At 39.4% G+C, this 53,807-nt stretch overlaps 1 protein-coding gene across 1 annotated transcript; it reads right to left on the reverse strand.

Moving 5' to 3' along the window:
* Positions 1-17,342: 17,342 nt before the first annotated feature.
* Positions 17,343-52,638, reverse strand: mtnr1aa (melatonin receptor 1A a). The gene is made up of 2 exons (XM_042431820.1): positions 52,120-52,638; positions 17,343-18,935 (listed from the first exon to the last, which is right to left on the reverse strand). Exons 1-2 carry the CDS (start codon positions 52,301-52,303, stop codon positions 18,067-18,069), a joined length of 1,053 nt encoding a protein of 350 aa, XP_042287754.1. The 5' UTR covers positions 52,304-52,638; the 3' UTR covers positions 17,343-18,066.
* Between the last annotated feature and the right edge of the window lie 1,169 nt (positions 52,639-53,807).

Consider the following 53,807-nt stretch of genomic DNA (forward strand, 5'->3'; position numbering starts at 1 on the left):
GCCACTTAGAATTGCATTGATAGTGTTTATATATATCTAGTTTCTTTTAACAAAGTGAAACAAGCAAATAAGTAATGAATTATGGAGTTCATTTAGACCAGCCAGTCATTTAAGTATAGAGGCATATTTTTTCAGAGCAGCAGCTGCTACATTCTATAGATATCCAGCAAATGAGCTAATCAAGGCTATGCACACCATTTAACATATTGTATCATGGATTGGCACGGAGAGACTGAAAAGGCATCAATGACTTTGATTATAAGTAGGATAAAGTCCCCTAAAACCAACTATAACTGATGTTTATTTTGTGAAAAGTTGTGCATTGGAAGGGTTGGTAACTAAAGAAGTATTCACTTCTATTTCATGTGTGTTATTTATACCCTTTATGGTCCTTATTTGAATCTGTGAACCTCTCAGTTGATGATCACTGACCTGTTTAGTCAGAGCAACTGTACTACCTCATTCATTGATTTGCACTGTGGTAAGACAGTGTCAGCTCCAACCAACCGCCACATAAACATACTCCTGGGTGCACCCAACCAACAAAACCTATCCAGGCAGCAAGGCCTCACCGCACTCAGCTGAATTTACACTTCAGACGCATTTGATAGAACAACACAGAATACAAAGACACTGAAATAAAACATGACTTCTGACTTTCAGTGTTTATACCCTGTGGTGGCTTTTTCCTATTTATCATTCACTAATGACCACCAGAATGCAAATAGCTGCTAAATGCAATGTGGACATGTGTGCAATGAGTAATGGGAGACTGATGACTGCAAAGGACACACCAGTTGTATAAAGGCTGCATTTGGAGGAACCTTTTCCACCTGCTATGATGTATTTGGTCTAGAACTGGGGACCCATGAAGATCTAGCCTCTGAACTGGGACACAGCCCAAGCACATATGGAAGGTAGGGAAACTCCTGACTCTGCATTTTCAAAGGAACCTGCTGGTCCTGACATGATTTAGTGTATTACCCATGAGGGCTACAAACATTAATTCATCTCAGCAAATTCACTTGACACTGACAGTGTTGTCAGAACTTCAGTGACAAAAAAAAGGCACTTTTTGTTTGCTCTCTAGTCTGTCGATTACTTCATGTTTTTCTGACTAGAAATTTGAGGTGAGACTGAGTGTCTGGGCTTCTAACTGTCCTGAATTAAGATTTACAATTGTAAGTTGGAAAAACAGTTTAGCTTTTCTCACAAACCTCACACAAACAGTGGCACACACACACACACACACACACACACACACTTGGAATTACATGTGACCCAGATAACCTTTCGTGCCTACACTTCTGTCAGAGTTCTAAAAATAGCTGCCAACATTAAATGAAATATGACTGCACTTCAATGTAAATAATGCAATGAGCGGTTAAAGCCATAGACATCTAGACTACCGTGCTGTTCGTACATTCACAGCTCGGGGCATTTGCGTCACTGATGTTAGGGTGGTTTCAAATGTGTTCAAAAAACTGTGTTTTACTAAGGAAAACAAAACTTTACCATGATATGGATGTTTTTTTTTTATTTTGAATGATGTTTATATTTTCATACAGAATTTATAGCATCCTATAGGACTAACTCAGTACCACAGTATAGGATTTTCCCACTTTAAAGGTGGTAGAATACAAACATTTTTTAGAATTACACACATTATAGAGGGGTCTGCAGACATGAAGCTCTTTCATAGTTCAATCGTAAAACAGAATGTACAAGTGATGACATTTTGAGACAACTTTTGGCTTACATGTGCTTGATTGGTGTATACTCACAAATAATAACTTGAAATGTCCAAGATGACTTGTGAATATGTACCCAAATCATATACTGTTGCATTCTGACTACTTGTTCAATTTAAATGTAATCAAATCAGGAACACTCAAGGAAATATTACTTTTATTTGGATATTACAAGGCACAGAATATACAGTGCAGTATTTGAAGCAAAATATCCTTTCTTTAAGACCTACAATATTGTGGTTGTAGTAGTATTTCTAAAATGACCACCATTGCTTGTAATCCAGGATATAATGAAAGGAAGTGTGGTGGATGCCTAGATGTATATGGATTCATTAAGGTGAAATTTTTTGAAGATTCTCCTCTTAGTCTGCTCGTCTCTCTCCAGTGCTGAAAAGAGTTTAGCAGTGAAATTGACAAAAAAAAAGTAGTAAACTACAAAACAATGTCTGGTTTCATTTCCAATAAGGTAGAGGGTAATGTCACATATATGCCGCCTGCTGATGTCTGTCAACTTTGTTTGTCATTCAGTTGATTGAGGACAACTTTTTTAAAATTTATTTTTATTTATTTATTTATTTTCATAAAAAAGTCAGACATCAGTTCTGCATCACCACATTGATACAGCTGGCCAAAGACCCACTGAACAGCATGTACACAGGATTAGTCCCACTAAAAGAGACATAATTCCAAAAATCTGACAACATGTCTAATTCCAGGTCATTATAGCCCAAGCTTGGTTTAAAATACACTGCTGTTTTAGCCCAAGTTATCTCCAATTATCACTACTGTTTTAGTCCTGGTTTGGTCCATCATTCCCCAGTGCTGTAGCCCTACTTTGAACTGATATATCCTGGTGTTTTATCCGTGTTCTAGTCCAATATTTGGTGTTGTTTATAACCTTCATGGGCCCACTAATAACTTGTGTTCTAGCTCTGGTTTGGCCCAATATTTGCTGACCTTTTCTTGACTGAATCAGTGCAGCCAGAGATATTTTGGAACAAATATGTACCTAGTTGCCATGAGAGAAAATTGCTGTTTATGACACACATGCCAAAGAAAATAAAATTATTCACAGTTTAGCCCACATGAATCAGACTGTTCTTGTGCTAACCGTATAAAGAGTTATAAAAAGTGAAGTCAGTCTTCAGGAAATCATGTTAACTGTTGTAGAAATCTATAAAATAATTCCCATGTGTCCCAAATGAGGACAGAACAACTAATTAGAGGTCTAACCTACAGCAAACTAGAGGTTTCCTTGGGCCCTAGATAGTACCACTGAGGCTTTGGTGTGTGTGTGTGTGAGAGAGAGAGAGAGCTGAACACATGGGTCAGAGTTTCATGGCAGATACTGACATCACCTGCAAAGTGATATTTAAATAAAATCTAATTATGTCAGAAAGTAAAAGTAGCATCATGCTAATTAGGGCGCAGACATCTCACCTCATTCTATTAGGATATCAACTTCACACTCTCCTGGCAACATTAACAGGGGCTGCATTGTTCTTCATTACAAAACATGTGCACACAAGTAGACTGGATGTCTAATGAAACAGTGTCCACATGTACTGCACAGACAATCTCAAAGTAATAAAAAGGATGAGGGTGAGACAGAAAATGACAGTATTGTCTGAGAGATAGCTAAAACCCAGCTCAAATATGAGTCATCATCGTGCCTTTTCCTGGCAGTATCATCTGATGAAATAACTCAGTGCTCACACACAGTATTGCACACACTCATACTAATATAGGAGATTATGTTAACTTAATGTCAACTCCTCCTACGCACCTACTTTAAACCTATCTTACCTCTCAAAGTATTTTTTCCCCTATCTGATCTACCTCTCTTTTTCTGCATACAATATTTCTCAGTCTGAACTTTTAAAAGTCACTAAAGCTCATACGGTGTCATAATGAAATCAAATGAGAGTTAAAGAGAGTGTCATCTGAGTGACACTGTCTATCATTGATCCGTAATTGTGTGTATTTTATGCTGTTTTGTCATAAAAGTATGTCACATTGACGTCATAATCTTTTGAGATAACAAGGATGTCCTGCTGTCTGAGATAACACAGACAATGGTCTGTCACATAATCCACCCTCATAGACTCAGACTTGGAATCCTGATAAGAGAATGGCAGCAAAATGTTCCTCTGTGAAACCGACAAGCGTCTGAGAGCTGTCTCGCAGGCTTCATGCACATTTTGAGTAATCCTGCTTGAGGGAACTGCCCATAAAAGTCATCAGCAAGCATCACGTGTAATTGTCCTTTGATGACATTTTATAATGTAAAATATGGCTATAATTAATCAGTCTGATTAATTAAATGACATGAAATATGTGCCTCAGTCAGATTGTTCAGCACATAGGGAATAAATTGGACAGTGAGAGATGGGACTCTGAGTTAGCCAGAAAACTTTTCTGAATAAAAGCTATCTTACCAGGAATAGTTTGTTGTTGTTGTTGTTGTTGTTGTCATTGTTGTTGTTTTCTTCAGACAGTGTTCCAGTTTTTAGACACCTCAGGTTTTAAACTGACCAAGCACTTTATTATTATGGCTTTACGAAACAGGCCTTAGGTACAATTCAGTTTGAACATTTTTTTAGGCCAACTCTGCCTCTGAGCTAATAGGCACATGAATCAGTTTTGACTGTCCCATTGCATTTCAACACTCTGACCATTCCCCAAAAGTTGGTGACAAATGCACATGATGACCTGATAGAGGGCAATAAAAGTTTCAGGTATATATATATGGATATGAAGTTTGTAGTGAAGTTTCTATTGGTGATTTTTGATGGTTTGTTTGTTTTTTGTTGTTTCTCCTTTTCAAATCCTAACATTAATGTCATAATGACATTAATCATAATAATAATAATAATAATAGTGATGATAATAATAATAATAATATATATATTAATATTATTTTCTTTTATTAATTTGGCCAATTGAGGGCAGCAGGACACTCTGTTAACATAACACTGAAAAATTATCACTGTATAAAGTCATGTTGGTGAACATGTTAGCAAACAATTAGCAAACAAAGAAACAAACCATTATTACATATCCAGTATTAGCATTCATTTAGAGTTGTGTTTTGGGACAATTTAAGTCAAATATTGACATTACCTTTAGCTCTGGTTTGGTCTTCACCAACTCATGAGGGGAAATTTCTGGCTTTTTAGTGGCCAAATGCTTCACTGTGTTCACCTGCTATTTGGTGCTGGGCAGGCAATGTGTAGTGGTTTTATCAGAGCTTTTTCATTGAAAGCAGCTACCTGCTGTGGCTGAAAATGAGGTTGATGAGAGCAGTGAGAGTGACTCAGAACATTGAAGTTGTGGGCCATCAAACTAAAACAGTGAACTGAAAGATGCTAAAATGCTCCTTGAAGCTGAGGAAAATGCAGAGTTGGGTGATAATTCTGTGTGGGTTTGCCACTACAAGCGATATCTTTCACATTATGTGTGCTCATTTAATCCATTGTTGTCCATATTGTTAGGTAGTTTAAATTGAAGATTAATTAATTAAAGATTTAAAGTTACAGGTAATTATTTTGTAATTAAGGTGTGATCTTAAGTTAATTTTAGTGTGTGCTCTTTTACATGATAATTACTAGAAACTTCACTTGCAATTTCCAGTTTTAGTTCAGAATTTAATTCTGACCTTCCTAATGTCCTGATGCCTTTTGTGTTATCTTCCTCAAGCTGTCTTTAACTCAGACTTTTCATGATTAAATAAAATGAATAAAATTGGCGATGCCTGCTCAAATGTTAGTCATAACTACATGATTAATTAAAGGGACATACTTGATGTAAATGTCAAAACGCAGTCTTGTGCTCAAAATGCACATTATCCATTTACTGGATGAGGTGCAAGGTCAGTTTGCAAAGAATTGTTACATTTGTGCCACAAATTATATAGTATGGCATTATATTGTATGCTCAAGAGCATACACATGGCCACTTTATCAGCATATCTTTGTTCACATTCACAAAGCTGTCATTATATGGCTTTAATGGCACTTCTGCTGACACATAAACCATATTGTCTTGGTAAACATCACTAAACTAAACCAATAAAGCATTGTCAATTTATATGATGTCCATAAGGCACTGTAGCCTAATAACATGAAAGTTTCTGTTGACATGAAAGTATCTATCTGTTCTCTGTCCACATAAAAAAGTCATGAAAAACAGAAGAGCGGTTTTTTAATGTGGTGGCATCAATGCATTTACATAAATATTAGATCATAAGCTTTGTCTTAAATGAGAATCCATAAACTCTTAGTTTCATCAGTGCTAAAATGAAAATGTACCAGAGGCAGCATTTGGAGAAAAACAACCTGTTTGTTATTGTGCTGGAAAACATTGTCATATAACTCCATTAACAATAACTTTTTTTCTGCTTGTTTATGTAACTCTAAGGCATTATTATCTAATCTAAAATTAGTCTTTAATTTAACCCTTTTGTGTCTTGGAAGAATTGTATTGAAATCCATACATCAAGAAGAGTCCAATAAAGACAGCACTATGGATTTTTAAAAATGAAGTCAACAGCTATTTTAATTTGATTTAAAAAAAACAAAATCATTTCAAACAATTGTCCAATCACTGTATGTGAAAGGAATCCTCATTTGTGTCATTTATTGTGGACCCTATTGCAGTGACAAGGTTGGCAGCAGAGACATGTCATGATGAAAAGTGTTTATAGGGTATACTCCTCAATGTAACTGTGTCACTGTACTCCACTTGATGTGTTTTTGCTCGGTCCATGGAACTTCTTACAGCTATTACAGTATGCAGACAGCATGAAGGTAAAAATAGCCTATTTGTATGTGTTCAATCTGTTCTGCTGGTAGTGGCAGGGGTGTGTGTGTGGACCGCTCCAACAGTGTGAAATTAAACCCATGTCAATGACTGCAGGTCCATGAATCACAGTACAAGGAACATCATCCTGCACGGAAAGAGCAGTCAGCCACTGTGAGACATTCAAACCATGTCTCATTCCCATCCCTACAATTTGAATGTGTGTGTGTGTGTGTGTGTGTGTGGTCTAGGTATCCCTCACATTGTGGGAACGTAAATCTGTTTACACAGTCATGTTGTGGGGATTCGCCTCCCTCATGGGGACAAAAAGCAAGTCCCCTTAACGTAAATCATTAATTTTAGGGTGAAGAATTGGTTTAAAGTTAAGGTTAGTTTAGGGTTATGTTAAGGTTAGGGTAAGGATTAGGGTTAGGCGTGTGGTGGTCATGGTTAAGGTTAGAGTAAGTCTCCAGGTAATTAACATAAGTCAATGTAATGTCCTCTGAAACACGTGTGTGTGTGTGTGTGTGTGTGTGTGTGTGTGTGCGGCATTGCTGTTTATCCATGTAGATGCCTCACCCTTTTTGCTCACTCCCCAACTTCAGCAGATCAAAGTTATGTCTACATGCACCAACAAACATAAGCACACATTCACACATACAGACTCACAAACACACTCATGCAGATACACACAAACAAACAATTAATCTCATGTTCTGTTGTTTATTTTGGTACCCAAAATGGCCCAACAAGCTTTGGAGGAGTGCTCTCCCACACATGAGAATAATGTTGTTCTTTGTGCCCATGAAATAGCATCACAACAGTGGAAACCATTGAAACAAATATGAGTGCTACAGTTTTTAATAATTTTTTTTTCTAACATCAATCATCAAGATTTTGTGCATTACCAAATGTAAAATGGCCACACATTATCTTCACAGTATACTCACATACTCACTTCCTGTGGCTTCCTTCAAGACATTTTTGAAGACAGAATTGGATAACCTCAACCTTGACCATTGAGGGACCAAGGAGAAGAGTTTGGATTAATATTTTCTGCCTGGTAGGACAAGTAATTGTTGTCTTAAATGAGAATCCATAAAATCCTAATTTCATCAGTTGCCAACTGTGTTACAGATAGCGTTTTTGCTGCTCTCAACTTGGTTAATTTTGCCATACTCTTCATTACTGCGGATAATTACCTGCTGTACATTTAAACTTACGCTGGTTCTGCTCAAGCGCTTAAAGCTCTTTCCTTCTTTTAGCAACTTTTCTCACTAATCCCACAGTTGTTTCACAGTGCTTCTCTCTCTCTCTCTCGCTCTCCTGTTCTCTTGCTCGATGTGTCATATGTTTAGCTATTCCTATGCCTCCTCCATGATAATGGTACATGTAATAAATGTAGTTTATTTGCAGTGTTAGAGTCGAGGCTTGGTGAACCTGAAGCGCAGCTCCACACCATGGAAAACCAATCGTTAGCTACTGTAGTTAGCCAGCCCCCAGTAGCCGGTGCAGGCCAACCTAGCATAGCTCCTACACCCCTGGTAGTTCCTGAGCAGCTAAGAAGCCAGGGTGGCTGGGTGACTGTCCAAAGGAAGTGTAGCCTTAAGCAGAGGTTCACAGTTCACCACCAAGAAGTTCATGTTTCTCACAGGTTCTTGCCAATCAGTGACACATCCGCTGAGAAAACTCTGATCATTGGCAACTCCATAGTGAGAAATGTGAAGTTAGCAACACCGGCAGCCTAGTTAAATGTATTCCTGGGGCTAGTGGGCGACATTGAATCAAATTTAAAACTGCTGGCTAAGGATACACGTAAATATGGTAAAACTGTTATTCACATTGGCGGTAATGTAATCAGCACTTTGGCTAGGCTTACAAAGAGTCATAACTCTGTTGATCCTATAGCTCTCAGTAGTAACAACTTCATGAGCTTCTTTAATGATAAAATTCTAACTATTAGAGACAAAATTCATCACCTCCTACCCTCAACAGGCACCCATTTATCCCCAAATACAAGAAGCCTTAGAAACAGCTGTAAAATATCATATAGATTTAGACTGTTTTTCTCCAATTGACCTTCCTGAATTAACATCAGCAATTTCTTCATCTAAACCATCAACCTGTCTCTTAGACCCCATACCAACTAGGCTGCTTAAGGAAGTATTACCATTAGTTAGCACTTCTTTTCTAGATATGATCAATCTGTCTTTAATAACAGACCATGTACTACAGTCCTTTAAAGTAGCTGGAAAATAAACCTTTTCTTAAAAAGCCTTCTCTTGATTCAGGCATTTTAGCCAACTATAGACCTATATCTAATCTTCTATTTCTCTCTAAGGTCCTTGAGAAAGCGGTCGCCAATCAGTTGTGTGTCTTTCTACATAACAATAGGTTATTTGAGGACTTTCAGTCAGGATTTAGAGGACATCATAGCACAGAGACAGCACTGGTGAAAGTTACAAATGACCTCCTAATTGCATCGGACAAAGGACTTCTCTCTGTACTTGTCTTGTTAGATCTCAGTGCTGCATTTGACACCATTGACCATCATATCCTATTACAGAGACTGGAGCATTTAATTGGCATTAAAGGATCTGCATTAAGCTGGTGTAAATCCTATTTATCAGATCTTTTTCAGTTTGTACATGTTAATGATGAATCCTCCATGCACGTTCTGCAAGGTTTTGTGCTTGGACCAATACTTATCACCTTATATATGCTTCCTTTAGGTAATATTATTCAGAAACACTCCATAAACTTTCATTGTTATGCAAATGATACCCAATTATGTTTATCAATGAGGCTAGATGAAACCAATCAGTTAACTAAACTCCAAGCATGCCTCAGGGACATAAAGACCTGCGTGACCTGAAATTTTCTGCTACTAAAGTCAAACAAAAAGTTATTGTGCTTGGCCCTAAAAACCTTTGAAACACATTATCTAATGGTATAGCTACTCTAGATGGCATTGCCCTGGCCTCCAGCACCACCGTAAGGAATCTGGGAGTTATCTTTGATCAGGATATGTCCTTCAACTCCCACGTAAAACAAATTTCAAGGACTACCTTTTTGTAAAAATCAGGCACATCCTGTATCAAAAAGATGCAGAAAAAATAGTCCACGCATTTGTTACTTCTAGGCTGGATTATTGTAATTCCTTATTATCAAGCTGCCCCAACAAGTCTCTAAAGACTCTCCAGCTGGTCCAGAATGTAGCTGCATGTGTACTGACAGAAGCTAGGAAAAAAGATCATATTTTTCCCATTTTAGCTTCTCTGCACTGGCCTCTGTAAAATCCAGAATATAATTTAAAACCCTTTCCTCACCTACAAAGCCCTTAATGTTCAGGCACCGTCATATCTTAAAGAGCTAATAGTACCCTATTATCCCACTAGAACATTTCACTCCCAGAATGCAGAGCCTTCAACTATCAGGCTCCTCTCCTGTGGAACCATCTTCCAGTTTCGGTCAAGAGGGCAGACACCCTCTCTGTGTTTAAGAGTAGGCCTAAAACTTTCCTTGTTGATAAAGTTTATAGCTAGGGCCGTCCAAACTTGCCTTGGACCAGCCCTTAGTTATACTGCTATAGGCCTAGACTGCCGGGGGACTTCCCATGATGCACTGAGCTCCTCTCTCCTCCTCCCCCAATCCATCTTTAAGCATTCATGTACCATTAATGCATGTTACTACCTTGGCTTGAGGTTTCTTCCCGTTAGAGGGGAGTTTTTCCTTGCTGCTGTCTTCAAGTTGCTCATGGGGGAATGTTGGGTCTTTGTAAAATAAAGAGTACAGTATAGACATGCTCTATGTGAAAGGTGCCTCGAAATAACTTCTGTTGTGATTTGGCACTATATAAATAACTAACTAATAATAATTGAATTGAATTATTATCTAAAATTAGTCTATAATTTAACCTTTTTGTATTTTGGAAGAATTGTATTGATTTCCATAAATCAAGAAGAGTTCAATAAAGACAGCGTTTTTGACTTTTAAAAATGAAATTAACAGCTATTTTAATTAGACTTAAAAAAACAAAATCATTTCAAACAATCATCCAATCACTGTATTGGAAAGGAAACCTCATTTGTGTCATTTATTGTAGACCCTATGGCAGTGATGAGGTTGGCAGCAGAGACATGTCATGATCAAAAGTGTTTACAGGGTATACTCCTCAATGTACCTGTATAAGTGTACTCCATTTGATGTGTTTTTGCTCAGCCCATGAAACTTACAACTATTACACTATGCAGACAGCATGAAGGTAAAAATAGCCTATTTGTATGTGTTCAATCTGTTCTGCTGGTAGTGGCGGGGGTGTGTGTGGACCGCTCCAACAGTGTGAAATGAAACCTATGTCCGTGACTTAGGTCCATGAATCACAGTACAAGGAACATCATCCTGTACAGAAAGAGCAGTCAGCCACTGTGAGACATTCAAACCATGTCTCATTCCCATCCCAACGATTCGAATGTATGTGTGTGTGGCATTGCTGTCTATCCATTCTGTAGCTGTTTCACCCTATTACTCACTCCCCAACTTCAGCAGATCAAAGTTTTGTCTACATGCACCAACAAACGCACATTCACACATACAGACTCACAAACATACTCACATAGACACACACAAACACCAAAATAATTAATGTCATGTTCTGTTGTTTATTTTGATGCCCCAAATGGCCCAGCGAGCTTTGGAGCAGCATTGAGGAGTGTCCTCCCACATAAGAATATTGTTGTTCTTTGTGCCAGTGAAATAGCCTCACAGTGGAAACCACTGAAACAAATATGAGTGCTACATTTTCATTTTAATTGTTTTATTCATTTTAATTATTTTTTAATTTTTCTCTAACGTCAATCATCAAGAGTTCTTCAGATCCTGTAAAATCACCTGCCCTCAAAAGTTTTAAGTAGATTTTATGCATTACCAAATGTAAAATACACTCTTTGGCCACAAGTTATCTTCACAGTATACTCGCATACTCACTTCCTGTGGCTTCCTTCAAGACATTTTTGAAGACAGAATTGGATAACCTCAACCTTGACCACTGAGGGACCAAGGAGAAGAGTTTGGATTAAGATTCTCTGTCTGGTAGGACAAGTAATCATTGATTGGCTGATTGTAACAAATGAAAAGAACAATTAACATGAATGAGGGATTTAATGAAGGTGGTTGTCGTGCTAGTAGCCACTTTAAAGATTCAAGAACTTAATACGAGCTGTGACAGAGACCATGTGGAGAGATGAGAAAAACAGAGGGATGTGCTGTATTTTTCTGATTGACAACCAGATGCACCACTGTATTTTTCATTCATTCATTCATTCATTCATTCATTCATTCATTCATTCATTCATTCATCCATCCAGCCATCCAACCTTTATTTTTATGGGGTGGTCCAATGAGAGCACTCTCTTTTGCATGGACAATACAAACAAAAATATCACAAGCAATAACAAACATTAAGACAACCATTCAAATTTAGATTACAAATAAAGAGATAGGGAATAAATAGATACGAACAGGAATAAACCAGCAGTAAATACATTTGAATGCAACAATAAGGTATAAAAACAAACAAGCTGTAAGATCTACACTGTTGCAGTCTATTCCATCTGAGTGGAGTATAACTTTTAAAGAAAGAACAAGGCACTCTGAGATTTAGTAAAGCAGTGAATTTTCCTAAACTGCAGAAGAGATGTGAGATATTTGGAGCATTTGCAGAGATTTTATCATGCATGCTGGCATCCCTGACAGAGGGGTATTATAGTGGTCAAGGCATAAGATGACCAGTGCTTGTACAAGGAGTTTAGTAGCACACTCCATCAGGTAAGACTTAATCTTTATGATGTTTTATAGTGTGAAGTGACATGAGATATTATATTAGTGAGACAGATTGAGATCTGCACCAAGATAATGGAGTAATCTAGCGGAAAGAACAGATAGAGCTGCGTATCATCTGCATATCATCAGCATAGCAATGTTAGAAGCCATGTGTCTATTGAGAAGAGAAAGGGTCCAAGAACCATTCCTCGAGGACTCTCCTTGCCAAGCCACTTTGAACGAACACCCTGTGAGGTTGGTCTCAAAACCAGGAGGTCTGTATTGTACCTGAGATCACAAACAAGACTGGTTTGAATGAAGTAGATTATTTTGTTACAAGATTACTTTTGACAGCCACATTTCAAGTGCAGGTTAAACCAGATTTTGAATATTTTGTAAAGCTGTCATAACATACCTGTCAACTAGATATTTGGGGGAGGAAAAACTAAATGTGAAAGATAACTTTGCAATGTTTGCTGATGTTTTTGAATGAAAGCCATGTGCTGAAATGTATCTCTTCTCTTCTCTCTTTAGTGCCACAGAGTGGTCACAGATATATCCATTATGGAAAACATACATGAAAGTGGTGCACAATGCTTGTTTTTTGTTTGAATGGTTAAAAGAAACTGAAAAGCTTTTGTCCTGTTTATCCTACAGATTCTGATTTCTTTTTAATGATGGAAAATAAGAGCATCCTTTCTTTTCTGTCTGTATATTTCTCTCTACTCACCCCCTTTTTTCTCTCCACTCTGAAGAGGTCCATATCATTCTTGTGTGGTTGGGCAGAAACCAGAGCTGACATGCTCTACTGGGAAATGTGGTAAAAGGCATGTGAAAACAACTTCCATTATTGGATGAAAGCTGGAGAAAGCCAGACAAAAACCTGCGAGAGAAAATGACTGACTGAGGCGGGAGGCGAGGCTGCCACTCTTAGTGGATAGAATGTAATAAATGTACGGTTGCAGGGAAAAAAAATGTAAAAAATGAAAATGGTTTCTTGTAATTTTACAATAAAGACACACTTCTGACGAGTGGCTCATTGTCATGCTGCTGAACATTTTGAAAAGAGCTCATGTAATTTAGCACAAATGTAGAGGATTGATGGCTTTGTGGAAGTGTAGTATGAAAATTACAGTCAGTGATAGTTTGTAGAACTGTTGTTACACTTTTGTATAGTGTCACTGTAGTTGGAGCACAACTAGGTTGCTTCTGTCCCCCCCCCCCCCCTCCATTTTCAACACATGCTTTTGTCATCTGATTCTATGTAACTTGGCTGCTGGTGAGATCATTATGAACACTTCTCTGCCGTGTCTTTCTCAGACTATGGAGTGCAGTGTTTTCCTGTATCAGGCCTCTACAGCTCTGGGGAGCTTTCAGGGGCCCAGGTGGCAGCACTGATCCACCTGTGGATTATATGTCTGTGAGAGAAAAATGGGAGGACTGAGTTGCATTATCCAGTATCTTAGCAATTTTAGTCATCTTTCAGTGAGACCGAAAAAAATCAAATAGGGAGTGGCACCTTCCAGGCAAGATCATAGCTGGTTTCTTTATAGAATATCTATCACAATGTCACAGCTACAGAATACCACAGCCATCTTTACCAGCAACAAACAAACAAACAAATCATTATTTACTAAATATGCAATATGCATGAGATTTTCTAGATGTGCTGCTAAAAAACAAATTTGGATTTATTTAGTTTTCTCTTTTCTTTCTTTTTGCCTTTAAAGTCCTTAAAGTTAAGACAGAAACAATTACAGGCAGTTATGATCCAGAAAGATAAAAAATGGTCCAAATAAGATGAAAAATCAAATTTGACCTTAAGTGAGATAAGAAGGTGGAACAATTTCCACTTCAAGGAGTCTTTACATCTTATATCTCACAAGTTATTCAAAGAACATTAGTCAGTTTCCTGAAAGTAAGTGAAAAAAATATATTACAAAAAACTATCTAACAGTTGCTAAATTTGAAAAAGGAGACAAAAAATAGAAAAAAGAAAGAATGAAGAAGGGAAGAAAAACAATTTTGAACCCAATATTTAAGCTTTTCCAGAGGTTTAGACTGGGGAGTTACATCAAATCTGATTTTGTCAAGATATTTTTTTACTGTTGTGTTTCCAAGGTCAAAACACTTACCCCCAGTAGTATGTAGTCATGACAACTGAGACTTATCATCCCACAGTAATAGAGCTGAATTGCAGTGTGTCTGTGGTACTCCAAGCAGTGAAACTTTTAAAAAAAAATTTTTTAACTCAACAGCAACATGCATTTCCATACACTCTGTCACAGTTACTCAGACCTTGCTGTGGACTGTTTTCTTTAAGAAGTTATATTTTTTCATAGTATGACTGCCACAGTTGTATAGACATAATAGAACATATGCTTTGGGTTTTGGGTGAACTGACCCTTTAATGCGCAGTTCATTTATTTTTGTATAGTTTAATGGAATACCGCTCCAGGGGAGAAACAGAATAGATATATGTGTTCACTGTATGAATATTCCTCTGCCAACAATAGCAATTTTTAAGAAATTGAGATCTTTTCTGTCAAAGTTTACACAGAACCGCACTGAGGCTGACATGGGTGTGCTTTGCTCTGCTGGTCATGACCTGGTCATGGTGAAGGACATATTCTATTTTATATTCTTGGTGTTGAATCAGAAACAAAGGATAGACCTAAATTAGTGCCATTGGTCTTGTAACACCTGACTTTTCTCCTCAAATTTGTTGTACATCCTGGGCTATAAAAATCTTTGGGCCCAGATTACTGTATAACTCTGTTTGAGGGCAGTGTAAATCCCTGGGATTTTTACATTTGCTCATCCCCAACCCATTCAGTCCTTTCCTACCACACACAGCTCTTGGGATTAAACGGAAAGAGAAGGGGGCAGGGAGTCCGCTGGGAGCTGGCTCTTTCAGCTCTTGCTTTGAGGATGATGGTCAGTGGCCGTTACGTAAGCCAAGTGGATTTCAAATGCATAGTTGAGCCGTTCTCCTCTGTGATGCATGATGCCTTTGTCTGTGCTCCACTAACCGGGTTGCCCACGCACGCTATGCAACACACATGCAAACGCAGATGTACATTAGGTTATACAGTCCATTTGCACTGCAGAGTCCTTCATATTATGAAGAACACTGGTGCCTACTGACACTTTGTACATGCTCACCTTGAAATTTGTTTGCAGACAGAACCTGATAGCTCCGGTGTTTGACTGGCACATACATGAATGACAGAAAGAAAATGCCTGAAATACAGTATATAACCGATCATATTCATCTGTCCTTTAGAGCTTTTTTTTTTTATAGAGGTTTTACAGCTAAGGATGACTGTGTTCCACTTTGGCTAAAATCACATTACCGAGTCAGATTTGTAGCTGAGCCACTGCAGATGATCCTCAAAAATAGCAGACCAGCTAAACAACATCAATTAAAGGTGTTCTTGTATTCTCCTGAAATAAACTGGTTTAGTCAAAATAGCTATTGAAATATGGCCCTGCGATAAATGCTACTTCCATGAAGGTTACAACATGCAGTTTTTGTTGAAACTGTTTTACAGTCATTTTTGTGGCTGTAGTTTGTGGTGCTGTTGATTTGATACTGAAAGGTGTTTCTTATATGTTGTACATACTTTCTGTCTCTGCAGGGTTGTTGTATAAAACTGCATTGACTTTAGCTATGTGTGCATAATAAACTGACAACTGAGTGTACATTTTGTGGTATTTGTAGAACATACTGACAACATTTTTTGATTAAATGATTATTCCAGGTTATTTACAACTTGGGTCTCATTTGTTTCATTTTTATAAGTAATAATAACATTGTGCCCACCAGTTTAAAGGATAAGGCTGATGGTGATCTTATATATTTTTCTTATTGTAAACAAATCTCATGTGCAGAGCCAAACCATCAATGAACTCATCTTGTAATGTAGAACAAAGTCAGGTTGTGATATGACCACACAGGTTTTAAAGAAACCCCCAGGCTAGTCAAAGTTATTTTGAAGAGAAAACGAAGGTGAACAGCAAAATTATTTCCTAATTACCTACGTAAACATCTATCACAGACTAACTGTAATGGCTCAGTTAAAATGGAATAGGATCCAAAAGCATGACTACCAGATGGAGCAGGTAAGATAAAAGGTTCAGCTGTATTCATGGTCAAAAAACCTTTAAGATTTTTGACAACATAAAACAAACAAACAAATAAACAACAACAACCAAAAAAAAAAAAAACAGGCAGGCACAGATGAATAAGACCAAAGGAATAAGGCAGAGTGGCAAAAAGTCCAAAAAGGCAGGCAAGGGGTCATAACAGGTACACAAAAACAGTCAGGCAGAAAAAAGGCAGAAATGCAAATGGCTGGTGACTCAAAAGACGATGTGGCAAAGAATAAGTGGTAATGGGCCGATATATATATACTATTGGGCAGATTGGAGAAGTGGAAACAGATGTGCAGGAGGGTGGGAAAAAGGGGTCACTACAGGGCAGGTGGGTGTGGCAGCATCTGGAATGACAGGAGAGTTAGTTTATGGCATGTAAGAGGGTAAACAGAAGATGAAAATGAAACTAGGACTCAGTTGACATTGTGACACCAACATCCTTGTTCAACTTTGACTTAACACGCTTGCCATATTTGTGTGCTCACACCTCTGCAATGAGAGTTTATTTCAGACATTTTGGTGGTGCTCAGTTTTGTTTTTTCGTCCAAATACACAGATTTAGATAATCTGGTTAAACAGTTGGCTTGTTTATTATCTGTCTGATTATCTGACTGCTCATGTTTTTTGTCCACTTGGAATTCTGTGATGTGGCTGCGTTGTCAGATCTCAGTAATTGCTTTGCTGAGTACAATGTTATTAATCATCAATAGGAACGATGGCCCAAACTATTAAAAACACAAATTGTTAAAAAAAGAATGACAAAAATTAAACTTGCATTTGTGAATAAATTGGACACAGGACCAAAGCCAGATCCTCCATCAATATCAGATTTTATTTTGCATATGAACAATTCCTGATATCCATGCATACAGTATAATGAGCTCACAGAGTGGCATAGAGAGAGAGAGAGATAGACAGAGTGAGAGAGCGAGAGACAGAGAGAGAGAGAGATCCTTCTTACTAAAATATATATTCCACCTAATGAAAGGGATAGTATTGCGGGGTATACTAAGACAGCAGCAACTCACATTGCTTGCACTCAATTAGTGTTACAGTGTCACAAATGAGGTTATTAAAATTGGTTAATTTCATTTATAAACGTCTGCTTATATTTTCAACCAAGTTTTGTAGAAATCTTTTTTATTGGCCTCGTAAAATTTTGTCTTCATTTAACTGGAACCTGATATATCTTACTAATATATCTACATGACATTTCATACAAAATAAATACTTAATATAATGCATGATACATTTATCATCACTGTAAACATAAAAACAAAACGGACATCATATATTTACTGTACTACAGGTACTGCAGAATCAAACAAAAGTGCTTGATAAAAGACAAAGATAATATGCACCCCTGTTTTACTGTGATTGTTCAGAGGCCAGATAGCACCTTATGACAGTCTGTGGACAGCTCAGGGGATAGAAGCCGTTTTATATTTATATTTGGTATTTTTCTCACTCAGCATTTTTTTTCTATTTTTTTTTATTATCAGTCACAGCATATCCATTCATGTCCACTCAGTATTCCTCAGACAGAGTCCACCTTGACCTGGTTATTGTTGGTCATGAGTGGTGACGGTTTACTCTTGAGCCTCTCCCCTGCGTCGTTGGAGCTGTCCTGGAAGAAGATGCGCGCCGTGCACACTGATACTACAATGCGCTTGTACTCGCGCCGGAAGTTCTGGTTCAGAACACCATATACAATGGCATTAAGGCAGCTGTTGAAATAGGCCATGAAGTAGCTGGCCACGAATAACCACTCAGGGATGAGAGGAACCACTACCTCTGGCTTGATCGCAACCGCTAGACCGATGAAGTTGAGTGGCGCCCAGCATACAGCAAAGAGCACAAACACCACAAACATGGTGACAAAGTTCCTCACGTCATGTGGTGTCAGCTTGGGACGATTGTCTGGCTTGACCCGCCTCCTCACCTGTATGACCAGTATCCAGATGCGCAGGTAGCAGTAGGTGACAATCATTATAGGTAAAATAAAGTGAAAGAAAACCACTGCGATTGTGTACGCTGAGCTAGCTGACTGCTCAAAGGTGCAGGAGTATACTCGTGGGTCGTACTGCAGCGAACCCACAAACAGATTGGGCACAATGGCCACTACTGTCAGCGCCCAGATTAACATCACATAGCAAACAGAGTTTTTGTCACTGTACAGCTTATCATACTTGAGGCTGTGGCAGATATAACAGTATCGGTTGATGGCGATGCCGGTGATGTTGAAGATGGAGCCGATGACGCTGACGCCCATGAGGAAGCCGCTGATCTGGCAGTGGACGTAACCCAGGTTCCACCCATTGTGGAAGATGGAGGTGAGGACCAGAGGGTACGGGTAGATGGCCACCACGAGGTCCGCCACTGCCAGGCTCACCACAAAGATGTTCCCTACACACAACACGCACAAACACACACCCACGAGAGAGACAAGGAAGGACACATGAGTCATTGATAACAGAAGCAGAACAGATTGTTAATCCAAATAAACAAGACAAAGAGAGTGTGACCAATTGTGCAAAGAGTGCCAAGTTATTCATTCAGAAACATGTTGGAATTATCAGCCAAATGAAGGACTGTCAGACTATTTTTCAGGTTTTGGCGTTTTACTACAGACTATGTATGTATAATTGAAAACATTCAAAGCATATCACAACTTCAAAAACTTTTTTACGTTCTTTCTAACTTTCTGGCAGCCATTTGATTTGATTCATTTCAGTACAAGGAACAGGGATGGTAGAAAAACTACATTAAAAAAATCATACAGAAGAAATGTAATGTCACCCTGGTGGTTGCTGAAAGGACCATTTCAACCATAGGTTAAAGTTTACTGCTCACTGCCATATTTGTCCTTTACTTGAGCGAGAAACTACAAATTTGGACAATTAAATGGAGTAGTAACTGCATTATCTCAGAATAATGACATAACTTTGACAAATGTAACTATCACATTGAAGCTGTTCTGTGTGATGGTTTAAATCAGGGTTCAAAAGGCTCTTCATTTTCATCCTGCTCTGACATTTAAAGGAAAAGAAATAGCTGCTTGGCAGGAAAGACGATCCTTTTGAAAATCAAAACATTTTTGGTATTCTCAGGAAAATGGTTGGCAGTGACATGATTTATAAATATGCTAAAACATGTAAAAACACCATTGCAATCCTTTGGAGACATCCTTTTGTTTTTGTTGCTACTTCGTTACATAAGCCACAGGGAAAGGGCCTCAAGGCTAGATGTTCAGAGGGAATGCATCTGCAAATTTTGTGTTGTTGTGTGTGCAACTGTGTGTGTGCTTGTGTGAATTTCTACAGTAAATGCATTTGGTCGTTTCCCCTGATGATTTGCCGTGTGTGGACTTCAACATGCAATCAGTTGTCACCTTTTGATGTTGGCAAATAGTAAAAGGGAAGGGGTCCCTGTCACTAAATAATGCATATTTCTAATTGCAAGCAAGTACTCAACATTGTGCATGCCAGGCAAACATGATCTAAAGGCTGGGGCGGTAATCAAGGGCACACAAATGCAGTCTTTGTCCCAAATTGATGGGAAAATTAGACATGGCTTGTTGGAGAACAAACTGTTAACACATGGAGAGGCGACGGACAGCGACTGTGATGCTGGACCTTGTTCCAACATGCACATCAAAGTGACAAAAGAGCAAAAGAGTCTGTTTAAACAGGCTCTTGCGTGTGTGCAGGCCACACTGCTTTGTGGCTCCAGTTTTCCTCAATTATCCAGACCTTCACATTTTTGCATTATTTACTGTTGGGTGTCCTGTCATGAGGATGTTGGAGGATCTCAACATCTAGCCAGGTAGCATTTTCACAGTTATCACTCAAATCAGTGGAATGCGTTGAATGTATAGTAGTAAGCAGAACATTTACAAAGCCTAATGACAAGCCCAGATTCAGTTTTGCCTATGTGACAACACCCTGTCACAGATGATAAGATGCATAAACTGCATGTCAGGTGGGAACTGAGCACATCGTATATCTCTACAATCACTACTGTGAAAGAGGCAATTTCATTTCTGTGCTGACGTTTGGTCTGTCAGTATCAGACACACTCCCTCTTACCTGCAGGCAGACCTGTCAGTCTCACCTGGGCATTAGAAGCACACTACTGATCCGCCCGGTGGCCTGTTATCTCCCACGGAACATACCAACCATTCTACTGCTAGGGATCACGTGTGGCTATTTATTAAGTTTTGTCCTTTTATATCTGTCATTCAGCTGCCCTCTATGGGGAATTAGGTGCACCTGCTGCTGTCACAAGATCCCATGGCGTCTGGAGAGCTTTACTCTACATGTATGTGTGTGTGTGTGTGTGTGTGTGTGTGTGTGTGTGTGTGTGTGTTTTCTTGTAGATCTATCTTTGTGGGGACATTGAGGAGAGTTTTGTAAAGTAAAGAATAGGGCTGCAACTAATGCTTATTTTTTTATTATCAATTAATCTGTCAATTAATCAATTAGTCATTTGGTCTACAAAATGTCAGAAAATGGTGAGAATGGTGAAAATTGAAATAACCTCTCAAAGCTCAAGGTGGAACCCACATGAAAACTAGTTTGGTTCTGTAAATTTCTGCTGTCAGTCAGCCTGGTGATGGCAGGTTAACCGGCCGCCGGTCTGGAGCTGCTGCTGATAGATGGCTGGATCTGTGGGCAGAGACACTGAGTGCAGGTTGGAGTTGGTGTGGACTGAGTGGATAGATTATGCACCTCTCGCATCTCACTTCCTATGTGGATTCCTAGTGTGAGTGAGTTTGTGGCTTTTAGTGAGGGGCAAAAGCACATCACTGTAAAGGAAAGGGGTGCACTGGACCTATAACACAAGACAAAACGAGAACATCAATGCGAAATGGAATGCAGCACAATGATCGTTTTATCTTGATTATCTTATTTTCATAATCATTGGAAGCCAAAATCGTAATTGAAAATAAATTCGATTAATTGCCCAGCCCTAATATAAATCCATTATTTACTCTCATTTCAGCTCTGTTTTGGTCTCCATTAACGTCTGAGGGGAAATATCTGACTCTTTAGATGCTAAATTCTACACTAAATTAACTTTGTATGTCTGTTGCTGAGCAGGTATTGTATAGTTGTGTTGCGACTGGACACAAGGTTATGAGAGCAGTGAGAGTGAACCAAAACAATAAAGTTGTGGGCAGTAAAACCAAACAGTGGGCTGAAAAAATGCTAAAATGGTCTGTAGTGGTAGTAATGGTCTGAGTTGAGAATGCCTGTAGCCGGGTGAGAATTCTTTGTGGATTCCTCACAACAACTGACCTTTCACATTACTCACAATCATTTGATCAATTTTTGACATAAAAAAATATTGGTTAGTGCAGAGTGTGAATAAGAGAATGTATTATGTCAATAAGGGTACATTTGTGGGGACAATATCAATTCATTCACATTATGGGGACTCATCCACCAGTTTTGGACAAACAGTTGGTCCCCAAAAGGTAAACCATCAAATTTTATGGTAAATGGTTAGTTTTTGGTTACAGTTAGGTTAGGGGTTGTAGTGGTTATGGTTAGAGTTGGGGTAGATTTCCTGGAAATTAGTGTCAATTCTATGTCCCCCTAAGTGACAAAAACAAGTGAATGTATGTGTGTGTGCAGAGATGAGGGCTGGCAGCACTAAGTGAAGCTCCATGCATAGAGAATGTGCTTTGCACGTTCAAATAGGTGTTGAGACAAGGTGCAAACACTCAACTTTAGGGAGGGGCTGTCTCTCCCTCGGCTATACTGTAACAACTCTGTTACAGGATTTTAAACTCAAGTCACTCAGTATTAACAGCCTTAACCTTGACAAGGTCATGTGGTGAAAGGCCTACAGGCAGCTGGCTCTTTTGACTGTTGGACTCTCTCACTCACTGTCTCTGTCACTGTGACTAGTCCTATGATTGACGCATCGCTCAGAGTTTTCATTTGGCTTGAGGAGAGATATGGTTTCGTGCTGTGTCCCTTTTCCATTTCTGCAACCCCACACTTTTCAACCATTTTCTGTTAGGACTTAGGTACAAGTGAAGCCCATCTGAGTCTTAAACTTTGAAAAAAGGATTTTTGCAGTAATGATACCTTTGAGTCTTTATCAGCCTGGAACATCTGAATTAGGAGCACAGTGTCTTAAACTCAGTCAAGCTGAATGTGAAATGTCTGTGAGCAGCTATACTGAGGTCTTTCCAAAGATTTTCCAAAGGGATTTAAGACCTGGCTTTTTACTGGGTCATGCAAGGACTGTCACTTTCTTGTCCTGAAGCCATTCCAGTGATATGGAAGGCCTGTGATTTGATATGGAGCTTAGTTTAACTGCAGTCAGGGAGACTATTTTATTCTTAAATCTTTTGCTTCTACTTGTTCATAGACTTTCATCAGATCATTAAAGCTAAGCCTTTTGGTTCTTCTCCATTCACAAATGTTGCTTCTTCCTTTAAATCAAATCAGGTTAAATATTCAAGAGGTCACGCCCTTTCATCAAATAAGCTTAAATCTGTCCACTCACCATCTTCATGCACGAGACACTCACTAACCAGTGTAAATTTTATTTACGTTAATCAGCTGCTCCTGTGCTGCACATCCATCTCACAATGCTGTCCTCCCCCAAAGACACCAACATAAACACTGGCCAAGCCAGAGGCATGAGCAATTATACAGTTATTCCCTATAATTGGGCATTAGACAAGGTCTAAGCAAAGAACTGAGAAAGAACTCTACGTCTAATCAGGGGGACTTTGCGTCATAAACAGACACTCCTGACTGAACCGCCTGTAGATCAGTGTCAACATAACATAAGGCTTTTCGTTTGGCTGCATTTATTCTTCCTCCAACCTCAGAAGTCCGTCTCTCTGTGTTGAAAACAGCACCCACAGCATGAGACTGCCACCCTCACGCTGTGCAGCAGAGATACTGTTAGACTGGTGGGGAGCTGTCTCCTTCCTCTGGTCTGCTTTGAATTACAACTGAAGACTTGCATTGTCTTAGACCAATGTTTTGCTCTCAGAGTTGTGCTGTTTTTCCAGCAGTGACGTCTTTCACTTTCTCTGATATGTAGTCCAGCAAGTGCTGTTCTGACTGTTGTCATTCAAAACTTGTTGTCTCAGCAAACTCTACATAGTTCTGTCAGTGGCTTTCTTTGTCACCTCCCTGACCACGGCCCTCATTGCCCAGTCGTTCAGTTTAGTCCTACTATATACAGTAGTTATGCCCACATTTTTGCTAGAAATTGTAATTTGGTATAACTCCCACAAAATGTATAGAAAAATTGTTAAATTTAAAAAAAAATGCTTGTAATTCTTACAAATACCACTTTCATACATACAATAATTAAATTTATAACTATTGTTACAACTGTAGATGAAGTAAATTAGCCCAAACAATCTTCATTAATTCAACTCTCAGAAAATCACTTCAAAATATATAATATATAATCTATCCATCTATAACATATTGGCCCAACTGACCATTTATGAGCACATGATTATTTCTGGCTGATGTCTTACTTCTGGCAAATATCCATCACATCAACTTCATGGCAGTCTGTGCAGACACTCTTGTCTACCAACTGTTACATGCTGCCACACTGATAAATCTTTACTGTGAATCTATTACTCTCCCCTTAAAGTGAAAGAAAGAAGCTGAAATATTATTTGAACAGTAGAGATGGTTATCAAATATGTTCCAGCTTTTGAGTGGTATCACTGTAAGATTCTGGGGCTACATGCAAGATAAGATGTGCACGTGCTGAAGGCTAGCAGCAGGTGGAGCAAGTCTGAATACGTCTGTGGCCTTATGTCCTGACTGCACTAATGAACTACAGTAGGCTTTTCAGTACCCACAGTCAAAACTCAAGTCTAACTGCACACGTTGTCAGGGGGCGTTAGGTCAGAGATCAGAACGTGAAGGTGCAGAAAAAGCACGAAAAGGCCTTTAGTCCACTGCCCTTGGCAGAACATACTGCAGAAGGTTTATTTTAATGTATGTTAATGTGTGAAAAACCACCTCAGGAACGTGAATACATTTCAGTATGTCAAGGATATATATGTAAATGTTGATAATAATGACTCTAAATGTACAGTATAGTCAAATGCATATCTCATAGTATGAATTTAAATTCTAAACAGGCTGTATTTTCATGGCAGTGGAAAGACTAGTAAAAGCTGTGCTTTAAGACATGTGGGTATTTTCCTGACCTTGAAATGTTCTTTGCCTGTTGCTTTGGTATTTTTAAGCCCAGTGTGCAAAGACGCCAGAATGGAAGAAGCATAAAGATACCGGAGTTCAAAATCCATAAGACAGCACAAGGCGAGGTGTTGATATTTTGCTGAAAAGTGGGTCTTTTATGATGTGTTCAAAAGTCTGAAAGCCAGTTTTTTGTGTGTGTGTGTGTGTATGCAACCTCAGTTAGCTATTAATTTGATTCCACCAGTAAACCCAATCTCAATTCCTTGACAGGAATTGAAAAACAGTCAAGAAAAATGTAAGTAAACACATTTATTAGCATACTCTCTTAGTGAAAGACATATTTAGATTAAAAAAAACAAAAAACCTGCAAGTTTAATGCAACTATAGTAATATTGCGAATGCTTTAGACAATATGAGCTTCTCTTAAAGATGATCAGCCATCAGAAGGGGCAGTTAGTGTGCTCTGCCTGAGGCCTTTCCCTAATTTTGAAAATGCCACACTAAAGTGCAGTGTCATTATGCATGGTAATGTGCAGGTTTCCTTATTAAATCAACAGCAGATGCCAAGCTGCTGCCATATAACCACAAAATCATCTGTGCTTCAGTGTACATCCAGCTGGTCAGTTATAACCTGGAAATCATCTAATTAACACACAGCATGACATCCTGGGACACACAGGACAGTTCACACTTCTGACAATTAAGAAAAATCACCTCTCTCTCATTCTGGTACCCATCCTCTCTCTCTTTGTATTTTACTGTAGACTAAACACAGAGTGCTTAATCTCACATGGCAGTTTATAATGTGGATTATTGTACTGCAAATCTAAAATGAGCCACATTTAACTGGCAAAAAAAGAAGAAAGAAATGTGTCTAAATTAAATCTTAAAATCTAAAATAAAAATGTACATATCCACAAATGTAAATTGAACTTTTCCAGGTATTCTTCTTACAAGTACATTTGGTGTGCTATTTTTGTCATTTGCCACTGTGATTGACACAGCAATTGAAATGGTACAAGGCAAGTAATGTGACAGACTGAGAGGATAAGGATGAATTATCACACCCCTGCGATTTATATTCAACTTCACTGCACTAGCACGCCCCACCTCTGTGAACCACAGTATCATTACCAATTGGATACACATTCGTTGACCTTGCCACCATCACATGGCACAAAACTTTCTGCACCATTTCTTCTGTACTAAGAAAACATTCTCCTCTTGAATTTCCTTTCATCATTACTGCACTGGTGACTGCTCATACATGATTCAGCGATCAGTAACTGTGCCAACAATTTCAAAAGTCTTGAATAAAGATGAGTCCTTGATGAATGAGGGGATATAATGTATGTGTGTGTGTGTGTGTGTGTGTGTGTGACTGTGTGTTGGGGGCATTTAGTGAGGTCTTGTGGAATTCACTCAAAATATCTCCCAGCTAGCTCTATGACGAGAAAAAAACGGATTATCATGGCACTCCATCCAGCAGAACTAGGGTGGCAGCTCCCGGGTGTGCACAGAGAAATGTGACAGAATGCACACAAAATAACAACTGCGATGATGGAACTTCACTTGAACTGCAGTAATAATAATCCAAAGAGAAAGAGAATCAGAGCGTGATGTTTAGAAGGAGGGAGAAAACAGAGAGAGAGGGACATATAAAGAAGCAGAGTGATTATGTGCCTGGGTCACTATTGGATTTACGGATATTGTCTTTATGAATGAAGCCCGTGACAGGCGTGGATGATGAGACTCTTGGCAGGTTTAATCTCCACACTTCTCTTACAGAAGCTATTTCAAGAGTCACACACTGAACATACTGTACATTAATAATAAAGCACGGATGCTGGAAGACAAAATCTGTCAATAACCTTATCCGTTACTATATAAAGTTTGTTTTCAGCTGCTGTGAGAAGAGAGAAAAAAGGAAGCCCTTTTAACACGGAATTAGGGAAAAATGGTTTATTTCTACCCTGGTGTGGAAAAGGAAAGAAGGGATTTGCAAATTGACCTTAAGTGCCCTCATGCTAGGGAAATAACAACCAGGAACAGCACGGGGGAAAGCAGCACTACACTGCCAGCCTGACTGTGGTTTGCATGACCATCAGGCATCATTGCTGTTTTCATACAGCAGCCTCGCACAAGTAGCCTGAAGATGATTTAAATGTCGGTATCAAATGTTAACCACAACAGTTAACACAAACAGTGCAAATTGCAATGCGTCAGAGTGATCACGACAACACAGTGTTTTTGTGTGTTTTAATTCAAGGTTATTTCCTGACTCAGGACATCCAAGAATGTTTATCGCTACATGTTCCCATATAATTCTTTTATCAGGCTGAGGAGGTTTTTCCATTGGGTAGGAAATTCTTCAGGTTAGCACACAATGTCCTCTGTCTAGCACAACTTTTGAAACAGCGGTGCATTTTCTTTCTCCAATAAGGAAGGAATTTTGCCAACACACACACATTTCTGATCTCAAGCAAGTACTCTTTGTCTTTGCTTTATTTAAGGAAAGATTAATGAGTTCCTGTTGTGCTTGGCACTTTCATGATGAAGGGGAGGGGGGGGTTAGCACTGCACTTCCATGCAACGTACGTGAGAATCGAGGATCCAGTGAGGTTTACTTCTCAAGTAACCAACTAAGTCAAACCTCAAAATCCAAACTAAGCCGACTCCACCTCAAATTGTTCGGCCTCTTTCTTAGAGCTACCATTGCAATTTTGAGGATCATGTGTTGTGAAAATACCTGTCTGCCACACTTACTTTCTCTGGTCAGGGAGCAGAGATGACAAAACACCACGGGTGGTGTCACACTAGATGTCAGCCAGGCCCCCACAGCTGGTGGCTTGACACAGCCTGACAGGTCCAGTCACGTCTTCCAGATAAAGGCCCCTAGACAAGTTGTCCAATGTCATGTTGTCAATCTGATTACACAGTCTTCATGTGTCATGAACCAGTGGCAAAACAGGTTATAAAAAATTAAGTTGTTTGTCAGACCAGGTGTGAAAATCCACAATTTTGAACTAATATATCTTATAACACTAGTATTGTCATGTGCTAGCACTTATCTTTCCATCACAATGATCTCGATGAACATCAGGTCATTGTGTGGGGGATACTGTACTTTACATCCCCTGAGGAGCTGTGGGTTGGGTGAACCATGTGGCCACAGCTCTTGTAGCTGCTGGTGCTGCTAACATTTACAGTACTCCAGCTGCTCCCCACTGAGCCACACTCTGTAGTTCAGCTACAGCATCTGCTGTAAAGTAGAGAAAAACTCTACATACTGTTTGTATTAGTTCTACGCACTACAGCATATTCTTTATCTTTCTTTTATCATAAAAGATTACAAATAGAGGACGTTAAGTAGGACAATGCAGGCAGAATCCCCCATCTGAAGCATGAATAAAGGCATTTCTGCTGAGTTTCAGTCCCATCAGACTGTCATTAATGTGGCAGGTGCAGGTTATTTTGCTGACGCTAGTATCCAGAGTGGCTTTAACCCCTTCCATACATGTGAATGATGTAGGTCTACCGAACCAACATTTTCCCCAATGATAAGAGGCTGCTGTTGCAGATTCATCTCTGGTCGTCACTGCCCACAAAGAGTGTGATATATTATGTATTTATGTCTCGAAGTTGAAGTAATAAAAAAGCAATGCAACTATTGCTTTTGTGCATTCATTTGTGGTTGTGATCTAAAAATTCTCCTGTATAGTCATCAACCTGGAAAGATTGAAGGACAGACTCACAATTTCTCAAGCCTGTTTTAAAACAACAGCCAGGTGCCCAAATGAACATTGAAATAGGTTTTCTTGCCATAATCATTCCTCCTGTTCATACTGGCTATTAGAAGATCTCTTCATAATGCACTTGTAATGTAAGTGATGGGGGCCAAAATCCACAAGCTTCCTTGCCAAAATGTATTTAAAAGTTTATCTGAAGCTAATATGAAGCTTCATCTGTCCAAATAAGTCAAATCAAGAAGATATCTTTCAATGTTACAGTCTTTTTAGTGCCAAAGTCCCACTTTTTGTTACTATTCTTCTACCATAGCTCAACAAGGAAACACTGTCCCAAGAAACAAAAAGAGGGACTTTTATGCTAAAAAAACTGTAAATGTGGCAGATATCCACTTGATATGACCAATTCAGACTGCTGAAGCCTCATATAAGCTTCAGATAAAAGCATTTTTGCACAAAATGACTGTAGATCTACTGTGGATCACTTACATTGAAAGACGACCTTTTAATAGCCAGTATGAACAGGAGGAATAATTACAGCAAGTAAAACCTTCTCTCATGTCCATATGGCCCCTGACTGTCGATCGAGCAACAACAACAAAAAAACTCCACTCGGTGAATCAGCCAATGGTCTGTGCTCACTTCTAAACAGACCAAACCTAGGTTACATTATGTGACAACAACATCAGTATCATGTGATGACAGTTTATGCTTAGGCTACATGGGTTTTAACTCATTTGAACAAGTTACATGTTAGTGCTAATACATTCAAACGTGCCCCACCAGTGTTAGCAGGCTATGTGGTATTTCAACTACAACTGGGAACATCAAAAACACTACATTCATACACGACGCTGCAGTAAATGCCTTGTCATGTTAGACAGACTTCCTTCACTTTTTCATGGCATTATTTTTGCACAATGGTCACATTTTACAGTGTCATTACTGTGTTTTGTGAAGCATTTTGCTTTCGAAAAGCACTTTTTCTTCGCGAATCCCATTTCTCAAAACTAAATTCTAACAATCAAACTGAAAAGCATCATTGTTGCAAAATGGACCTTTACACAAACCTACACACATCACCAAAATAATGGATAGCAGTTCTGTATGAATTAGTTTGTGTCTTGTGTGAAAATCCCTTCAAACACACAAAGAGAAAAATGGAAGTGCCACATGTTTGAGCACAATACTGACAAATTATCTGCTGAAAACAGATTTTCAAGGCTGTTCTTACACCACCTGTCCTGCTCACATGAAAGAAACATTTTAAACCTCATCCATCCTGCCTCAGTATTCCACAGGTGATTCCAGTGTGCATAGTGGAGTAGCTGTCTGAAAGGCAGACCAGTGCAGAGCCTGGCAGGGGGCTGGAGGGTTGACCCAGATTGAGGGAGACAGAATTAAATGTTCAACCAGGACACACAAGATCGGTTTGAGTAAAGTGTCATGATGACCGTTGCCTCTCTCTCTCACTCTCAAACACAGACATACGTAAACCCACAACCATTGATTGTGCTCCAAACTCTCACAATCCCAGCCCTGTGAAATTTCATGTACAGCTCAACAGCAGCAACACACCTAAAATTTGCAGTGCCGATTATTTGCCTGGTTTCCACAATTATTTTTGTATATATTTCTGGTAAATGTATAATTCAACAGATTCAGGGTTTCCGTCAGAAACGTTGTTAGGCCCGGCGCTGAGCAAAATTCAGAGGAGCGGCTGAGATTGTCACTAGAATTAGAATACCTGGTCCTTAAAAGAGTCTACCTTAAGTGAGCCTGGGCTTAAGTTATTGCTAGCTTTGGGGCTAACCCCCTTCACTTCAGCTGGGTGGTAAGCAAGACACAGGAACTTGGCTTTGGTCTTGATGGGTCGCAGATTCACAGCTATATTGCTAACTTCACAACTCTGTGCTTCGGTCACTACAGCCTCACGGTCACTCACCCCACTCTCTCTTTCTCTCTCTCAACTGCAAACTTGCTATGCACTGAGCTATTCTTTAAAGGAGCTATGCTACTTGTATAACAGATTTTAGTCTAGGAAACATCTTAAAATACATTTTTTTTAAAAATCACTGATGCTTAGGCCCGGCGGGGGGGTCAACTGAGGCTTAGCAGGGTTTTCAATACACTGACGGAAACACTGAGATTTAATCTTTAACTCTAGCGGGAACAGAAACAAAACACTTCTGTGGCTTCATATTGCTCCATTTAGCAAAGACAAGGTGAAAATTGTCAAGAGAGAGAAGAACATTCATGTCAGTTATATAAAAGCATACACATCCAGCTTTGCAGACAAAGGGCCACTGTATAAATGAACAGAGGTGCTTTCTGCAGATGGTCACATGGACAGTGTTGAAACATCCAATTCTGCTCCTACAGAAGTTATCCTGAAACTCCAGCAGGTTAGTGGATAATGACAAAGAGCCTTAGGGTCTTACATGAGGCACCGTTTGATAAAATGATGAAATGAAGTCTGACACGCTTACAGTATGGTACAGTGTAGCGTTTGTGGCCATGTGACCTGACAATTTGACAACACAAGAGCTACGAGTGCTGCTTAAAGTGTAGTTATTAGAAAGAAAACAGCAATAAAATGTGAAGAGGATGCACTCTGATTTTAATTTTGTCAATCAAAGGTGTCAAGAAAAGTATTTGTTGATCATGTTCCATAACAAAAATGAAACAATAACTACATATGACAACTTATATACTGTACTTATACAAGCAACATTGTGACAGAACTGCACAAATGTTCAGTCTTGGCAGTTGTAAACAGGTAAACAGAGCGAGTTCTCTGAGCAGATGAGAACATTGTGTTAACATAGTGACAGAACACAACAAAGATGGTGACAGTTGTATAACAGCCTTAATAACCTGGTCACACCAGAGAGTGGTAGAGCGTAATTAATCTGCACATCTTTGAGAAATAATCACTGCTAAAGTCTTGGTGACATAGGGACCACTTGCTGGGCTAGATGGTGAACTGCTGTAGCTGGCGAGCTAATGGCCAACATGCTAAAAAGCTGGGGACATGCTATTGCTAATTAGCCAAAATAGCCCTCCTAGTCCTCTATACTGTGTTGTTTGCTACCCCTGACATTTTGTTCTCTGTATTGTGCATCATTTAATTAGTTAAGTTATTGCAGAAGGCAAAAAAGCTTCGAAGAAGTTTGGAAGCCAAGACCAAGCTTGGTCACGATTGGGACATAAAGTTCACACAGTTTAGTCAAATTTGTACCATGGTCTCCGCAACACAACCAACAAGCTATGAAAGCCTCCTCCAGTTTGGACTCTGTTCCCGCAAAGGTCAGCACTGTCAAAACAGCTTGCTCATGGTCATGTAAAAGTTCACCAAAGTTGAACTGGACCAAATAATTTTGATGTTTTAAATGGTAGTTTTTGTCAAAAGTTGAAGTGTAGAAAAAATCAAGTGCCACAGTCAGCATTGGCACACAGCCTCCTCCAAATACTCACATTTCAACTAATCACATACACACACACGCACACATACATGCACACGCGCATACATGCACACACACACGCAGAGCAACCAATTACAGGGTGACTTGGATTCCCATTTGCAATTACCAAGCAGCTTGATCCTGTCAGAAGATTGGTTTGATCCCATTTATGTCATTTAGGTCCCTGGAAAGCAAGTATTTAATGAGGAGTCACTGCCACTCATTATGAAATGAACACACACTCATCATGCCTCAAGGTTATTGAGGTTATTGTGCAGTAAAACCAAAACTAAGCTACCATAACATCTGGAATATTTCTTTTAAAATGAAAATTGGAGAACATTAATAGACCTGATTCGCATTAGTGCTAGCAGAAATTAAAAACAAAATTGCAGTAACCGCCAAATTAATACAATGTGAAGTACTTTTAGTTCTATTATCTAAAGCCAATATGAACTTATGAACTCATATGAAAATAAATAGAGCAGAGGAGTCTCCCTGAATTGCTTCCTGAGTTGGGAAACATGGTGGTCACAATTAAATTAAGCAGTTGTAAGAGAGTGGAAGTGAACCTACACTGAGTTTAAGAGCCAAACGTTTGTACAGCTGATGAACACCCATCAACCTCCCTGACCTTCACACCCTACTGTTCGCTGTGCTGTATGAACCTCACATTACTTCCTGAACTGACACTAACTTTGCCACATAATGAAAAAAGGATAAAGGCTGCAAAATGGGTATTGAAGGGTAAGTGGGTAAGTGAAGTATTTGAATATTATATATAATAATATTACCATACACATTTTTCCCTCATAATTTCAACAAAATACAATTTAAATGTGATATGAAACTGCTATAGTAAATATGTATGCCTGGAGTTATTTTCAGTTAACTAATATACTTAACAGTGGTTGTGGAGGCAAAGATTCATACATGGTGGAGGTTCAGTGCAGCTTATCACACTGCACAGCTGATGCCAAGAGTGTATCTGTGTGTGTATGTGTGTGTGTGTGTGTGTGTGTGTGTGTGTGCACGCGTTTTGTTCCAATTTCTCAAGACAGCTGCTGTACAACTTCAGGATCTTGTTTTGGGTGAAATATTTGCAGCCTGGTATTAAAAACCATAAATCCAGTGTTTCCACCAGTACTTCAAAGCCATCTGTCTGCACAGCCTGGTTTGCCACCATGTCTTTATATACAGTATATAATGTGTGTGATGACCTTCCACACTCACTCATGCAAGAATGTCTGCACTATGATTTTAGCCACGCTAGTGGCAAGGCCCGAGGGACAGCATCGGTGGGTCAGTCCACCACTTTGATTAGGACTGAAATGTATCAACAACAATTTAATGAATTGCCTTGAAATTTCGTACAGACATTCATGGTCTCCAGAAGGATGAATCCTACAGACTTTGCCCCATAAACTTTGCATCAAGCACCATCATAAGATCAGACTTCAAATTTGCCCAATACTTTGGTGTATGACCATACAGTGTATCTGAAAAACTAATGCTATTCCCATTAACCTCAGCTATACTTTGTCTTTAGTGCTAATTAGCCAATGTTAGCATGATAACAGGCTAAACTAAATGGTAAACCTGTTAAATATGACCCACTAAACATCAGCATGTTAGCATTGTCACTGTTAGGATGCTGATGTTGGTATTTAGCTCAAAGCACCACTGTGCCAAAGTACAGCCTCACAAAGCCACTAGCATGGCAGTAGACTTTTGGACTTGTTATTTTTTATACCACTGCTAGAGCTGCTTGTGTTTGAGCTGGAACAATCACTGACATGTATAGTTTGGAGGTAATTAAAACAAGTTACTCTCCTATAGTCTGTAGTTAATTGAATTCTGCTAATTTTTAAACCAAATCATGTCAGAACTTTAGATGATTTTTGTTTCTCCATCTTTTGGTCATGCCTGTACCTCTGTCTGTGTCCATTTCTTCTCCCAGACCATCTAAGCATACAAAATTTGATTTGATTTAGCGTAGATAGAGGAGTGTGCGGAGAAGTTTCTAATGACCTATCAGTGACATTGCCTACATTAACAGCTGTGCAGTTCTGTGCACATCTTTAAGTTGTGCCGGTTAACAGAATAATATGCAAGAGACAGGATTGTATGACAGTTTTAAATGATGAATCTATAATGTAATGAGTTATGCAACTGTACTAAAGCCAACAATCCGTTGTATATGTTGATATATTGTTGCTGTTCCCATGGAAAATTGAGGTCAGACAAGAGCTTTACCATCTGTTGAGCTTTATTATATATGATTAGTTTGTGCAGCAGTTTTTTTTCCGTCATCCTATCTGACCCCAATTGACCTGAAAGAGCTCAATGTAATCTCCTTATAGCATAGTTGAGATTCTTTCTGCATGTTTTGAATGTCATCTTTTTACTATGTTTTCAGACTTACATACCATAAATTTGAGGGCTTTGAAAAGATGAGCCATATTTTATTACTGTGGTTAACGGCTTATGTTACAATTTTTTCTGACTGTCACTCAAAGCATAAGCTTTGGACATAGTCACTAATTTCCGATTTACTGCATGTAACAGTTCTGCTTCAAAGTCACATAAAGAGCAGCCAGAATGTCATATTCTCACTAATCCCTATATTAAAAACCCGCTATCTTCTTTTGCATCACAAGTATTTTCCTCATTCATGTGTCTCTCAACCTTGCATCATATCCTGGGTAGCCATTCCCATCATAATTATGATGACAAGTTCACTTAAACATACAGTGTGTGTGTGTGTGTGTGTGTACAGTCACACAAGCATTATGCACACAGAAACTGTATCTGTGTGTGGAGAGACACTACATGGACCCAGCATAAATACACAAAAAATAAGCACCATGTGTAAACATACACAGCATCTGGGAGACAGACATCAATCACCCACCCACGCTTGTCATACAAATCCTCTCTCTTTTAGTTGTACTCACAAATAGACAGAAATAGTATTCTGCAAGAATGACATCAACAACCTGGTGGTAGAAAGACGGACCCAAAAATAACACGTTATCAGAAAAGATCGCACCTCATACAATATTTATCAGATTCTTGTTTTTTAGACAGGAACAAATGGATTCTGATGCATGTCTTGCTTTTTGTTTGTTGGTGTTTGTAGTGGAAGCTAGACTTGAGGAATTATAGGAAAAAAATAAACTAAATTCAGCAATATGCAAGCAAATCTAGCACTGAAATTGATCATTATTTTTGTCATTAAACAATCTCTCATTTATTTTTTCAATGAATCAATTACTTGTTTAGTCTATACAATATTATAAAATAATGAAAAATGGCGCTAACAAGTTCCCACAGCCCGAGGTGACGTCTTGAAATGACTTGTTTTGTTTGACCAATGGTGCAGCAGTTATCTAATTTACAATTATATAGAACATAGAAAAACAGCAAATCCTTACATTTCAGAGGCATGTTTGATTGATGAATGACTTCAAAGCTGCACTAATCGATATTTTTATATTAACAATGGATCAACTGACTACGTGTACTGTGAAATGTGTTGCTCATAATGACAAACCCACATATTATTTTATTATCACTCTGACTCCTGACACTGCAGTTCCCCTGAGCACTACAGAGCTACTTGATAGCATCTTTCAGCTCAATGGTTTTGTTTTATGGCCCGCAGCTTTACCGTTTTGGTTCACTCTCACCTCTCTCATCAACCTTGTTTCCAGCCGCAGCAGTCAGCTGTTTTCAGCAAAAAACCTCTGATAAACCCACTGTATGCTTCCTGCCCGAGCCAAATGGCTGACAGACAAAGTTAGAGACTAGCTGGTGAACATAATGGAGTATTGGCAGCCAGATATTTCCCCAAGAAAATGGTTAAGTCCAAAACATAGCTAAAAGCATAGTGAATAGAAACAGTGTCTGTTCATTGTGTAAATAGGAAACAGTCTGCAAACATGTTTGCCATATCAGCTTTCTACAGTTTTAATATGTCAAAGTTGTGTTAAGAACATTTTTATAGCTTGATGCTCTGCCCCCAAGTTACCAAAAAAATAAAAAATAAAAAATGAATGCAGGTTAAATGATAAATCAAACTAGGGACATCCTGATCAAGTTTTTTGGACACAATCCTGATCTGAGTCCTATAATATTGGGTATCTGCCAATACCCTGTCCAATCTAATACTTATATTTACCTATATGGCACAGCTGCGCAATCCACACTCAAGCTACAAGCTGAAGATGAGATAAGATAGAACTTAATTCATCCCAAAGAGCATTTTGTGCCAAAGATGCTCAGTTTAAATTGTAATAATAATACATAGCAGCATAAGATATGCATTATTATACATTGAAATAAATGGTGTTGCCTTCTACATTTGGCACACCATATCAAGTTACTTGATCCAAAAGTTCCTGGTTCAAAACTATTGATAAGCTTAAATTAATGATATGATATGAATGAAAGTTTAACTCGGAGAACTCCTGAAATCAACCTGATATGATCAGCTAGATCATTTTACTAGAGTTTTACAAGAGTTTTTAGAGTTATAACTATAAAACTACTCGCAATTGTACAGTGGTGTCACAGAGTGAGAGTTTCTTTCCTCACAAATGATACAGACAACGGCTGGAGATAGCACACAAACCCAACAACAGCAAAGTGTAAATATGGCCCTAATTAGTGACAGCTGATACAATCTGCCACCAGTGACATTTGTCATTTTCACTGGCGGAAGCAACAGTCAGATGAAAATAAGAAGCTGTTAACTGAATGTTTTGTACACTGCTACTCTAATAAGAAAGATAGAGGAGAGATGAAAGAATTAATAACTGATTTTTTTGTGTCAGAGCTTAGCAAATCTGTGTTTTTTTGTCACCAGTGTGTCCAAATAATTTTTTAGACTCTCAACACTAGTTTTCACTCACACTTTCAAGCAAAATGTGCACTGTGGAGCCCAGCTATTGTAAAGGAGAGCAGTCTTGAAACACTGGTAGGCTGAGGCCGGCCAACAAATTCCAATAGAGTAGAGTAGTTGATTGGTTAATTATTTCAGCAGTACTTTACAGCATAATTCACAGCCTTTCAGATATGAACAAATATAAGTCATGACAGAGTGTGCATAAATGTGTGTGAATGCATAGACACACACACACACACACACACACACACACACAAGGCCCTGACAACATTCAATCCTTAGCCCTTAATCCTACCTTTAACCCTCAGCACTGCACGTCTAACCTCAACCCTTCACCCAAAACTAACTGAAATCCAATTCTTATTCTTATTGTTTTAGTCTAACCTCACCTATGAAGAAGTGAGGATTAGTCAAAATGATCTCACTTCGCAAAAATTTCCTCAGCCTAAATCTCAAATTGGTCCTAACAAGGACACACACACACACACACACTAACACACATACACACACACACATTATAACGCCAGGCAGTAATTTGGACTCTTGACAGGATGATTTAGCACATGAGGAATTAATGGATACAGATGATGAATGAATGATCAATTACTCATTTTGGATCTGATGATACTGTATTAAAGGCTCCGTGCAGAATAACTGACAGCATCTGCCACAGCCTTTCTGAAACCTAATTGAATTACAAAAGAAGGGGAGGACAGATTTTCATATTCTGCTTTCACCACAATTTGATGCACACGCTCTCCAAACATTTTTCACCCTCAGCAGGAAAGCTGTTCAAATCCTCTGGCAACATCATCATCCTCCTCCTGTGGGGACAACTATTCATCTCTCCACACCAGTTCATGTAACTTTCCCATCCCAAGAGAACACTGTGGGCCAAAATCTGTTCTGTAACCATTTGATGTAACCAAAGTAGAGACTTTGGTTACATCAAATCCAGGCCAAGGGTTTTTTTAAACATAACCTTGACCCCAAAACTGGGGATAGTTGTATGTTGTGTAAACACCAACTTTACTGTGCAAATAATCTCTCCCACTATATGTCACACTCCTAATCAACATGCCCTGCCAACTAGGTATGGACACTGAAAGGACTTCATCAAATCAAAACATCAAAACATTTTAGGGGTATTGATTATGCTAATGAGCAAACCTCACAAACGCTACTTGTAAGGCTACTTGTTCCACTTAGTCCATGAGCAAGTTTCATTCACAAAAATGTTACCAAAGAGTAAAAAGAAGAATTTCACATTGCAGAGCTTCAAGTCCTGTTTTAAGAAATCAGCAGATAACAACATGATACGTTTAGGAATGTCCATATTTGAGGACACGAAATAAAACAAAAAAACAATGACATAGAGCAGTGACAGAAGAGGAGAGGGAATGCTTTGACGTGAAGTTAGATGATAAAAAACATCTTTCTAAAGCAAAGTGGTCCATGATTGGAAGCAGCTGAGGGATGTGATGGTCACTGAGATTAAAGTAAAGAATTTTATAGTTTACAGTAGGTGATGTTACACAGTCAGCTGCAACACAAGATGATACTGGACAGAGACCTGCAGAGAGACTCTTCCCAGCGACTACTGTGATTTAGAAGTTGCTGTGCCAAAATATGCAGATAAAAATCATGAATTCTAAAAACCCTCTCAATAAACTGGCAGCCGTGATGATGATGATAATACAGTGAACAGAATATTAATTTTGCATTCATTTTGTTTTAGTCATATATATTTTATTCTAGTTGATTTTAGTATTATATTCAAACACCATATTCATTCAGATTAAGCCATTATAATTCAAAGTCACAACAAGTTTTTCTCTCCTTGTGAAGAAAGGCAGAGACTATCTGTTCAGGACACATACGACTGGTCTGAACCACTCAAAATTTTGTTCGTTCCTAAGAGAAAATTCTGAGTATGAGAGGATTGATGAATGCCACAAATGTTCTTAAATCACTCGTAGGTGCCTCTCAAGAACAAATCTGTTTGCATGAGGCCCATTGTCTCCGTTACATAATTTGCCCACCACAGAGCACGGACAAGTTTATTTTAACTGTAAAATGTCTCACTCCAATATCTAGGTTATTCTAAAATGTACTGAATCCTAGTCAAACATTTTACTGATTTTATATGTTTATGTAAAAAAGTAAATATTTGCCCATATACAGTATGGCTATCAGATGGTTTTTTTTACCTCAAATATCAGTAACAGTATCAGCCTCAAATATTTAGTATTGGATGGATGGTATTTGCATCGGGCTCTATTTAGCATTTCCATCAGCTATCAAAAACACCACATTCATCTAAATGATGGCACGTGTTGCCACCAAATGTCAAAGCATGCCAGTGGTAAATCCACCTTTGAAATTGTTTTGCAAACACTGAATTCTGCCTTTGTCATCCAGTTTGGTCAAATGTGCCAAAAGGCTTGAATAACTTTTTCTTTCTTCCATGGCTGATGACGCAGTTCCCAACATTGTGTCTTTGTCAGGTGAGATTTCTAAAATTAAAAAGGCACCAAACTACTACTGCGTAATTTCAAAAGGTTGCAAGTACTGTTGAGCTCACTGAGAATCAACACAGCTCTGAGCAGCTTTTAGCCCCATTCAACTTAATTTAAATTGTTTTGATTATCAAGTCCATATTTAGTCTGTATAGTTGCCTCACAATGGTTCTCACAACCCTACTCATACAGTTTATAACAACCATTAAGCAAAAAACTCAGACAGTCCAACAATATGCAGCCTGCCCTGCAGGAAATGGCAGAGAGCTGAAGTAAACAACTGTCTGATAAATAATGTCAAGAATCCAGCTAGAAAAGGACCCTGATATGTTTCACAGGAGTTGGTGGACAAAACATGACCTAAAAGACTAAGATTCATCAAGGGCCCAGAACCAAGACTTTGATGAGATAAAATGATCATTTTGCTTTGTGCCTGCTGGATATATAAGCAAGCAGTTGTTTGCTGACATGTCAATCTCAGACAACTGTGCTTCTGTGTTCTATGTCTGGGAGCGTTGTTTAGGAGTCTTCCTGCCCTAAGAATCAAAACCTCTTAAGACAACATTAAGTGATTTTGTGCAGCACACAGGCCTTGATAGAGGAGTTGATAGTGTCAGAGCTGTTTGGAACCAGACAATTTGGGAGCAGCTCTAAATGGAAACGAATTCTCGAATCCCATCTCATCCCTTCATCCTTAACATGCTCTCACTGTGCACTACTCTCACCAAAAGACACAATCCTCTCATAAGCGCTCAGTGTGCATATAGAGGGTGATCGGGGGAATTGAAAATGTGTATTCTATATGGTATTATTTGGAAGAGAATAGGTTCATCTTCACAGATGAGTGAAGTAACCATTCAGGCCACTAAATGTCATGCCTCATTCACATATTTACATAAAAAAAGAAACAAAATGTTTCTGTTATACTGTTTCAAATCATCTTTCCTGCTATCTGTTGTTAGTGACTATTTTGATATGACCACATAAGTTTCCCTCATCTTGCCTTATCTACTTCCACTTCAGTCAGCGAACAGCAACCACAGCAAAACTACTGTCTGATCTGGTATTGAGTCACACACAGTGCTTCTGGTTAAAATTAGAATTTATAAGATATTTGCTCGAATGTGGCAGCAGAGTCAGCAAAGAGTGTTTTAATGAACGTCCCAAAGCAGCAGCGATGGCATATATATCTACTCACATGTACACTTTTTTATCAAAGTGCAATATTTTCCATAAAATATATCAGATTATTTCTTTATAATATCAAATGCCACATGAGTTATTTCTCGTATTCTCAGACAAACTGAGGCTTAGGCTAGGTCACTGAACAGCATGAACATCTAACTTCCTACTGAATAATTCCCAATTGCTTTTGGACGGCACCCAGAGAATGCTGGAATGAACCCAAGCGATGTGTGAATGCATCTGAAAGTGTGACAAAATACACTTATTTAGACAATAATCACAGGGAGCATGTTAATGGGTCATTACAGGAAAGCATACTGTGACGAGGAAATCTCACACACTAAGCTCCTGCTCATTAGAGGGACACGTAGGACTCAACTAATTACTTTACAAACGTGACAGGCCACGAAGAATGTGTCATAATCTGTCTCTTGAGAATTAGTGTACACCTCTGCACTGCTAGCTGTGACTTATCTTTTCAGAAAAGGTTGCTGAGAAGAAGCCATTTCAAAAATCACTGGTCTCTCATAACTCTGCAGGTAAAACAAAGTGCAGGAGTCACTGACACTCATGTATCTTAAATAAGAGCCCTTAACAACACAGGACTTTACAGTGGAGTCAGTTATATATAGTGGATATTGAGTTAAGTGATACAAGACAGAAACAAAGACATACTAAATTGGACTCTGGCTGCAAATTAGAGCTCTAATAATGGAAATATTAATTGGTGATTAGACTGAATTAAATGGATGAGTGACTGTTTTCTCAAACAAGCCGTTAATGACTTGTTTTGTGTACAGTATGTATGTACAGTATTCCCCATCCTTGGCCCTATTCTCATTAAGACTTTTACTTCTTGTTCAGTCAAATACAACAAACAAAAGAGCTCTTCTCCTCGCTGTCATGAGGTTGTTTTGTAGCGCACGTGTGAGAATGCATCTGTGTACACAAACCAGCAGCCTGTGCGTGTGTGCTGTCAGCATGCAAGTCCGCCGCTGTCCAAATCCATATTGAGACACTTCCAAGTTTATTTAACGACTGTAAAACTTCTTGAATAGTACATATCTTGGTCACAATTTCTTTAACCCCCTTTTTTGGCCACTTGGGGTCAGTGACAAAAGTTGTAAACACAACATTGACATATTAATACCTTAATAAAGCTGATATCACAAACAGTTGCCTTATTACACATCCAGAGAATACGAAGAAACATTAGCATTAGAGTCATGTTTCTGGCCAACCTGGCAAATGTAAGTCCAATATTCACTCTTCTTGTAGCTCTGGTCTGGTCTCCATCAACTAGGGAAAGGGAAATATTTGGGTCTTTAGCAGCTAAATGATCTGTATATTCACTAGCTAGTTGGTTACTTAATCTTTCTGTTGTTTGGCGCTGGGTACAGTGAATTTGTCGGAGCTTTTTCGGTGTTCCCCGCTGCTGGAAACAATGCTGATGAGAACAGTTGTAGGCGGTAAAACCAAAACAATGAGTTATAAAGCTCCGTAGAGCTGAGGCGAACTGCAGAGGCCGGTGATAATTATCTGTGAGGTTCATCTCTAAAGTTGTTTGATCCATTGTACTATAAAAATTTTGACTAGAGTAGCTTTAATAACCAACATTTTCATGATCCTTATTTGGAAAAATATAAAGCAATATCAGTCAATATATCATTATTTTAAAACACTATTATTTTTAAACAATAAAAACTCGATATTGGTATTACCCTCAAAAATCCAGCATCAGTCAATAAACTGCTCTATTGACTTCATTCCAAAAATGAAGTTATTATTATAACTAAGGTTCAGGAACAAGACCAGGCCTCCTCTCTCTCACTAAATTAAATCATATGTGCCTCACTAATTCAATCATCTGTGCATACCTATATAGATGTGTCTAACCCCTTTCTTTCCCGTTCTTCTCAGTTCCCACAACCCCCCCCAAAACCCTGTTCTTCTCCTGTCTCGCCTCTCAACAGGTGGCTCAGTGGTTAGCACTTTTGCCTCACAGCAAGAAGGTCTTGGGTTCGAACAACAGCCATCCTAGGTCCTTTCTGTGTGGAGTTTACATGTTCTCCCTGTGTTCCCGTGGGTTTCCGCCAGGTACTCTGGTTTCCTCCCACCATTATGCGTGTTAAGGTTAATACTTCCACCTACTTACTTCTTCTTTGTCTTCTATTTTGGGAACCACAGGGGGATGATAAAGCAGAAAGCTCATTGAGACGTGTCCCCACCCCGAGTCTCGACCCCCGGATTCCTAGATGCTCCAGCCTCATCACAACTCCATTCGGCCCCCATTTATCCCCATGCCATTAACTTCCTTCATCCCTCTCCTCGACCCCAATCATCCCACCATACACGACCCAGACCAACATTCAGCTCCCCTTCATCCCCCAGCAATCGACCCCCTTCATCCCTCTCCTCAACCCCCAATCAGCCCACCATACACGATCCTCATCCAATCCTTCCCCAACACTCTTGCCAATCCAAATAAAATCACTTTTATGCTTTACAAATGGTGTAGTCTTTGTAAGTGAAGGCAAGCTTAAGAAATTTAAAAAAAAAAGGAAATAAAATAATAAAATAAAGACAATGTCAAAGACATTCCTCAGTGTTCTAGAAAAAAACATTGTTTTCCATTTTTGGTTAACAAGATATTGCTCCAAGTTCTTACTGAAAATGACTTATGAGTCTACTGATTTTGAAAATAGAATAAAATGTTGTACATGTATTTTTTGGACTTATTACAGTCCCTTTCTGATAAGCAACAATAGGGATATTTTTCTTCAATCTGTTCCAAAATGAATCTCTCAAACAACATTATTAGCTACTGGTTATTACATAACACAAGTTCACAAAAGGTTTCTGAGGAAATTCAGGATGAATCTTGTCTTGTGCAAACTAAGAGAACAAATGCATCTCTCCATGAGATGTCTTACAAAACACAGATTCCAATGGTCAGACTCAATTCTTGTTCTATGTCTCTTAAAAACAAAACCTTCTCTTACTATTTGTCGTCTCCTGAATAATCTAAATCCTGCTTTCATTTTCTGATGGAGCTCGCATGTGTTCCCTAAATACTAACACCACTTCTCCAAAATCAGGTGCTTTTATCAAACAAAAACTTGTTTTCCTATTTTAGACTTGGCTTGGCTTGAACCTTGTTACTAATTTCACAAAGACAACATGGACTTTTTTAACCTAAGGATTATTTTTAGAATGTTATGCCCTCACTTCTTTGCTTTGTAGTTATTAAACATCCTACTTTTATGATGTCACAATCATCTGAAGCAGTATTTCTCAAACTTTTTCAAGTCAAGGACCCCTAAACTGACACGAATTAGACCAAAGACCCCCATTTGATAAGATTTTGTCCCAGGGGTCCCCCATCTGATGAGATTTTTGCTTTTACATGTTTTATTACAGAAAAGGTATGAAACCCATGCCCAAAATAGTCATACATTCTGTCATTGTGTTACTTATGGATGTGAAATATATATATAGTGAAAATAAATTTCCTGAGGACCCCCTGGAACCACCTCAAGGTCCCCTGGGAGTCCCTAAACCCTACTTTGAGAACCACTGATCTGTGTCTGAGTGATAAACCACTCACTGGACCCAGAGACAGTGGTCTGATAAGGCTGAATGGAGCAGTGTTCACAGGGCTACATCAAATGGCATTCATGTGTCTGCCATAATAATCATCATTACACACCGTTCAACTGGATCGCTCCGTTGGCTGGCGGAGAGTGACGAGGCTTTCTGATTGAGCTGTTTGCTTGTTACTCCACCGGGAGAACTGTGCTGTTTTTAGACCCGTTAATGATAAAACAACAAAGAGGGCAGCGATAAGGACGGAGAAATTGGGAAGATAAGTCGGTCACTTTGTGTGTTTGTCCTTTTTTTGAAAGTTCTATCTGAGGCGGATTGACTGAGCCTGCATATTTTTCTTTTTTTCACCAGTGCCTTGCTCTAACAGTCATACAATCTGACGCATTCACAGCTGGAAGCTGCTGAGTCCTACCACAGTCTTCTACTGTTGGCCACTGAGTAGCAATGGTGGACTAAGTGCTTCATTCAAGGGCACCTTGAACGCAGAGGAGAACGTTTCTCGCTTCCCTTTTCTGACTCTCTCAACTGGGATTCATACTGGCACACTTTTCATCACCAGCCAGCATCTCTTAACTCTGAGCGCCTGCCGCCTCATGTGTGTGTGTAATCAAATAGTTACCGCTCTACAGTAAGCACTCTACAGTATGCATGTGTTATGCATAGTTCCCCTTGGATGAGCATTCGGTTTTACTTGATCTCACTGCCCTAAGCTTCCCATGTGCGTCATCCCAAGCTCCGATCAAGCAGAAAGAAGTTTGCACTGTATAATATTGTAAATGATTAAAAATAGCACAGGGAAGCATGAAAAGAGGAAGGGAGGGTAGCTGGAGTGAGGGGGTTGGGGGGCGGGGGGGCAGTTGGAATCTTAAATGGCTGCAAATATGCTTTGTTGTATGTATAAGTATTTATAGACTCATTATGTCTTCCTTTTGAAGTTAAAACACGCTTTCCTCGGCCAGTGAGTGTGTGAGCCTGAGAGACGGACACAGACAGAATGAGAGCAAGAGAAAGGAAGCGGGCACAGGGGGTCGCGACGGATAAGACCAGATGCCAGACGCCGGTTCTTGTTAAATTCGGCCATGTCAAGCCGACCATTGTTTCACACTTACCAAAATAACAGGCTTAATTCATTTTGCCCACTTGGCCATAATATAATCTGGAATCCACAGGGTTTGGGTGATAACCGTCTTATTGCCTGACTGGCTTGATGCAAAACGCTATTGGCAGAATTCCTCCACAGGTATGCGGTCTGACAACATAACGTCCTTAGAGAACGGTGGGGGTGTTGGATCACAGTGATGCAAACAGACAGGGTGTCATGGAATATGAAGCCTGGAAGGTCAAATTTAAGTGAAAAGAGAAAAAAAGAAAAATTGAGTGTGCGTGTGTGAGGGTGAGTAAGCTTGGGTGGAGGAGTACAAAGGAGGAAAGAAGGTGGAAGACTGATATGAAGCACAAAACTTAGTGAGGGGGATGCAGAACACTGAGCAGAATCTAAACCAGAAAAACAGAGAGACAGAGGTGAGTTGAGAAAAGTGTTTTCTCGGAGGATAAATCTGAAAAAAGCACATCCTACATTCCGATCATACGGCAGATGCAAATCATATATACAGAATGGATTACTGCAGGCAGCCTCTGTGTGTGTACAGATAATCCAGCAAATATTAGATAATCATTAAATCGTCTAGCAGCTGAGATGAACACTTGCTGGGTCAATTTTTCTTTCACAAATGAACCTGGACAGAGGCCTAAACCCAGCAGGACGACGTGGCACCTGCCAACACTGAAATAGTGTGGTCACTAATGAGGTCAAATAGAGAAAAACAGGGGTTTTTTTTGCAGAGCAATTTTCCCATAATTGTTCCAATAATGTTACGAAAACATAAACCCAGTCGGCCGTAGCGGAATTAACAAACTTACATGACTGAAATGGCGATTCGGTGTCTATCTCAAAATAAAAAAAATAAGTCTCTGTCTCTTTCACTGTGTGTCCGCTTTGTATGACAGGCTCACACCAATTTGCTGCCTCCCTCATCATGTCTTTATCTCCACTATCATGTACTGTTGCAAACCTTTCTCTCTCTCTCTCCCCCTCCCTCGCTGCGTATAAGAGCGAAAGGCACCAGCAAACAAGCTGGACAAGGTTGGCAACACAAACAACGATAACATCATGCACATAATCCCAGCAGTGGAAGCACAGCCGTGCATATCTGCTACCTAATTAGATCTGTGTGTGATCTAATGTTTTGAGTTTTAATCCTTATGAGAGCCAAAAAGCCCTCTGACAGGAAATCTGTACAAAACAGATCTGCAAGCCAGGCGTAATTCTTGAAAACGTATAATGTCTCTCACATGTTTCAGGATACACAGGAGCACTGGAGGAAACGGTTAATGCAAAATGTAAGTTATCAGGTGCAAAGCAGCCCTGGGGTACACTAACAGGCGCTCCTTCTTTTCGTGTCCTGGCTGACAGCAGGGGCATTAACTAATCTATAGCTAGGAGTTAAGTGCCTCATGAGTAAAAGAAGGAGATCCTTATCCTCTCCCACTCAATGTTCAGCTTGGGCAAACTATAAATTAATTGCAGAGTCATGACCTGCTGGCTGTTGTGGGTCTCCAATTAGTCCATGTTTTTCACCCACTGAGCCTTTTACCTTTCTCTTCTTATACTGTTAAGCTGCTCCACCATACTGTGCCTCTCTGATGCTTATCACAGCAATCACCACAGAAACTTACAAACCCAGTGAGCAGCTATGACTTCTGCGCCTTCGCATGCCTGTTAGAGAACAGTAGGAACGATAGGACACCACCAGCCAAATATGGGCTTTAATTAAATAATGTTAGTCATCGCATACATTATGTATGTTTTTCTTCAAATTATAATGAACTGTGGGGTAAATACTCGTGGTGGTATCAAATTCTAAACCAATATTTCAATCATGAAGAGCTGCGCAAAATATGCGTCTGGTCTGAGAATGTGTTTATTTTATCAGGAGTATGATCTGATAATGTCTTGGGAAAAACATGCAGCAGATACAGTACGGTACCTCTTATGTCAACTTTAGCAAACAGGCGTATTCCCTAACCTTTGGCCTTTGCAGTTATTGAGGGCCCCCTCAATAACTACAGCTTTGAGGCCCAAATGAACTCTAACCTAATACTGTTATGTTTTACAAAAGAGCTGAAACTGCCTTATACACAACAGTTAAACATTAAATACCTCCTTCATACATGATTTATGAGATATAAAAAATAGTCTGCTTTAAATAATAAGTTGTGTTTGATACGGTTTTATCAATGGTTACGATTTATCCAGAAAAATCCAGAATCTATCAATACACAAATATTATTAATTTCCAGTACTGGTAAATACTGGACACTTCACTGAAAAGTGCATCCCCAGCATATAAGTTTCCTAATCACACTTGTGTAAGTTGCATATTTAGCCGTGATTAACTTCCAAACTAGTCGTGATATCATAAATCATGCAGTTCATACATACCTTAAACTCAGATTTACACAGATAAACTTTCCTCCTTCAGCAGATAAATATGAAAACAAGTGTTAAACAAACAAGCTCAAACATCCAGGTGAAGTAACAACAACTAAAACACATTTTTCAGCGTAGGGGGTCTTTTTTTTACCAACTTAAAGCTACAAAGGCTTTGATCATGATGCAGCAAATGAACCGAAACACCAACATTAATTTTAGGATTAGCAACATAAGAACAACTCAACTTTATGACCACAGTTGGAATGCACTCAAAGCAAACTGTTAGTGAAAGTGTAGCAGTGTGAGCCAAAGGGGGCACATCAGGGTCCACAAAGAGCCTTGTCATCAGAGGTGGGAACACATGATACAGCCACCTGATATTGATACTGCTGGCAGAGGATACATTATGCAGGGTAGCTTAACAATGCCTGCCACCTTTTCACACATGTGTCTTCTCTACATCTAGACTTTACATGCAGAGACAATAGGTCGTAAACACAGACACTCAAGCGGGCTTTGGCGCAGATGGTTCCTGTTTGAAAAGTTTTTTAGAAGAAAAGAATAACGTGGACATGGCCAGGTATTTTGGTTGCAAGTGAAACATTAAAGCAGAGTAAAAAACAATTGAAAGACGGCTTGCCAGATAGTTTCAACTCAGCAAAGAAACCTTAAACTTTTTTTTAATTAAATAACAACAGTAGCTGTGTGTAGGAGGAACGAGTACATTCTTTCTTCCAGCTCTCCTCCAAACTAAGAAACTTGTTCCCTGCTTTAATCATTCTTGTGCAATCTTGATTCAGATACGTGTGGCCCTGATAAAACCTGGTCTAAAGGATTACAGTTTCTCACAAAACAAGTCTTTCATGATGAAAATAAAACAGGATGCTGCAAAATCATCATCTCCTGTATAACATCTACAGAAGGGGATTTGTTTTCTTTTCACAGTCATCTCTTTATTAAGCTCAACACTGTTGATCCAATTTCTGTTAAGAATCTCCCAACAAAGCCAATGGATATTTAGAAACCTAAAACATTCATTTTAATTGGAGACACACGCAAATACCACTTAAGTCGGCATTAATGCTTCGGAATATTCATTACATTGAAAGCAATAATACTGTAACAGATATTAGAGGAGTAATGAACGTGAACGGTCGGAAATAACATTCTGCCGGCACAAAGCCAAGTCACGCAACGCTGAAAAAGGATCATCAACTCTGTGTCACACCAAAAAACAGACAGCCAGGCTCCAATGTGGAGCTTTTTAGTGTATTTTGGAACAGCAGAACTCATTACATTAAGGTATCAGTACACTAAGATTTGTCTTTCTCTGTCACTTCAGACTGGTTCAGTATGTAAATCGGTATTTAAACTTTCTTGCTGTTGAGTTTTCTGTCTTATGAATATTCAGTACAACAAAAACAAACCAAAACAGTGCGGCGCAAACTAGACTCTCAGATTTTTTTACAGACATCTCGCAGAAATGCTATCTTTTATTTTCATTTATAACTTGAGCTGACAGCACATGATAAGTGGAAAAGTGTCATTTTTTTCCTGTAAAGACTGATGACACCCAACGTTGCAGGATCACTATGTTGGATGTCAGGGAATGCTCATATTTTCCACTTTGCCTCTACGCTCTTTTCACAACATGTCAAATCAGTTCATAATCTTCTTTGACACTGAAGATATGAATGGCTCTTGTTAAAACTTGGAGGAGAAGCTGGGAGTCATATCTCACACAGGGCTAACTGGTTTAGTATTCTCTTCTGTTGTTGTCAAAAAACCCTTCAAAACACAATCTGATTTACTGTCCCATGACCTAACGTCACGCTCTAGCCACACAGCTAGCCAAAACGGTCAGGTGTGACAATTTCTTGTTGGTATCTTTTGTATTTTCTTCAGCATGGATTGGAAAATTCCTTTATCTACAACAGAACAGGTACATTTAAGATGATTTACTGGCATGGAGCTGAGCTCACAGCACTGATTCTGTATCCAGCCATGCAGCTCAAACCACTCACCATGTGTTGCTGGCTTCATGCTCACTCGCTCACTTGCCTTTTCGTTCACTGACGGAGCGTTTGGCCATGCAGAGACAGCAGTGCTGCCGCCTGCAATATGTGACCACGACGCTTGCCAGGTCCTCCACTGAGTATATTTCATTACTCATTATTTAGTTGTTTGGACTGCTGTGCAATCTCTAACAACGTTTAGCTCATGCCAAGGAAATTTATAGAGTAGATTCGATCTACTCAACAACAGGAAATTGAATTCTTTGTGGATGGAAAATGTGGCAGTTAAAACCCACTCCTGAAAGTTTAGGCGGGTGCTCAGTCCAGGTCAAATTTGTGGCAGACTTTAAAACAGTCAACTGTGGCATCAAATTCCCGCAGATAAGGTCTAGTAAAACAAACAGTACCAGCACACCCTTCATCATGACATTCCAGAGTGATGAAAGTATGAATAGAAAAGTTTTTATGTCAATCAATACGTCTGCCGATCTGATTACATTTTGTCAATGGCTATTTGAGCAGAAAATTCTAACAGCCTGAAGTTAGGCATGCACATCTTCAGAACTTGAATGGAAAGTAGCAAATGCACTTCAAAGGCATGAACTCGAGGAACCACGTCACTGGCCTACGTAGACCTCGTTAGAATTCACAGACTGCTTTGCAAGACACGATTCAGCTGAGTTTTTTTTTTTTTTTCTCCATCAATTCCTTTTGATCCTCAGACGCTGGACTTTTCTTCATGGGGCTTGGTCGGAATTCAGCGTGGCAAAAAGAAAACTGAATTGTCCAATGAGCTGAATAAATAAATGGTAATTCGAGCTGATAATACTCAACCGTATACAACATTAAAGTGTTGAATATGGAGATAATATAAGTTAACTGCATGCTTGATTAAATTCCTTCTGCTGCCGCATTATGACCTCCTTACATGTAATTAGCCATAATTAATGGAACAACTTCAAAGATGCAGTTTCCTAAATTTATCTCTCGTCTTGTCTCATACTTTTGTTTCCCAATTTAACGTGTGATGCCATGACTTACAAAATTGCACAGCAATATTTCCTGCTTCGGTGACAAATTCTATTTCAAGACAGCTCGGCTATAGCTGTGTGCAGCTCTATTGAAACACTCAAATGAAGGGCAAACACTACAGAGATGCATGAATGTTTATTATCAAATGCTGATCATAAAGCAATGGGAGCTTGCAGGAATCTCAGTAAGAGACAATCATTTCCTTGGACATCCTGGGTAACACTTAATATTCCTCATAGGGGGCTCCCTGCTCCGGCTCCACATGATGGAAATCTATTCTGACCCTAACATTTCTGCGGTGAGTGAAGTGGTAATGTCAAGAGTGTATTTAGCAAATCACCCTACTACTGCCTCCAAATGATGACAGCCATGATATGTGTAGCTGCCAGTTACTGTGTGCGGACCTGAGCACGACAGGAGCCTCTTGGGTTTTCTCAGCAGCGGTCTGAACCGTCTGACTATTAAATTATGAGCGTTTTACCACCTTCTCTGAGCAAGACAAACACTGCTGTGTCAATCTTGTCCAAACTCGGGGGCGCACAATTTAATCCACAGCCCATATCTTAATTAAATTCACGGTCAAGTAGTGTGTATGAAAACACACACCTACACACACGCACAGGGCACACGTTCCATCATCGACCTGGTAATAATTTTAAAATTCTGTTGTCATTATGATTATTAAATTAAATCTCCTAGCTAGAGTAACATCGATAGTGGAAAAGCCTGGGAAGCATTAGTATAAGCAGTGCCGGGATGAGCGCTAGTGCTTTCCCCATGGCTTCAGACTGTGTCAATAATTGCTATAGTGTTTCTCTTCGCTTTTCTCTCCTCTGAGCCTGCTTAGCTGCCCGCTTACTTGCTGTAGGTCAGTGAAATTATATCCGCTCCGAAAGTAGGCTGTAGCAAGTCGAGGTCGATTCGAACTGTCCATTACAATCAGCCCCTATGATGGAGAATTATTCTGTAACCTTAGAATAAATGTCGGAATAAAAATATTAAGTCCCTGCACTGATACAAGAGGGAGAAGAATTTAAAAATGACAACAATAATATCGTCCTAATGGGAGATTATGTTATTGGTTGTATTAAATCGGGAACACTGGCTGTATCTTCATGTAGGCTCGGATTTGAAATAACCAGCTCACCGGCAAAGACGGACAAACGTTAAAAATACATAAATAAAATGTTTGGTTTTTTTTAATCACTAATACATAATGATACAACGTCAGTGAAACATAATATGTCATCCTGCAAACGCGATGTAATCCATTAAAGTCTATTTGAGCAGCATATAAGGGACGCTGTCACTTTTACTATGTGACGAGGGTTTTGTTTTGATTTTTAACGCAGCGGAGTTTAACCACGCGCGTGCCTCTCCGTCGCCACGCGCACTTTCCCCCCCTCCGAGTTTCACTCACCTGCGTTTCTGAGCTTCTTGTTCCGATACACGGAGAAGATGACCAAGAGGTTGCCCAGGATGTCAACTACGATTGTGAAGATGAGGAAGCACCCCAAAGTTGTGGTAACCCACGGCGGGCGGTTCAGGACGGTGTCACTCGGGTCTGGCGAGGTGCTGTTCAGGTGAGACCCATTTATAACCATTGTATAGGCTACAGTCGCGGGACTTTCTCAACTGAGCCAAATTCAACGTGCCGTGACTCCTCGTGCGTCCTACAGCCTGGATATCGGAGACGCCGGTGATGGGATACTACAGCCTCCCGCGGCTTTCATCTTCATCCTCTCTCTGCGCGCTCCTTCTTCTCCTTCTTCTTCTTCTTCTTGGACTTTTCCCAGATGCTGTGGATCTGCTCCGGTAGTCTCTCCCACTCTTTCTGGTCGCCCCGGTGTCACTTGTGCACCCTGTGTGCCATTCACTTTGTCTGTACGCATGTGTGACATGAAGCCGCAACTTCAAACCTTCCCAGCATGTGACCAAACATTCCGGAGAGGAGCGGTTTTATTTTGAGGGAGAAATACTGTCGCTTGGTGGCCGAAAAGAGGAAGCGCCCTACTTTCCCCCCCATTTACCGGATGCGTGTTCATTCATGGCTTTGCGGTAGCTCGCTTTGCTGTATTTGAGCAGCCCATTCATTATTATTTTGAAGAATCATTCATGTTTCATCACTTACAAGCAAAAAGCCCACAGTGGTTCCGGGGCTATGAGACAAAGGGAAACTGTATTACTGTGGCTAAAATGAATGATGAGGTATGCTGGTGGTGAACGGTGATTTGTAAATTTCCTAGTTCTGAGTCAATTTTGTGAGTGGTCGAGAGGTCTAAATGCTAAACTTCTGTCCTAATAAGCCACTGAATATTCTTTTTAGATACGATTTAAGAATGAATTTATTCTGTTTAGCATTTAAGGCTTCAGTGAAACCACTGATAATAAAATTGTGTGAGCACCTCCATCACTGTGGGTCAGATATATAGCTTGAGAATGGATTAAGTTTCTATACAAGCAATGGACCATGTGCTATGGTTAATGATGTTCACAATAAATGGGTCACACCCCCTCCTCTCACACACACAAACACACACACACAGTCGTTTTTCCATCACTTCAGAGGACATTACATTGACTTACATTCATTTCCTGGAGACTTATGCTAACCCTAACCATAACAACCACATGCTTAACCCTAACCCTTACCCTAACTTTAACATAACCCTAAAAGAACATTAACTTTAAACCAAGTCTTCACTCTAAAATTAATTATTTATGATGAGGGGACTTGCTTTTTGTCCCCATAAGGGAGGCAAGTCCCCACAACATGACTGTGTAAACAGATTTACATCCCCACAACGTAGGAATACTTGGACCACACACACAAACACACACACACACACACACACACATACACACACACACACACACACAGAGAGAGAGAGAGAGAGTCATGTTTCCATCACTTCAGAGGACATTACACTGATTTATATTCATTTCCTGGAGACTTATCCTACCATTAACCATAACACACTAAATGCCTAACCCTAACCTTTACTCTGACCTTGAAGAACCAGTGTGCAGGATTTAGTGGCACCTAGCGGTGAGGTTGCAGATTGAAACCAACTGAAACCAACACTTAAGGTGGCAGCGAAACTCTTG

The sequence above is a fragment of the Thunnus maccoyii genome, chromosome 2 (assembly GCF_910596095.1).
Source record: "Thunnus maccoyii chromosome 2, fThuMac1.1, whole genome shotgun sequence".
Lineage (NCBI taxonomy): Eukaryota > Metazoa > Chordata > Actinopteri > Scombriformes > Scombridae > Thunnus > Thunnus maccoyii.

Coding starts and splice junctions, on each gene's coding strand:
- mtnr1aa (XM_042431820.1), bottom strand. CDS start 52,303: ATGGTTATAAATGGGTCTCACCTGAACAGCACCTCGCCAGACCCGAGT. Junction 18,936..52,119: donor CAAGAAGCTCAGAAACGCAG/GTGAGTGAAACT, acceptor TGTTGTGTGTAG/GGAACATCTTTGTGGTGAGC.